The sequence below is a fragment of the Lygodium microphyllum genome, chromosome 17, assembly GCF_053477565.2.
Source record: "Lygodium microphyllum isolate KBCC chromosome 17, Lygodium_microphyllum_v1.1.10, whole genome shotgun sequence".
Classification (NCBI taxonomy): domain Eukaryota; kingdom Viridiplantae; phylum Streptophyta; class Polypodiopsida; order Schizaeales; family Lygodiaceae; genus Lygodium; species Lygodium microphyllum.
The window spans coordinates 112,713,588-112,785,676 of NC_141151.1; the positions used below are offsets into that span (position 1 = coordinate 112,713,588).

The 72,089-nt window shown below is 40.4% G+C and overlaps 1 protein-coding gene across 1 annotated transcript; it reads left to right on the forward strand.

The window, feature by feature from the left end:
- The first annotated feature begins 19,237 nt into the window (after positions 1-19,237).
- LOC148022260 (uncharacterized) lies at positions 19,238-35,524 on the forward strand. Its single transcript, XM_087696824.1, has 5 exons — positions 19,238-19,376; positions 19,467-19,502; positions 34,967-35,115; positions 35,212-35,294; positions 35,406-35,524. Exons 1-5 carry the CDS (start codon positions 19,238-19,240, stop codon positions 35,479-35,481), a joined length of 483 nt encoding a protein of 160 aa, XP_087552950.1. The 3' UTR covers positions 35,482-35,524.
- The last annotated feature ends 36,565 nt before the right edge of the window (positions 35,525-72,089 follow it).

A 72,089-nucleotide genomic window follows, 5' to 3' on the forward strand; every position in this document is an offset into this window, starting at 1 on the left:
GGATTGATAGCAACCTATGTTTTCCCTGTCCTTTAATGAATATGTTTGGGGGCTTTACACTATAGAGAGTACTAAGCAGTTTGGGTTTGTTTACCTTCATTCCCTATGAAACTATTGCATCACCTAGAGTAGTGTGTGGCAACCTAAGTACCCAAATGACAGCTATGCTATCAACCTTTCGCGATGCATGGTCTCAAAAATACATATCATACTGCACATAAAGGTGTCATCTCCTTCCAATCTACCTTCCATGATATCCACATGAGATTTAGGGCCACTCTCTAGAGATGCCACTAGCTATAACCTTTGATGAGTGCTACTCTTACTAGATCCAACTCCATTACTTTCTAACTGGAGTCCATCTAAGTGAGCTCTTGATGTAGAAACAACCTACAAAACATAGTTAGATGTGAGCTTCTACACAAGAAGTCAGATTATATGGAGGAAAGGAATCAATGGAGTACGAGATAGAATATATGTACACTCTCATTCCCATAGCTGCTTATGCTATGTATCAACCTTTCAAAGACAATAGAGAAGAGGGGACAATTGAGAAACAAAGCTTAGATGACATGTACATTGGATATTCTTTCTTTCTTTAGTAGTTCTCTCTATAAAGCTTTGCCTTTTTATCTTGCAAGTAAATTGTAGTACCTATTAAGTATGTCATGCTAATGGATAGATTCATTGATGGCATTTTATATCAAGACATTTCTTAAATTTGATGTGGAAATTAGATCATTGATTTTGATGCTAGTATTGAATAGACAGGGCTCTTTTGCATACATATTTTGGCTTTCAATTTGTTCTCAAAGGTCCCTTCCTTTAATATAAAGTTTGAATAAATATATTTCTTATGTTTAATAGATGTATATGTTTCAAGTAGCTACATTGAACTACATTATGAGATTTCACTACAAATTATAATTGAAGTATAGACATTTACCTCCAGGGTACACTAGAGAGTGCATCTTCCTATGGCTTCACTAGCATGTGTTTCTTCCTTTGGAAAACTCATCTTTGATCTTTGCACCTTCAGGTATGCTCAATATCATAGCTTCACTTTGACATCCCAAACTTTAAAATACGTCTATAGGGAAATATCTTGATTTCAATCATGAATTGAAGCACTTTTATAGAGAATGGTCTTCAAGCATATGCAAGTGCTTCTTGGTCACAATCACTATATGAAAATATTTCTTTGCTAGTTAGAATGATATGATTAAAAAAAACAATTAACATAATCACTTATGCAAAGAACAAATAACTAATTTATTCTAAGCATGCTTTCATATAGTTGGTTATATTTTCCTTCCTATACATTTCTTATGTTGTTGTCATTAACCCTTTCAGACACCAAAACATATGTTACCACTGAGACTTATTCTCATGTCATATATTATGTTGTGAATAAATGTTCTTCTTGAATTTGTGGTATCATAAAAGAAAAAGCAAGGGAAGTCCCTAAACATTGAGGTGTGCTATGGCTCTTCAAATAGCCTTAAATCTAATATATATGTTAAGGCTTAATAAATATCAATATGCAACCATGTTCAAGGCTTTGAAGCTTTTTAGACCACTCACTTTAGATAGAGCTAAATGTTTTTAAATTAGGTTAGTAAGTATATTTTCATGAAGTACTTGGTCCTTGTATGCGGCATCTTATATGCCTTATATAAACTGATGTGACATATTAAGGTGTCAAATCATTATCTACTTTATTAAAGTTTTAAATAGATGTGAAATATTAAGAACCCTCCTAGGTTAGGTTACAAACAAAGAGGTGTGGCTCATTTTAAGAAGAAAAAGAGTTACACCTTTTTAAATAACTTTGATAATATTCTCAAGCACTTATAGATTGATGCATGATTAAAGCATTTTAAAGCTTAAAAACCATAGTATATTTGTTAGGCCTTGCAATCAAAGGTAAGGTTTTGAATGATTCTTCTTCTTGTATTCGTAGAGTTACATTACAACATTGAGATAAGCTTGACCACGAGTTAATCAAACTCAAGCTAGGGTTTCAAACTTAAGCTCACATGTTGACCATGGCTATGCTTTTATGTAAATAAGAGAGTTTGTAGAAAATCTCATATTGCATGTGTAGTAACACCCATGAATACAATAATGATTTGAAGCTTTGAAAGAATCATGCAATAGAAATTATACTAGCATCATACAAGATGATGTTAAACCACATTAGATGGGATAATTGTTGTGAGGAAGTACTAAGTTCCAAGGACATGACCTTCCTTTTTGTATTTGGTTTAGCATCTCAAATCATCTAGTATGCAAATTTGGTTTTACGTCTCTAGTATTAGGATAACTTATATTTATGTAGCAACAATAATGATTGAATAATGTGTTGGTCTTTTTGACGTAAGTGTTCATGAAGATGCTTTCCTTATGTTACAAAGCTTCTTCCTTTGACATAAAGTTTGAATATATGGATTGATTTACTTTCATTAATTTCTATATTTCAGGTAGTTATAATGAATTGTATCATGAGATGTCAATGCAATTACAAGTGCATACATTCATCTCTTCACTAGTCGAATGCATAGAGATGTCAGGTATCATGAGATGTCAGGTACTTATAATGCACAGAGTCGTCATGATATGAATGGAAATATACATCCATCAGAGCTATGGCTTATGAAACTAGTCGAAACTCTTTGATAGATAATGCTACTATGAGTGATGACAACGCTGTTGCAAGTCATGTATCATCTCAATCATTGCCTAGACATAGATGTGCATGGTGTAGATGAAAAAAGTATTGTGGTGGTGGAAGTTTTTTTCCTCCTTTAGCTTATGCATGACTGCAAAAATTTGAGGAGAGATTCGAGAGTCTTACAACCCATCTAGCTCTATATGACTCTCATGATTTATTATTACATGACATTCTAGAAGGGTGTCACATTGAGTTGGATAATGAAGCCTGTTGCATATAAAATATAGATACGAGAAACCCTAAACATGTCATCACCTTTGGACTACATCCCCTCAAGAATTTTCACTCCTCGGTTGAGACCTCCACCCCTTCACGAGACGGTATGATCAAAGTTCCATGCAACCATCACGTTGACATAAACCATGGCATCTCCTCCATGCCCTTCGGATATCAAATCTATCGATGGAACGTACTACATCAAAATTTAGATCGCGCTTCCTCCTGATCTTTCCTAGCTTGTTGGTACCTAGCGAGCCACGTCTCCATGGAAGCATGGTGCAACATACAAAAGCGATTCACTTTATCCTCTATTGTAGCATCCATTATTTTTTCTATCCCATTTCCAACAACCCAATCTCTAGTTTATTTATCATCATCCTTTAGTGACCATAGCATATTGTTGTCTGAATCCACCATTGATAGCCATTGTCAAATATGCACTGATGCCTTAGACACCAACCAACCTTCAGCCATACTACCTTCTAGCCAAGCTTGTTGTCGCACAAATCCTTTCAAGGTTTTCATCAGGTTCTCCAAGAAGAACATCCATCGCATATGGATAGGTCCAGCAATCTCCACTTCATCTACAAGATGCATAAGAAGGTGGATTTGTATCAGAATGTATCATACCCATTGGAGTGCAGATAGACATGATTATTTGCTTCACAATGTGCTCTTCTTTAGTGGACAAAAACCAAGGAGCCGAGGTAGCTCCAAGCGACCATCAATACTCGGCTGTGGCCAAAATCACCTCCTTCAAATCCATTCGTGCCCCTATAGTATCTCCCTTTCCTATGATGTGGTCCCATAAAAAGTTGCCCACATTCTTGAAAATATGCATGGGATCCAACAAGTCTTGGTCTGTAAGTGGGTCCAATATGGCAACTCGTAGAAAACTGAGAATCGTTGCATTCTGTTTGGATGTGACTCCGTGTGGACCATTTTCAGCTCGTACCAGCTTTGGGCATTCATACGTGCTGGAGGTCATCTAAGAAAACCTTCCCTAAGTTTATGACCCTCTAGCAAGAAAGTGACATGTCCTTGATATACCATCTTCTTCATGGTTTGTAACCTTCGGGAGTCTAACTGTGGCCCAAACAATGGATATGCATGATAACCTGGGATAACCAGACCCGTCCCAACACCTCTATCGAGTGAATACAAAATTGAACGAGCTATGATAGATGTTACCAACGAGAATGGAAGCATGCATAGTTCACATGAGAATGGCTCAAATATTGGCGGATCCTGGATCATCACACTTGCTCATATCTTGTATCATGACTCCCTCCTCCCACAAAATCTTAAACTCATTGACTAATGGACGAAGATACACGTCTATATTTTTGACTTTATAGCGGCCAGAAACAAGCAAGCTAAGGATGATATTGTCTTTTCTTCGTAGAAAGCCATGGAGGGATATTGTAGTTGACAAGGACTATAGGCCACACACTGTAAGAAGTTGAGCGCAAACCAAATGGGTTCACGCCATCCATAGCAAGATGGAGCCAAAAATTCCTTGGATCTCAGGCAAAGCTTGGGAAGGTAGAGTCAATGTGGCTCCATGCACATGAATCCATTGATATTTGTTGAACTCCATCTGTGGTCCTATTCTTTACATGCCACACTGTCAAGCTCGCCATGCCAAATGTATGAAACATGTGGTTTCTAGAGCGGATAAGCGGAATGTGTCTAAGAACTTTTTGAGCGATGGTTTGCCCTTGCAAGTCTTGTCAATACCTATGAGCACGACACTTTGGACATGTCTCCATAGCCTCGTATTCTCCTTGAAATAGTATGCAATCGTTGATACATGCATGGATGCTGTTGTAGTCCATGTCAAGCTTTTGTAAAACATATTGTGCATCATCATGAGACTCATGCATGATATTTTCAAGTGATAATATATGATACTTCAGTAACCTAAAAAAAGCATAAAACACCTTGAAAAAGCACAAATGTTTTTTATGATAATGCAGAAAAGAAATCAACGAAGCGTATGTACAAGATACCTGAACAACTTGGTCACACTCACATCGCTCCATCCGTATTTTGCTTGCACACTTACGAGTGCATGCAGTATCTTCATGTGAGATACTCGGCACCCATCATATAATGGTATGGATGCTTCCTCTCTAAGTAGATCAAATGTCTCGATATCCATGGGCATCAATGCATTGATCATTGCCTCCACCATCTCAAGCTCCAAGATTGTAGGAAAGTTTAGAAGGCTGCTTGTCTTCTCCGGTATTGATGATATAGATTGGGTAGTACCTTCCAAGTGGTGGATTGGCTTAGGCACTTCATCCATTGCACCCCCATGAACTCTTCTACTTGGCTGCAAAGTGGTGGATTGGGTAGTATCTTCCAAGTGGTGAATTGGCTCAGGCACTCCATCCATTGCACCCCCATGAAATCCTCTAACTAGCCGCTAAGGGTGCACTTCTCCTTGGGATGAGACGTCACCTCCATGGATAGAAACTTTTCCAGCCACACCTAATGTTTTTGTATATATGGTATTCAATTAGCCTGCGAATACAATGCATGATTGATATACACTTTTCTTATCGTTTGCTCAAAATCTGAGATCGCCTAATCAATGATCTCTGATTGAAACTTGCTGAAGCGTCGTACTTTTTTTATAAACAATCGATGTTTTCGTCTAATTACTAGCTTACATTGAGAGCAAGGACATGGGACAAGCTGATTAAGATACGCCTCACAATCTTGAACATCACGACCTTCATCTTTTTCCATTTGGTCTATGTTACAACAAATAATTTGTTCTAGTTATCATTCTATTTTTCTTTCCTAAATTGTTTGAGAATGGATTTCTTCTCTTGTAACTCAACAAAATTAACATATGTAAAGTCTCCACCCATCCACAAATTAACGTATGTCGAAGTGTTTCCTATCTTGTAACGTGGCCCCTAGTATCATCCAGGACACGTCTTAGCAGTCCATCGGAAAGGATGTCTAGAAAGCTCTGCCCGGCACTCCCACGGAATGTTACGGGTTTTGCGATCTAGTTCTTCCCGTGTCTGCCACGTAGCGGAAGTATCCTCGCCGATCCCACTTAGGATCGACCGGAATTAGGGTTTTCCTAATGGGTCACTAGCTAACAGCAACTAGCGTCAGACTTGAGCGAAATACCTTACGTAGAAACATCATGTCCAAAGCAGATTCACGCTGCACTTGGTTCAAGGAGAATGGGAAACGAGAGGGATGCAAAGCTCAACCTCTCTGCCATAAGGCATAGTCCCATTCCGTTCCCCTAAAACAGCATAAATCAGGTAAGACGTAACTCTAGGTCATTGTTCTCGTTATTCTTTTTGATGATGATGATCATTCCGCTATTCTTCGAGATTTTTGAGAAAAGTTCCTGGCTAACCGGGACCACCCAACCGTAGGACGGACCCATGGCCCATCCTCCGCACTTTCCTTGGTTTGTTTTAGTTATGTAATTATCTAACACATTAATTTGACATATAACAATCAGCTTCTTTAATTAACCTTGTTAAGCACTGGTTCCTTCACGTAATCTTATCACGTGACATAGAAAAACAACATCAAGCAAGTTCTTTTAACATTTCATCATTTTATCTTTGAAATACAAGGAGTTCCGTCCATAGGCTTTTCCATAATCTTCCCGAAGGCTAACCAGTAATCTCCATGGATCATTATTCCAAGCTTCCGCCCGTCAACTAGTATGCGGGCCTCAAGATCCAATCCCGAGTCACATTAGCCTCTTGTGCAGGACCCGGAAGGCGAGGGATTTATAGCCAGAGCCCCCCTGGCACCCAAGCGTCCTCCTGCTCCAAGTAGAACTCAACGGAGAGACCTCTCACGGCGGGTTCGGTCCACGTTCCTGGTGCGGTCAACAACCCCCTTGGTTAGGGTTAGGCAGGCAGTCGGGGGTAACTGAAGCTGCCTCTCCCTTCAGGGCTTTAACCTGAAGTATAGGTTCTTATTTAATTTGTAATTCATAATTCAAATAGAACCCTAAAATCGCTAGCAAGCACAAACATTTCCATTAATCAACCTAGTTGTATGGCAAACTGCTAAGGCAGTGTTCTTTCCTTTTTGAGTGAATTAGCACTCGTTCCCAAGGTGTCTTGTAACTTGGCAAGATCTCTTACATTCTGGTGTATACCCAACTTGCTTAACCCTAAGGTACCTTAGATATGCTAGTTTTTGGTTTACAACTTTCCTTATTTAGAAGGATATCCAAAAATACGTCTTTTTGCAAGATAACTTGCGTAAGGATCTACCGTCCTTGATGAGGGTTTTTTCCCTTTTCTCCTTGTGAATCAATCACAAGACTAAATGATTTCATACATGTGGCACAAGTCCTGCAATGGAATAATCTGTTTAGATTCTTTAAGCTGACGTATGTCAGGCCTAGGGTTTCTTCATTTAAGAACCTTAGGGACAAACCCTAGTTTCTTATTTTTTTGAATTTATTGTCCCTACGGTAAGGAAAGTAGTCAAGTGTTTAGGGTATGAATGTTTCTATGTTTAGATTGGTTCAGTTATCTTTTGGAAGGTAATATTAATCGTCTTGTTATGGTTTTACTATCCTTGCGACAATTTACTATCCCAATCAATACAGTTTAATTTGGCATATAGCCTAATGCCAAGGTGATACAAAGAGTGACAATACTCCTTGGGACAAAAAGGCCTAGCTGTGAAATTGGTGTATACACACTTTATTAGTTCCCAAGTCCTCAAATAGCAAGGAAAAAGTATTAATAGAGTGTCATCTAGCAATTCCCCATTACATTTTCTTTCCAAATGAGTTCGTATATCTAATTTTTATACTTGTTAATTCCTAACATTTAACTTCCGTTTTCTTTAAAGATGAACTCATGCCAAATAACAACAATTGCCTTGCTAAGATGTGCAACTAGCAAAGATAACTCCCTCGTAATTTAAGCATCGAAAGAAACCTTTCTTGAATTTGGCTATTTACCATGAATCGTTGCAAAAGGAATAAGACTAATGGTGAAAGATATAATTTCTATACTTTAGGAATATATTACTATAGTAAATGGTTAACCTTGCTTATAATTTTATAATGCTTGATGCAATTTGAAGAAAGCTAAGTTGTATATATTGTCATTCATAAGCTAACTTCTTCGTTAAAAATAACTCGAACAAATATATCCTATTCTTAACAATTTTTCTTTGCATGATCGACTTAAAACCGAATTAACACCAAGAAGAAAAAACCTGGCTTTGAGGTGAGATATCCACATGGATACCGGGAGATGACCCTCCCGCAGCTACACCTTGGACTTTCTTCGGCGGCATCGTAGTTCGAATGTGAGATAGCCTTTTCCTTTTTCTTCTTGGAATTCCACCATCTTCTCTTTCCTTTTCTTTTACCTTTTTCCCACTCTTCCTCCTTCACTCCCTCTACTTCCCTCCCTATCTTTTATCTCACGACTATTTCTCCCTTACGGGATACCATACGAGGCCATGATGATGAATTGGATTTTTAGGACATGGGAGTGTGAGGACACCGGCTTGTTTGATAAAATTAAGAACACAAAGCTCAACTAAGAGAGCACTTGCACAAAAAGATCTAAAAAGTGAATGAAGGAATTAATGCAAGAGAATGAAAGTCTGCAAGGTAGCCTAAGGACAAAGTAGGCCTATGGGTGTGACTTGAGTAGTCTAAAGAGCTAAGGGGAAAAGAAACAAGGGGGCTTAGGGGGAATTAAAACCCGGGGGGGGGGGGGGGGGGGGGGAAACAAGGGCTTAGGGGGGAATTAAAGCCCAGGAGGGGGGGAAACAAGGGCCTAGGGGGGAATTAAAACCGGGGAGGGGGGGGGAAACAAGGGCTTAGGGAGTCCCCCTTGGAAGCTTCCAAGCCTTCTGGAAGCCTCACAAAGGCACGTGGGGGGGGGGGGGGGGGGTGAAAGGGGTTGCGTGGCGAAATGGTGGTTGAACGGCAGCAGATGGCAGCGGCCTCTCGTCTTCCTCCCTCGGCTCAGAGTTATGGCGGCATTCTCCTTGTCTCGCTTGGCCTCTTCTCTCACGGCTCTGCCTTTTCCCTGTACAGCGCCCCCCTCACCTACGCAGCAACAGCAGACGGTCGTTTTTTCAGCCTACACCCCCCTCGATTAAATAATGGAGGGGAGGGGGATCTTCCCTCCTTGCATGTAGACACGCATGTCCTCCCTCCCTCCAAAGGCTCCGCCAAGGAGCTTAGTAGCTTCTTCTATTCCCCTCCCCCTCCAGCTCGTCAGTCGGCAGAAGGGATAAGGGGGGAATTAAAAAAATTTCCATTAACTAATTCATTTTTATTAACGCGGGATATTACATTCTCTCCCCCTTGGAGGAATCGAGATGTCCTCATCTCGAGATAAACTGGGGATATTGATGGTTGAGAGAGCTTTCATCTATCCAAGTGGCATCCTCTTCGGGATAATCTTTCCACTGGACAAGGCATTCTTTCAAGGTTCTAGATCTTAACTATCTTTCCCTAATATCTAAGATCCTTTCTGGCCTTAGTTCAAGGACTCCTTGACTAGGCATTACAATTTGTTGGTCATCAAGTACATGATTAGGATTGGGTACATATTTTTTCAATAGGCTGATATGGAATACATTGTGAACCTTTAGGTTCTCAAGGAGTTGCAATCTATAAGCATTGGGTCCTAGGCATTTGAGGATTTTATACGGTTCACAATACCTTGGACTTAGCTTCTTGCATTCTCCTAGGGATAGAGAACTCTTTTTAGGGCATACCCGAATGAAGACCATGTCTCCTTCTTCAAAGACTCTTTCTTGACGTTTCAAATCTGCATATGCCTTTTGTCTATCCTTGGCTACTTGTATGTCTTGTCTTATTGACCTTATTTGATCATCCATGTCCTCCAACATTTGTCTTGAAGCTTCAACTCTTAAGGTTGGATCAGAAAAGTTTAGGGGACTTCAACAATCATGACCATACAATGCCTGGAAAGGGGTCATTTGAATACTCTGCTGGTAAGAAGCATTGTAGGAAAATTCAACCAAAGGCAAGTATTGAATCCACCTCTTCAGCTCTCGATAGCAGTATGCCCTAAGAATATCCTCAATGATTTGATTTACTTGCTCTGTTTGGCCATCTGTTTGGGGATGGTAGGTAGTGCTAAAATAGAGTTGAGTCCCAATAGCTTCAAAGATAGCTCTCCAGAAGTGTGATGTGAAGAGAGAATCTCGATCACTAATGATTCTTTTAGGTAACCCATGTAGCTTGAATATCTCCTTGATAAACAATCTTGCAATGTCGGAGGCTTTATATTTTGTCTTTATTGGAATCCGGTGTGCAACCTTGGTAAGCATGTCAACCACAACCATAATGGAATTGTATCCTCCTTGGACTTGGGGTAAGCCCACAACAAAATCCATACTGATGAATTCCCATTTTATTTGGGGAATGTCAAGCGGTTGCAGTTTCCCTGGCATCATGACATGTTCGACCTTGATACGTTGGCAAGACAAACATTCAGTGACATATTTGAGAACGTCACCTTTAAGCCTCTCCCAATGGTAGCTCTTCCTAACTGCATTAAGAGTTTTTGCATAGCCAAGATGTCCTGAAAAAGGAGAATCATGAGCTTCCCATAATATTTTCTGCTTAAGTGACTGGCTTGCTGGTATAGACAGCCTTGTTCTGTAGTAGACAAGTCCATTATCAAAGGAAAATCCCTGATACTTAGCTTGCAACTTTTGATTCTGCTCCTTGGTAGATATTTCCTTTATCATTGTTTGGTATGTCAAATCATGGCATGCTTCCTCTTTAGCTAGTTCAAGTATAGGGTTGTTTGGCATAGATACCTTTGTAGCCAGAGATCTGGCCGTTGATGGATTCTGCAAGATTAGGGAATTTAGGAATGCCTTGCGACTGAGTGCATCGGCAACTACATTCTCTTTCCCTGGTCGGTACTTGATTTCAAAATCATATTCCTCCAATACTTCAATCCACCGACGTTGCCTCATGTTGAGCTCGTTCTGGGAAAAAATCCATTTGAGACTCTTATGATCGGTTACTAGAGTAAACTTGTTACCCAACAGGTAGTGTCTCCAAAGCTTTAGAGCATGGATGATAGCTAATAATTCCAGATCATGCGTGGCATAATTCTTTTCATGACTCTTCAATTTCCTTGAAGAGTATGCTACTGGATGACCTTCTTGCATAAGTACACGTCCCAATGTAAGAATGCTAGCATCAGTTACTACCTCGAACTCCATATTGAGGTCAGGAAGTTTTAGAATAGGTGCTAATGCCAAACTTTGCTTCAGTTTGTCGAAGCTATTTTGTTCGGAAGTTGACCATGTAATGGAAGTCTGCTTCTTTAGTAGATCAGTAAGGGGTGTTGTAATCAAAGCATAGTTTTTGATAAAGACCCTATACCATCCTGTCAATCCAAGAAAGCTACGTATCTCTTTGATGGATACTGGTATTGGCCATTCAAGCACATCTTTGACTTTGGCTGGGTCTACTAATATTCCCTCTAATGATACTATGAATCCCAAATATTCAATCTGACGCTTGAAGAATGTACACTTCTTCATTTTTGCATACAGCTTATGGGACCTCATTGTCTCAAGGACAATCCGAAGTTGAGGTTCATGATCTTCTTCCTGTTTAGAATAGGCTAAAGTGTCATCGAAGAAGACAAGCACGAAATCATCAAGATATGGTCTAAAAATATCCTGCATTAATCTATTGAAGGTGGCAAGTGCATTTGTAAGCCCGAATGACATAACCAAGAACTCAAAGTGCCCATATCTTGTATTGACGGCCATTTTTGGAATATCTTCTTCCTTGACCCTTATCTGATAGTAACCTGACCTGAGATCAATCTTGGAGAAGATCTCTGCACCTTGAAGACAATCAAGTAGCTCATCTATTCTAGGAATAGGATACTTGTTCCTGATTGTTGATTGATTCAACCTTCGGTAATCAATACATAGTCGAAGTGTCCCATCTTTCTTTTTCTGGAATAGTACTAGAGCTCCCCACGGTGAGTTGCTAGGCCGGATGTAACCTTGATCCAACAGTTTCTTGAGTTGTTCATTCAACTCAATTGCTTCAGGTATGGACATTCTATAAGGTCTCTTTGCAATTGGTGCAGCTCCAGGCACTAGCCTAATTTCATGATCTACTTCTCTTGGAGGCGGAAGTTCAATCAATTCCTCAGGGAATATGTTAGCGTATTCCTTTAGCCAAGAAGGTCCTTCATGAGACTCTTGCTTTTGATCTAACTTGTTGAGTTTGATCAAGTAAACGGGTAATCCTTTTCTGACTCCTTTTATGATCCAAGATACTTTGGCTAATTGGATTCTTGGCACTCCTGCCTCACCTTGAGTTGTGACAACCTCCCTTTCAGAGTTTCGAAAGGAAACTTGACCCTTTCCACAGTGGATGTGGGTGTCATTAGGCTTTAGCCAATCCATCCCGAGTAGACACTCATGGATACCTAAATTCATGACTCTGAATCTAACTGAGGTTTTCTTTCCTCCCAGAAAGAATTCCACCTTAGCAGTTTGCCTGGTACAAGTTACCTCACGACCGTTTGCCAATTCCACAAGCAGGGTAGGTACTTCTACTGTGGCTATTCCTAATCTTTTTGCACATGCTGGTGGGATAAAGGAATGTGTACTGCCACAATCAATCAAGGTTTTGAAACCTTTACCTTGATAGTCCGACGGTGTCTGAATCACTGAGAACTGGCGATTCGGCCCTTTCTTATGTAAAGCGGCATGGATGGTCGCTCTTTCGAATTCTACTTCCATAGTCGGATCTTCCTCATCTTCTTCTTCGCATCTTTGTCTATTGGCAATGCAGGTAGTTCTTCCTCTTCCACGGGTGGCGGCTCCTTAACCACGCCTTGCACCTTGGAAAGGCGTTTGACGATATCCCCCGCTGAGCTTGGGACATTGCCTCTTGAAGATCTCATGGACGCATAGATTTGAGACGGGTATTTACGAGTGGATTTAAGCCTGTGCAGAATTTGGACACATGCTGCGTCATGTCCATCTATGGCGCATGCTTTAAAAGTAAGACGAATTTAGAGTAGTATGCGTCGAGAGTGAGTCCTAGCTATTTTAGCTCGTAGAACTCATTCATTTTCTACGTACGATATGCAGGTGGCAAATATCTCCCCTGCACGGCTTTCTTTAACTTCTCCCAAGTAACGGACCCCTCTGAAGTCCCTTGATCCCTGCACCATTGTTTTCACCAAAGTCTAGCTTCGCCGATGAGTTTTAACTTGGCGAGCATGGCCTGATTGGTAGGTGTAGTACCAATTGCTTCAAAGTAATCCTCCATAGATTCAATCCAAATTTCAGCATCAGACTGGACGAATCTGCCTCTCTCGTTAAACTTGGGTGGCTTTATCTGCTTGAGGAGGAACTTCTTCTCCTGGGTCACAGCAGTACTTGATGTAGGGGGCGAATTTGGAACCTGTACACCTGGGGTATTTACATGAGCGTAGCCTTATACAACGCCTCGTGTGATGATAATCCAATCATTACATTCAGTTAGGGGAGAACAACGTTGTATTGCATTTGTCTACAGGAACTGTGTAATAGTAGGGTTTTGGGTTATGGATCTTTAGGAATCGATAATTCATTGGAAGTTCAGGATACCCTTCTCGTTGGAATCCATACTTCTCATGGCGGCCCAACACTTTAATCATGTCGGCTGGGATTACACGAGTTACTTCCTCATATACATATGAGTTCATTTCAACCCTCCGACCTTGAATATGTAAAGTCGAATTTACGTGAGCTTCCACAAAAATGAACAGCTTCACGACTTTCAAGTCTTCCAACCACTTGATCCTCTTTAGGTTGGTCTGTAGATAAGCAAATTGGTGGGCAGCTATGTAGTAGATTCCTGAAGACCCTGTCCATCTTCGTTCTGTGTATAAAGGTGATGGATTATAAATCTTCTCTAGGATGGTCATCATCCCAATTCTTTGTGTATAAAGGGGAGAATGCATTGCAGTCATAAACATGACCCGAAATACCAAAAACTTGTTCCACGCTTCATAGTTCTGCAAGACAGCATTGAAGATGAGGAAATGTTTGGACAGCAACAATTTCTTTATTTCATTTTATTGAGATCTCATAAAAACAATTCCGTTGTTGGTTGGCTCTGATACCAACTTGTAACGTGGCCCCTAGTATCATCCAGGACACGTCTTAGCACTCCATCGGAAAGGATGTCTAGAAAGCTCCGCCCGGCACTCCCATGGAATGTTACGGGTTTTGCGATCTAGTTCTTCCCGCGTCTGCCACGTAGCGGAAGCATCCTGGCCATTCCCACTTAGGATCGACCAGAATTAGGGTTTTCCTAATGGGTCACTAGCTAACAGCAACTAGCGTCAGACCCGAGTGAACTACTTTACGCAGAAACGCCAGGTCCGAAGCGGATTCACGCTGCACTTGCTTCAAGGAGAATGGAAAACAAGAGGGATACAAAGCTCAACCTCTCTGCCATAAGGTATAGTCCCATTTCGTTCCCCTAAAACAACGTAAATCGGGTAAGACGTAACTCTAGGTCATCTTTCTCGTTATTATTTTTGATGATGATGATCATTCCGCTGTTATTCGAGATTTTTGAGAAAAGTTTCCGGATAACCGGGACCACCCAACCGTAGGACGGACCCATGGCCCATCCTCCGCACTTTCCTTGGTTTGTTTTAGTTATCTAATTACCTAACACATTAATTTGACATATAACAATCAGCTTCTTTAATTAACCTTGTTAAGCACTGGTTCCTTCACGTAATCTTATCACGTGACATAGAAAAACAACATCAAGCAAGTTCTTTTAACATTTCATCATTTTATCTTTGAAATACAAGGAGTTCCGCCCGTAGGCTTTTCTATAATCTGCCCGAAGGCTAACCAGTAATCTCCAGGGATCACTATTCCAAGCTTCCGCCCATCAACTAGTATGTGTGCCTCGAGATCCAATCCGGAGTCACGTTAGCCTCTTGTGTAGGACCCGGAAGGCGAGGGATTTACGGCCAAAGCCCCCCCTGGCACCCAAGCGTCCTCTTGCTCCAAGTAGAACTCAATGGAGAGACCTCTCACGGCGAGTTCGGTCCACGTTCCCGGCGCGGTCAACAACCCCCTTGGTTAGGGTCAGGCAGGCAGTCGGGGGTAACTGAAGCTGCCTCTCCCTTTAGGCCTTTAACCTAAAGTATAGGTTCTTATTTAATTTGTACTTCATAATTTAAACAAAGCCCTAAAATCTCTAGCAAGCAAAAAAAATTTCATTAATCAACCCAATTGCATGGCAAACTGCTAAGGCAGTGTTCTTTCCTTTTTGAGTGAATCAACACTCGTTCCCAAGGTGTCTTGTAACTTGGCAAGATCTCTTACATTCCGGTGTAGGGCATACCCAACTTGCTTAACCCTAAGATACCTTAGATATTCTAGTTTTTGGTTTACAACTTTCCTTATTTAAAAGGATATCCAAAAATACGTATTTTTGCAAGATAACTTACGTAAGGATCTATTGTCCTTGATAAGGGTTTTTCTGTTTTCTCCATGTGAATCAATCACAAGACTAAATGATTTCATACATGTGGCGCAAGTCCTGCGATGGAATAATCTCTTTAGATTCTTTAAGCTGACGTATGTGAGGCCTAGGGTTTCTTCATTTAAGAACCTTAGGGACAAACCCTAGTTTCTTATTTTTTTGAATTTATTGTCCCTACGGTAAGGAAAGTAGTCAAGTGTTTAGGGTATGAATGTTTCTATGTTTAGATTGGTTCAGTTATCTTTTGGAAGGTAATATTAATCGTCTTGTTATGGTTTTACTATCCTTGCGACAATTTACTATCCCAATCAATACAGTTTAATTTGGCATATAGCCTAATGCCAAGGTGATACAAAGAGTGACAATACTTCTTGGGACAAAAAGGCCTAGCTGTGAAATTGGTGTATACACACTTTATTAGTTCCCAAGTCCTCAAATAGCAAGGAAAAAGTATTAATAGAGTGTCATCTAGCAATTCCCCATTACATTTTCTTTCCAAATGAGTTCGTATATCTAATTTTTATACTTGTTAATTCCTAACATTTAACTTCTATTTTCTTTAAAGATGAACTCATGCCAAATAACAACAATTGCCTTGCTAAGATGTGCAACTAACAAAGATAACTCCCTCGTAATTTAAGCATCGAAAGAAACCTTTCTTGAATTTAGCTATTTACCATGAATCGTTGCGAAAGGAATAAGACTAATGGTGTAAGATATAATTTCTACACTTTAGGAATATATTACTATAGTAAATGGTTAACCTTGCTTGTAATTTTATAATGCTTGATGCAATTTGAAGAAAGCTAAGTTGTATATATTGTCATTCATAAGCTAACTTCTTTATTAAAAATAACTCAAACAAATATATCCTAATCTTAACAATTTTTCCTTGCATGATCGACTTAAAATCGAATTAACACCAAGAAGAAAAAACCTGGCTTTGAGGTGAGATATCCACATGGATATCGGGAGATGACCCTCCCGCAGCTACACCTTGGACTTTCTTCGGCAGCATCGTAGTTCGAATGTGAGATAGAATTTTCCTTTTTCTTCTTGGAATTCCACCGTCTTCTCTTTCCTTTTCTTTTACCTTTTTCCCACTCTTCCTCCTTCACTCCCTCTTTTCACTCCCTCTACTTCCCTCCCTATCTTTTATCTCACGGCTATTTCTCCCTTACGGGATACCATACGAGGCCATGATGATGAATTGGATTTTTAGGACATGGGAGTGTGAGGACACTGGCTTGTTTGATAAAATTAAGAACACAAAGCTCAACTAAGAGAGCACTTGCACAAAAAGATCTAAAATGTGAATGAAGGAATTAATGCAAGAGAATGAAAGTCTGCAAGGTAGCCTAAGGACAAAGTAGGCCTATGGGTGTGACTTGAGTAGTCTAAAGAGCTAAGGGGAAAAGAAATAAGGGGGCTTAGGAGGAATTAAAACCCGGGGAGGGGGGGGGGGGAAGCAAGGGCTTAGGGGGGAATTAAAGCTTGGGAGGGGGGGAAACAAGGGCTTAGGGAGCCCCCTTGGAAGCTTCCAAGCCTTCTGGAATCCTCACAAAGGCAGGTGGGGGGGGGGGATTGAAAGGGGTTGCGTGGCGAAATGGTGGCTGAACGGTAGTGGATGGCAGCGGCCTCTCGTCTTCCTCCCTCGACTCACAGTTATGGCGGCACTCTCCTTGTCTCGCTCGGCCTCTTCTCTCACGGCTCCACCTTTTCCCTGTACAGCGGCCCCCTCACCTACGCAGCAACAGCAGACCGTCGTTTTTTCAGTCTACGTCCCCCTCCATTAAAGGGGAGGGGGATCTTCCCTCCTTGCGTGTAGACACGCATGTCCTCCCTCCCTCCAAAGGCTCCACCAAGGAGCTTAGTAGCTCCTTCTATTCCCCTCCCCCTCCAACTTGTCAGTCGTCTGGAGGGATAAGGGGGGAATTTAAAAATTTTCCATTAACTAATTCATTTTTATTAACATGGAATATTACATATCTCATGGTATTGTACTAGATCTCACCACCACCACCACCACCACCACCACCACTACTACTATTACTACTACTACAAACAAAAAAAGAAGATGTTAAAAAATAAGATCTTACCCTCTCTTTGTTTTTTATCCATTCATTCTCTTCTCTCCTTCCATATCTCTCTCTTTTTCTCTTTCTTTATTATCTTGTATGTTTATTTACTCTCTCACGTTCCTTCTTTCTTTTTCTATTCCTCTTCCTCTCTCATTTCCTTTAACAAAACATCTCTCTCTCTCTACTACCACTGCTATCACTACCACTACCACTACCACTACAATAAAAAGAAAAGAAGAAAAAACAACAATAACAATAACTACTACTACTACAAAAACAAAAACAAACAAGAAAAGAAGAAAAAACTACTACTACTACAAAAATAACAAACAATAAAACTAAACAACAATAAAAAAGAAAAGAAAAACTACTACTACTACTACTACTACTACTACTACTACTACTACTACTATTACTACTATAACAAACAAGAAAACTACTACTACTACTATTACAACCATGACTACAATGACTATGACTACGACTACCACAATAACAAACCACTACCACTACCAGTACCACTACAATAAACAAGAAAAGAAGAAAAAACAACAACTACTACTACTACCACAACTACTACTACTACAACAAACAAGAAAAGAAGAAAAAACTTACTACTACTACTACTACATCAACAACAACAAACAAGACAACTAGACAACAATAAACAAGAAAATGAAAAAAACTACTACTACTACTACTAATATAACAACAACAACAAACAAGAAAACTACCACTACCACTACCATACCACTACCACTACCACTACCACAACAATAAGGAACAAGAAAAGAAGAAATTAAATAACGACTACTACTACTACTATCACTAACACTACCACTATCACTACCACTACCACTACTACGACTACCACAACAACAAAAAACAAGAAAATAAGAAATTAAACAACAACTACCACTACTATGACTACCACAATAATAAAAAACAAGAAATAAAGAAATAAAGAAATAAAACAACAACAATAATAACAACAACAACTACTACTAATACCACCACTACTACTACAAACAAGAAAATAAGAAATTAAAGAACTACTAATACTACCACTACAAACAAGAAAATAAGAAATTAAAGAACTACTACTAGTACTACTATAAACAAGAAAATAAGAAATTAAAGAACATGATCTTACCCTCTCTTTCCTTTTTTTTTCATTCATTCTCCTCTCTCCCTCCCTCTCTCTCTTGTTTCTTCTTTCCTTTTCTCTCTTCCTCTCCCTCTCTCATTTCCTCTCTCTCTCTCAATACACATGGCTTTTAACAAAAAAAAGCAAAAGAAAATGAGAAAAAACAAAAACAAAGTAAGAGGGAACAATGCACTCACCACAAAGGCCTGAGGATGGATTCGGCGGCTCCTCTTCGCCCTCTGTACACTTCCTCCTCTTCTTCATAAACGGCGATAGTGGCGGTGAGAAGCTTTTCTTCTCCCTCTTTCTCTCATTCTCTCCCTCTCCCTCTCAAATGAAAGATGCAGTTTGCTCTCCCTTTCGCTCTCTCTTTCGTTCGTTCGTGCAAAATGACGCATTCGGGTTTCGGCCCACGTTTTTTCACCCAAGTACCGTTGCTATTTGTGTCGCATTTGCGATGCAAATAGCGACGCCACTAATTTACATTAGAAATCGTCGTTGCTATGCGCCTGTATCCTTGTAGTGATGATCATGGTTGGTTTAGAGAAGATATAGATACTTTGAGAGAATGTCTTGGTTCTTGGAGAGTAAAGTCTAAAGAACTCTTAGGATCAAACTCAACTCCATTAGAGCATGTTGCAGGTATAAAGTCTTTTCAACTTTCCTTTTATTTGTGTATTTATGATATCTATATTTTAATTGAATAATGTATATTTTTAATATCAATTCCAGGTTTTGAAGAGTTCTTGGATGATATTCTTTATCATGGTAGCCATGAAGCTTTTTGGTGCTACATATATGAATGAATAGTCTCAACATATGTTAATATCAAAACAAACAACAAAGACAATGAAATTTCTTATGCAAAATATCAAAGGTGGAGTTTGTCTACATGGATACTCATTCATATAACAAAAGAATAGCTTGACAAACTTATACCAAAAGAAAGGATGATAAGAAAATTTCACAAATCTCTCTTTCCACCTAATGGATACTTAGTGAATCTTGATAGATGTTATGAATGTCCAAAATGAAGTGCATTAGGTCTCTTGCAAGTATCATGTGTTGATAGATCAAAAGAGTTGTGGAGCTTTTCTACAAAAGCTAATGATTTTACATGAAAAATAGCAACAATAATAAAGGAAATAGTTATAGGAGGGAAGAGGTTGAGATACAAGAATACAACTAGTGAGGAAAGAAGAAATGTGAAACAAAGCAAAAGCATTACATTGGAGAGCTCATTCTAGCAAGTGAATTAAAATGAAAATGTGTGTGGTTTTCTATTGTATGCGACCACCTAAACGATCTAAGGCTTGCACTTTTTGCTTTGTGTTGGTGTCCTAAGCTTGTTTGGCACACAAAGACACAAGGCTTTCCTAATATCTGCATTATGTATGGTGTCTAGGTCCCACATCCTCGTGTAAAGTGGCACCATGATTAGTATAGTGCTACACTTGACCTAAACCATCTCAGGCTTACACTTTTCACTTTGCATCAGTGTCCCATGCTTTCCTTGGCACACAAAGACCTAAGGCTTTCCTCATGTATGCATTGCTCATTGTATTTGGGTCCCACATCCGCATGGCTCAACATTAAGAGGCACCATGATTAGTGTAGTGTTGCACTTGACCTAAATAATCCTAGGCTTGCACATTTTCACTTTGTGTTGGTGTTCGATTTTTCTAGCACACAAAGACACGAGGCTTTCCTCATGCTTGCATTGTGCATGGTGTCCAGGTCATCCCATGCCCTTGTGGCTTGGCACCAAAGGGGTACCATGATTAGTGTAATCATGCACCTGACCTAAATAGATTTTAGGCTTACACCTTTTGCATTGTGTTGGTGTCCCTAGCCTCATTTGGAACAAAAAGACACAAGGCTTTTCTCATGCTTGCACTATGGATGGTGTGTGGGTCCCACGTCCTCATGGCTTGACACCAAAGGGGCACCACAATTAATGTAGTCATGGACGTGACCTAAGTGAATTGTAGCTTTCTCATTTCAAGGAGAGAGGGGAGGAGAGAGAGAGATATAAAAAGGAAAAGAGAGAGAGAGAATCCTGAGTTATCTTATATATATCTATTAAACTTAAAGGTATATGTACCATTGAGAAAACAATGCAATAGGAAAGTATGTGTAAATCATATAGAAAGCTCCTTGTTGAAATATGTTCATACGAGCTATTTAGTGCCGTTTTAGCCAGGTGAAAGGTGATTTATGAAACTAAAAAACATGTCAAGAATCGCATGATGAGGGGATTTTCTTGAGCTGCTGCACCAAACACACACTGTATACACAAGAGGAAGCTCGCTCAAGAACACAAAAAGAGAGATGGAGGCCAAAACGTTTTCTTGTTGATTTTTTCTTCTTCTTCCATACACTATACAATATATACAAAGTATAGATAAGATACAACATAAAGGAAAGTGGCCTTTTGAGTCAAACAGTGCATACCGACTACGTTAATCCACTGGCGCTATACACTACAAGATATAGGCCTTATACCGACATTAAAAGCGATGAAAATGCAAATAAAAAAATTTGCCCCCGTCGTCGCAAAAAGCGTCGTTATTGGCGATGCCATAGAATAGTCGGAATCAGTGTCACTATCACCATCGGTAGTGCCGACGCTGATAGCGACGGTTTGCGACGAAAATAAGGACATGAGCTGTAAAATTTACGATGCTAATAACAGGGGGAAAAAATTTGTGGAAGGGCAGCAAGCTACCCTGCCACGTAGAGCATTGTGTGCTTTGTTATAGCCATACAAAATAGTTTCTGCACTGTGTACAATGCGCTTGCAAACAAAAACAAAGTATAACACTGATACATGAAATAAATACATGATCGCATAATAAACGATTGGTACAATCATGACAAGATATCACTAATACATCGAAAATATCTACATAGATCAGGCGACCAAAAAATAAAGGTGTGTGAGCTCGAGGGATCCAAGGGCGAGCTACATATCCTCACCCTCCGAAAGCTCGTCCCGTTGCAAAGGAGCATCGAATGGACTCTGCAAAAAAAGAAACAACACATTAGTCCACCATACAATAATGCATTCTAATTAAACATGGTAACTACGGACAAGAAAGATGAGTGACTTACAGGGCTGTTGCGTCTATACAATCGGTCGATCAATGATGTGAGACCATGCCTCTCTGCATATCGAGTTGCAAGGCCGGTCGAATCACGATTTGTAATGGAGTGCTACAAAGAAAAAAAGATGCTAACTGTTAGAAACATGATTATCAGTACAAAGGATATTGCAAAAAAATAAACAAGCAAAACAAAAGAAAAAATTACAAAGTCCTCCAAATATGTTCTATGGCCGCCACTCCCAAGATGATGGACCACTCCGGCCTTGAGTCGTGCCCTCGCCGCCTCGCACTGTTGACTCCAACGTCCTGGAGAGTCTGTAGTCTCCTCCCTTAGTCGGTGCCAGTCGTTCACATCTAACCACTTACGCTTTGCAGCCCCACTCTTGATTGCCTTGCGTGCATTGGATTGTCTATGTGACATATATGCACGCATGAAATCCATCATTTAGCCGGTAGAAAATCTTACTGAGGCTGGAACTGGAAACTCCTCATGCAAGGATGCTACTATGTAGTCCTTTCTCCCCTCTGGTATGTTCTTCTAATGATCTAAGACATTGTGCTGAAAACTTGTTGGCACAACTCTCTCATGCGAGCCATCACCCTCCTTCCCTCATCATTCATGATGATGGCTCTTGACTTATCATCGACTAGATATCCATATCCCCCTGGGGTCTACCTAAGATGGGTCCTCTCCCATCTACATCCACGCTCCTTGGCATATCTAGGAGACCCCTGTGCATCCGGTGTACCGACCCGGGTAATATCTCTCAGAGTGGCACCCCTATTGCCACCTGCCTGCTGACGGCTGAGCAAAAGCGGAGTAACTGGAGTAGACGTCCCCACATGTGTGACAAATCATGGAGGTGATGAAACTCCAGCTGAATGACGAGACGGAGACACCACGTCCGTGCCTCCATAGCATCCACCTGAGCTTGAGCCGCGCTCCCTGGAACCGCCACAAGAGCGAGGAGTCACACCTGTATCCTTTGTCGACCACGGGCTCATTGCATCTGTATCTCTGCAGCATCCCCCTGACCCCGAAGCACTCCCTCTCTCTGGCCCAAGTCTAGAGCGTCGAGCTCGTCTGCTCTAAGTTGAAGCATCCAATCGCGCTGAAGTAGATCTAGCAGAGTGCCCTGACCAAGACCGAAACAGCTCCTGGTCTGAGTCTCGCAATATGGTCTAGAGACATGCGTGTGAAGATATCCTATAACGCCTCATTGATCATCTCTCGACTCATCCTGAAAATGTCACCTACACAGAAAAAAAATGATGTTAGAATAATCAATTTAAATCATACAAAGCACAGTAATATAAATCCTAAAAAAAAGATCTCACTTAAAATGCATATCTTATGTACCCTTATAAGCGATTGGTCAACGGATTGAGTAAGTGGATACTCCAAGTATGAAGTATCCTATGGTGCCATGTCAATATCCTGACACAACTCCCCATACATTGGAAGGTCGATAGACATGTCATCACAAAAGGATGAGTCCACCTCATTCTCAAAGAATTCTTGGACTCCTGTATTTCCATCATTGTTAGCCGATGCTGGCTCCAAGATTTCCGTGGCCTCCACCCCTTTGCAATATCGACCCCTCTATTTGCATATTATCTTCATCTATGCTCGGAACATCACTTTGATCATATACTCTCGCATTTCAGGGAGTTGAAGGTATAACATAACACCATCGAGGTTGTCGGGGGTTTGGATAGAAGATTTACTATTCACAAACATGTACACGAGAGTTTAAACCATTGTGACATAAACCATGTCGTAATACAATTAACAAACAAATAAGTCCATGCACATGTTCACAATGGGCCTGCAACACAAAGGTGTCTCGCAAATCCGTCCATTTTTTTTCAAAATCTATTTCGAGAAATCTAGATGGACCTTCTCGAACTATTGCTCCAGCTCCTCCAAGTACCGCTTTGAACCATTGCACATCGAATAGTATCATGGAGAAGCTACGGTAATTTACCGTAACAATACTTTGCAAGTTCCCAAAATACTCCATCTCATCCACAATCGTGTTTGGATCTGTTGCTCGTCGCCAGCTCTCTTGCTTAAACCTTGCCATGATACCACAGTCCATTGTGGAGTGCATTTTATCAATTATACGCTCCATGTAAAAATGCCATCCGTGCGACCATGCTGCACTATATATTTTGTATTGTACATTGAAACACTCAAATTAGATGTTGCATATAAAATTCAAACACGCAAAATCCTAAATCCCTCATCACCTTTGGACTACATCCCCTCGAGAATTCCCACTCCTCCATTGAGACCTCTGTCCCTTCGTGAGATGCTGCGGTCAAAGCTCCATGCAACCATCGCATTGACATGAACCAAGGTATATCCTTCATGCCCTCGGGATATCGAAAAGGTCGATGATGCGTACTACGTCGGAATTCAACTCGCGTTTCCTCTCGATCTTGCCTAGCGATCTGGTACTTGGCGAGCCACGTCTCCATAGAGGCATAATGCAACATACAAAAGTAATTCACCTTCTCCTCCATTGAGGCATCCATTCTTTTTTCTACCCCATTTCCAACCACCACATCTCTAGTCAGTCTATCATCATCCTTCAGTGACCATAGCATTTCGTTGTCTGGATCCACCGTTGGTAGCCATTGTGAAATATGCACTAGCGCCTCAAACACCAAGCAACCTTCAGCCATGCTACCTTCTGGCCGAGCTCGTTGTCGCATAAAGTCTTTCAAGGTTTTCATGAAGCGCTCCAAGAAGAACATCCATCGCGTATGGACATGGCTTACAATCTCCACTTCATCCACAGGATGCACAAGAAGGTGGATTTGTATCGTGAGCATGCTGATGGGCATGTATTTCTCAAAGAGATAGACCGTCTCCACTGCTCCCTACCTCATGGATTCAATAGAGGACATTTATCTCCTTTTGTGAGATCCATTGCACCAAAGTAGACAACCTGTAAATGGCCGCGCATATTTTTGGAGTAAGACATCGTGCGATCGCGATCGGTAGTACAAACTACCACAAATGAGAAAGCATTATGAATAATGGCTACACTCCAAATAGCAAAATGCACACGCCAATTACAATCCATTTGTAGTACAAATCTGACATATCTTATGGCAGTCATGGGATTTTATTCTTGATAATTGGTCGTCTTTAGAAAATGCAGACCTGAGACAACGCATCATACCCGTCAGAGTGCGGATAGACTTAACTACTTGCTTCACAATGTGCTCTTCTTTAGTGGACAAAATCCAAGGAGCGCGAGGTAGCTGCACACGACCATCAACACTCAACTGCGGCCAAAGCGCCTCCATCTTACCTATCTCCTTCAAATCCATTGGTGCCCCTATAGTGACTCTCTTTCCTGTGATGTGGTCCCATATCAAGCTGCCCACATTCTTGAAAATATGCATGGGATCTAACAAGTGGTTGAACTGTAAGTGGGTCCAATATGGCAACTCGTAGAAAACTAAGAACCGTCACATTCTGTTTGGATATGATTTTGCATGGACCATTTTCAGCTCATACCAGCTCGCGACGTTCATACGTGTTGGATGTCGTCCAAGAAAACCTTCCCTGAGTTCATGATCCTCTGGAAAGAAAGCAGCGTGTCCTTGATATACCATCTTCTTCATGATTCATGACCTTCGGGAGTCTAACTATGGCCTGTGCAATGGACATGCATGATCACCTGAGGTAACTAGACCTTTTCCAACACCACGACCCAGTGAATACAAGCTTGAATGAGATAAAATATAGATATTATGAACAAGAATGGAGGCCTGCTCACTTGAGTACTCTTCAAATCCCGGAAAGTCATGCATCGTCCACATGAGAATGGCTCGAATATTGGCTGACCACTGACCATTGTGCCTGCTGATATCTTGCACGGTGATCCCCTCCCACAAAATCTTAATCTCATCGACTAATGGACAAAGATACACATCCATATTTTCGACTTTGTAGCGGCTGGGGATGAGTAAACTAAGGATGAGATGTCCTTTCTTTGTAGAAAGCCATGGAGGGATATTGTAGTTGACAAGGACTATAGGCTACACATTGTAAGAAGCTGAACGCAGACCGAATGGGTTCACACCATCCATTGCAAGACCGAGCCGAAGATTCCTTAGCTCTCGGGCAAAGCCTAGGAAGATAGAGTCAATGTGGCTCCATGCGTGTGAATCCGCTGATATTAGTTGAGAACTCCATCCGTGGACCTATTCTACGCATGCCACGTTGTCAAGCTCACTTTGCCCGATGTATGAAACATGTGGTTTATGCGAGGGATAAGTGGAAAGTATCTAAGAACTTTTTGAGGGATGGTTTTCCCTTGCAAGTCTTGTCGATACATGTGAGCACCACACTTTGGACATGTCTCCATAGTCTCATATTCTCCTCGAAACAGTATGTAATCGTTGATACATGCATGGATGTTGTTGTAGTCCATGCCAAGCTTTCGTAAAAAATGTTGTGCATCATCACAAGACTAAGGTATGGTATTTGCAAGTGGTAATATATGATATTTCAATAACCTGAAAAAAATCATAAACACCTTGAAAAAGCACAAATGTTTTTAATAATAGTGTCGAAAAAAAAATCAAGGAAGCGTATGTACAAGGTACATGAACAACTCGGTCACACTCGTATCGCTCCACCCGTATTTTGCTTGCATACTTAAGAGTGAAAGCAGTGTCTTCAGGCGAGATACTTGGCACCCATCATATAATGTTATGGATGCTTTCTCACTAAGCGGATCAGAAGTCTCAACATCCATGGGAATCAATGCATCGATCATTGCCTCCATCTCAGGCTCCAAGATTGTAGGTAGGTTTGGAAGGTTGCCTGTCTCCTCTGGCATTGACGGTATAGATTGGCCTTGCAAGTGGTGGATTGGCTCATGCACTCCATCCATTGCACGCCCACAAACTCTTATAATTGGCCGCAAAGGGTGCACTCCTCCTTGGGACGAGACATCACCTCCCTAGATAGAAATTTGCTAACGAGACCCAATATTATTGTATATGCTATTCAATTAGCTTGCGAGTACAATGCATGATTGATATTAACTTTTCTTACTATTTGCTAAAAATCTGCAATTACCTGATCAACTATCTCAGAATGCCAAATCATCGTAGGTGTTCTATTAACAATCAGCGTTTTTGTCTAATTGTCAGCTTGCATTGAGAGCAAGGACATGGGACACACTGATTAAGATACACCTAGCGATCTTGAATAACAAGACCTTCACCGTTTTTCATTTTGTCTACATTACGACAAACAATTTGTTTTTGTTATCATTCTTTTTTTCTTAAATTATTATCCTCTCCTTCCATTTCTCTCTTTTTCTATGACCACAACTACAACTACGACTACAACTACGACCATGACCACGACCACGACGATGACCACGACCATGACCACGACTATAACTACGATTACAAACAGCACCACCATCACCATGACCACGACCACGACCACGACTACAGCTACGACAACGACTACGACTATAACCATAGCCATGACCACAACCACGACTAGACTACGACTACCACGACCATGACCCACAACCACGACCACGACTACGACGACCATGACCATGACTAGGACCATGACCATGATCACGACCACGAGTACCATGACCACGATTACGAATACGACCACGACAACGACCACAACCATAACCATGACCACAACCACAACTACGACCATGATCATGACTACGACCACGACCATGACCATGACCATGACCACGACCACGACCACGACCCGGACTACGATCATGACCATGACCATGACCACGACTATGACCATGACCATGACCACAACCACGACCACGACCACGACCACGACTATGATTACTTTCGAAGCTTCTCTGCACCCAATGCCTTTGTGAAAATGTTAGCTATCTGATCCTGTGTGCTAACATATACGAAGTCAATCTCTCCTGCAAGTACCTTCTCTATCACAAAGTGGTAGTGCACCTCAATGTGTTCTGTCATAGCATGGAACATTGGATTTCTAGCTAACAATATGCTGCTCATGTTGTCACAATGAATAACAACTGAACCATCTCCTTGCACATCCAAATCACCTAATAACTTTTGCAGCCATACCACCTCACATGTTGCCATAGTAGCACCTCTATACTCAGCCTCCGTACTCCATAAAGGACCTGTAGGTTGCTTTTTTATGCTCTATGTAACTGCTGCACTACCAAGGGAAAACATGAATCCACTAGTAGATCTTCTGTCTGACATGCTACCAGCCCAATCTACATCTGTGTATTCAAAGACCTATAGGTCCTTCCCTGCCTCATTAAAAAGTTCATAATGTAAAGTGGACTTCAGATACCTCAATATACGTCTAACTACATCCAAATGAGGCTTTTAGGCATCTCCATAAATTGCCTGACAAGGCCAACATCATAGCTCAAGTCTGACCTTGTGAGATTCATGTAAATCAAACTCCCTACTATCCTCCTCAACATAGTAGGGTCTTCTATCTCATCCCAAATGTCGGCACTCAACTTCACATTTTGCTCCAATGGTACTGAAAGAGGCTTACATGGTGTCATACCATACTTGGATAACATATCCAAGCCATACTGCCTTTGGGATAGCCATATACCATCATCACATCTGATCACCTCAATACCAAGAAAGTATCTCAACTCACCCAAAACTTCCATCTCAAACTTCTTCTTGAAGGAGTTCATACCTTTAGTAATCCCATTGCCACTGTTACCTGTAATAATCAAGTCATCCACATAGATGACTATGATGACCAAACCTACATCTCGCTTTTCCACATAAAGTGAGTGATCAACATCAGAAATACAAAATTCAGTATTGACAAGATACTCTCCAATCTTGTCAGACCATGCTCTTAGTGCTTGCTTCAGCCCATAGAGTGCCTTCTTTAACCTGCACATAAATGTGGGATGCTCTAAATCCTCATAACTTGTTGGCTGCTCCATATACATTTCTTCTTGCAATTCACCATGCAAGAAGGCATTCTTAACATCCATTTGTTGCAAAATCCAACCTTTGGCTACTGCCAAGGCAATCACACACCTAACAGTTGCCATCCTAGCAACTCGACTGAATGTCTCTTCATAATCTGTGCCATATGTTGGAGTATAGCCTTTTGCAACCATCCTAGCCTTATACATGCTGACTAAACCATCTTCATTATGCTTGACTTTGTAAACCCACTTACAGCCAATACCTTTCTTACCCTTAGATAAGGGTTCCAGATTCCAAGTCTTATTGGCTTCTAATGCAGCCATCTCCTCATCCATTGCTGCATTCCAATGAGCATAACGAATAGCGTCCTCAAAATAAGTAGGCTCAATGTTCTCAACTAGTTTCACCATATAAGCATAATGGTGAGCTGCATAACCTTCAAAACCAAATCTTTTAATAGGATATCTGACCTTGCTAGATTTACGTACCACCGGATCACTAAATGGAGCCTTTACATTACTGTGAGCTCTCTGTACACCTGGTGTACTAACTAAAGGAATACCAAGCTCATCATCCAAACTCTCTTTGTGGGGCTATTCCTTAGTCTCCGAGATCAAGGACTCACTATAGGTATAGTACCAAATGATGTTTCTCGTCCATTAAGACTCCTTGATTCTTATTTTTCTTTCTACAGATAGCTGTTTTGATCATTATCATCATCTAATACATCACCATCAGGTGCATACCAGCTGCCCATCTCATCAAAGATAAGATCCCTCCTCACTCTGAACTCACCTCTGCCAAGGTTATAATAGTGATATCCTTTTTTATCTAAAGAGTATCCAATTAAAATACATTTTTCTACCTTTGGATCAAGCTTCTTCTGTAGCTCATCCTGGCACATGAACATATGCAACACATCCAAATACCTTCAAGTGTGATACATCAGGCTTCTTGCCAGTAAAGCATTCTTCAGGACTCATCCCATGAACTGTAGCTATGGGGGTTCTGTTCATAATATAGAGAGTAGTATGGACAACTTCAGACCAAAAATATTTTGGCATATTCTTATCAGCCATTAATCCCCGTGCAACTTCTGCAATATGCCTCCTATTTTTTCTTTCTATAACCCCATTTTGATGAGGGGTATACCTGCAAGTAAATTTTCTCTTTATCCCATGAGTCCTCAAGAAGCCACTAAACTCATTAGAGAGCTACTCTCCTCCTCCATCTGATCTCAAGCACTTCACTTTTAAGCATGTTTCTGTCTCAACAACTGCCTTAAAAGATTTGAAGTGCTCAAACACATCACTCTTTTTCTTTATGAAGTATACCCATAACTTCCTTCAACATTCATCAATAAATGTGACAAAGTATTTGCTGCCACCAAGAGATACATTATGTGTAGGCTCCCAAACATATGTACGCACTACATCAAGTATTTTTCTACTCACTTCTCTATCATGAGAGAAGGGTTGTCTTGTTTGCTTACCAAGCTCGCATGCTTCACAGACTTTACAAAATTCTGCAACTCCTGCTCTACCATTTGGCCAATAGACACTAAATTCTTTGTTATTGATGGCACATGTAATACATCTATCAGACCATTTGTCTAGCCATCATACAAGGATAGGTGAATCTTTTTAATGTGTGAAACTGGGTGGTATGAATCATCACCCGTATACACATAACCTCAATTTTGTATATCTTGCATCTCTCCAAACCATTCAACATGACTGGTCATATGATTAGATGCGCCTAAATCGACATACCATACATCATCATGTGTCCCCTTTCCTGTAACTACATTCATCATATGCTGCATAACAAACAGACGTTCATTTTTGTCTTCATTCTCTCATGAAGATGATGCATAGTTTCCTTGCTACAATTTACAAATCTGAATATCATTATTCTTAGCATAGCAATGGGTTGCAATATGGCCTATTTTGCCACAATAAAGGTAAAAAATAGCAAAATTTCCAAAATCTCTATTTTCCCATCCACCTCTTCCTCTAGAGCTCCTCATACCTCTAAAGTTTCCTCGACCTCCTGAAACCTGCATTTCACCAAATCTCCTTCTTGAACTTGAGTAAAATTCTTGAATCTGTTCCGGAACTTGAGTAAAATGCTTAAACCTAAACTTGAGTAAAATTCTTGAACCTGTTTACCATTTTCTTCAAATGAGCGACCCTGCATATTGATCTCTTTGGTAATCATGAGAGAGATCGGCTCATCAAAATTTGGAAATGGCTTCTGTACGTATATTGGAGTAACAAATGATTTCCATGCCTTCTCATTATCAAGGCCACTCAAAGTCGATGAAATCAAATCATCATCATTAGGCATTACATCAATTGCTATTAAATTATCTGCAATGCTTCTCATCTTCAACATTTTTCCTTTATTCAAGGCATTCAACTCTTGCTTGAGTTGAATCTTTCGTGCCTTTGTATTTATTGAAAACATGTTCTAAAAATTTGTCCAAGCTATGTGTGAAGTTTTTGCATCCTTGATATGTCCCAACATTGTATTATCAATGACTACATATAACTAGTACATCACATTTTTGTCTTTCACATTCCATTCTTTCCATGCTTTTAATTCATCTGCAATTGGAGGGATACCCAACTGTGGCTCCTTTTCTTCACGTGAAATAAACTCATAAAGGCCCTTTCCAATGAGGTAGTTTGTCACATGGAACTTCCATGAAGGGTAGTTGTTCTTATCGAGCTTCTCAATAATGGGATTTTCACTGTTCTTTGCCATTATCACAAACAAGGATACAACACATTAAGCTAGTCTTTTGTAATCTTACACAAAATGTAGACATCAATACAACAAGCAACCTTTTTCACTAATTGCTCAATAGTACATGTAATCTGCAACCGCTTTGTAGATAAATCTTATGTTTTCTTGCCGGAGGATCATGAACTCAGGGAAGGTTTTCTTGGACGACCTCAAGCACGTATGATCACTGCAAGCTGGTACGAGCTGAAAATGGTAAACCCGGATTCACATCCAAATGAAATGCGACGGTTCTCAGTTTTCTACGAGTTGCCATATTGGACCCACTTACAGGTCAACCACTTGTTGGATCCCATGCATATTTTCAAAAATGTGGGCAGCTTGCTATGGGACCACATCACAGGAAAGAGAGACACTGTAGGGTCACGAATGGATTTAAAGGAGGTAGGTAAGATGGAGACGCTTTGGTCGCAGTTGAGTGCTGAAGGGGGAGTGCAGCTTCCTCGCGCTCCCTCGGTTTTGTCTACCAAAGAAGAGCGCATTGTGAAGCAAGTAATCAAGTCTATCCGCACTCCGACGGGTATGATGCGTTCTCTCAGGTCCGCATTTTCTAAAGATGACCTGATTTCTGGGCTAAAATCCCATGATTGGCATAAGATATGTCAGGTTTGTGAATAGAATGGATTTTAATTAGCGTGGACATTTTGAAATTTGAAAAGTGACCATTATTCTTAATGCTTTCTCATTTGTGGCAATTTGTCCTACCGATCGCGATCACGAGATGCCTAACTCCAGAAATTCGCGGGGCCATTTACAAGCTGTCGACTTTGGTGCAATGGATCTCACAGAAAGAGATTAAGACGTCCTCTATTGAATCCGCAAGGCGGGGAGCAGTTGAGACGGTCTGTCTCTTTGAGAAATACGTGCCCACTAGCATGCTCACGATACAAGTTCACCTTCTTGTGCATCTTGTGGATGAAGTGGAGATTGCTGGACCTGTCCATACGCGATGGATGTTCTTCCTGGAGCGCTTCATGAAAACCCTGAAAGGCTTTGTGCGACAACGAGCTTGTCCGGAAGGTAGCATGGCAGAAGGTTGGTTGGTGTCAGAGGCGTTAGTGCATATCTCACAATGGCTACCAACGGTGGAACCAGACAATGAAATGCTATGGACGCTGAAGGACGATGACAGGCTGACTGGAGATATGGTGGTTGAAAATGGGGTAGAAAAAAGAATGGATGCCTCAATGGAAGAGAAGGTGAATCGCTTTTGTGTGTTGCACCATGCCTCCATGGAGACGTGGCTCGCCAAGTACCAGATTGCAAGGCAAGATCGAGAGGAAGTGCGAGCTGAATTCCGACGCAGTACGTGTCACCGACCGATTCGATATCCTGAAGGCATGGAGGAGATGCCGCGGTTTATGTCAACACGATGGTTGCATGGAGCCTTGACCGCAGCATCCAGCGAAGGGACAGAGGTCTCAATGGAGGAGTGGGAGTTCTCGAGGGGATGTAGTCCAAAGGTAATGAGGGGTTTAGAATGTATCATATCTAAATTTGCTTGCTACATCTAATTTGAGTGTTTCAATGTGCAGTACAAAATATATAGTGCAGCGTGGTCGCGCGGATGGCATTTTCGGGTGGAGCGTATTGACAAAATGCGCTCCACAATGGACTGTGGTGTCATGGCAAGGTTTGAGCAAGAGAGCTGGCGACGAGCAACGGATCCGAACACGATTGTGGATGAGATGGAGTATTTTGGGAATTTGCAAAGTATTATTACGGTGGATTATCGTAGCTTCTCCATGATAATATTCGACGTGCAGTGGTACTTGGAGGAGCTGGCGCAACAGTTCGATGAGGTCCATCTGGATTTCTCGAAATAGATTCCGAAAAAAAATGGATGGATTTGCGCAACACCTTTGTGTTGCCGGCCCATTGTGGACAGGTGCAACTAGGCATTTTCTTGCTAATTGTAATAGGACATGGTTTATGTCACAATGGTTTGAAGACGGTTTGTAAGTGTTTGTGAATAGGTAATCTTCTATCCAAATCCCCGACAACCTCGATGGTGGTATGTTATACCTTCAACTCCTCGAGGTGCGAGAGTATACGATCAAAGCGATGTTCCAGGCATAGATGAAGAAAATATGCAAATAGAGGGATCGAAATTACAAGGGGTGGAGGCCACCGCAAGCTTGGAGCCTGCATCGGCTAACAATGATGGAAATACAGAAGTCGTAGAATTTTTTGAGAACGAGACAGACTCGTTATTTTGTGGTGACATGTCTATCGACCTTCCAGTGTATGCAGAGTTGTGTCAGGAGATTAACATGGGACCATAGAATACTTCATTCTTGGAGAATTGTATTACTCAATTCGTTGTTTAGATCTTCCATAAAGGTAGATAAGATATGCATTTTAAGAGGGATTTTTCAAAAATGATTTTATTAATGTGCTTTGTATAGTTTAAATTGATTATTCTAACATTATTTTTTATCTCTGCAGGTATCGACATTTTCAGGATGAGTCGAGGGATGAGCGATGAGGAGTTTCAGGAGATGATGGCACGTATGTCTCCAAATCAGCTCGCGAGATTCAGAGAGATAGCAGATCAGGAGCTGTCTCGTTCTTCGTCACGGCGCTCTGCTAGATCAGTTTCAGCGCGATCAGATGCTTCAGCTTCGAGCAGACGATCTCGACGCTCGCGACTTGGGCCAGAGGGATGGACTGCGACTGCAGGAGGATCAGGGGGGTGCTGCTGTGGAGACACGGACACGGTGTCTCCGTCTCGTCGTTCAGCTAGAGCTCGGTCACCTCCAGGATTTGTCACACCTGTGGGGACGTCCACTCCAGTTACTACGGCTTTTGCGCAGCCATCGGCAGATGTCACGCCTTTTGGTGGCACTCCTTTTGGTGGCACCCCCTCTGGTGGCACACCTTTTGGTGGCACACCCTCTGGTGGCACCCCTTTGAGTGGCACTCCGGGAAAGGGTACCCCCGTCGGTACACCGGATGTTCAGGCGTCTCCTGGATATGCCCAAGAGCGTGGACGGAGATGGGAGAGAGCCCATACAAGGCACACTCCTAGGGATTATGGATACCTAGTGGATGGCAGGTCAGGAGCCATCATCATGAATGATGAGGGGAGGAGGGTGATGGCTCGCATGAGGGAGTTGTGCCAACAAGTTTTTCGGCACAACGTCCTGGATCATTGGAGGAAAATACCGGAGGGGAGCAAGGAGTACATAGTAGCATCCTTGCACGAGGAGTTCCTGGTGCCAGCCGTAGTGGATAGATTCTCTACGGGCTGGATGATGGATTGCCTGCGTGCATACATGTCACATAGACGATCCGACACACGCAAGGCAATCAAGAGTGGGGCTCCAAAGCCCGAGTGGTTAGATGCAGACGACTGGCACCGACTGAGGGAGGAGGCTACAAATTCGCCAGGACGTTGGAGTCAGCAGCGGGAGGCGGCGAGGGCACGAATCGAGGCCGGATCGGTACATCATCTTGGGAGTGGCGGCCACAGGACATATTTGGAGGACTTTGTAAGATTCTCTTTTGTTTTGCTTATTTGTTTTTTTGAGATATTCTTTGTACTGACAATCATGTTTCTAACAGTTAGCATTTTGTTTTCTTTGCAGCACTCCATTACAAATCGCGATCCGCAAGGCCTTGAGACTCGATATGCGGAGAGGCACGGTCTCAAATCATTGATCGACCGATTGTATAGATGCGGCGGCCCAGTAAGTCACTCATCTTTCTTGTCCGTAGTAACCATGAGATATTTGAATGCATTATTGTATGGTGGATTGATATGTTGTTTCTTTTTCTGCAGAATCCGTTTGATGCTCCTTTACAGCGGGAAGAGCTTTCGGGGGACGACGATTTGTAGCTCGCCCTTGGATCCTTAGAGCTCACATACCTTTAGTTTTTAGTCGCCCGATCTATATAGACATTTTCTATGTATTAGTGATATTGTTTTATGATTGTACCAATCGCATTTTATGCGATATTATGTATTTATTTCATCCATCAGTTTTATGATTTCAGTATACATTCTTTTTGTTTGCAAACGCTTTGTATGCAGCAGTGCAGAAACTATTTTGTATGGCTCTCATACAGCACACAGTGCTATATGTGGCAGGGCAGCTTGCTGCCCTGCCACAAATTTTTTTTTTCTCTGTTACCATCGCTATTTGCGGCGCAAATTTACTGCACGCATCGCTATTGTCGTCGCTATCAGCATCGCAAATTCTCCGTAACCGTCGCTATATGCGTCGCTATTTACGTCGCAAATGCGACGCATATAGCGACGGTTATAGCGACGATTCTATGGCGTCGTCAATAACGACGCTTTTTGCGACGACGGGGGCAAATTTTGTTCTTTGTATTTTCGTCGCTTTAAACGTCACTATAAGGTCTATATCTTGTAGTGTCTTGAATCCTGAACTGTCATAACTTTTGATCCAGAACTCCGATTGACAAGCGGTTTTGACACGATTCGAGAGCACGACGAGAGCTACGCTTTGATCCATAACTAATACTTAAAATTTGAACAAGTTCATGTATCAAATCATCACTTGTGCAAAGAATTCAATCAAGTATAAACAATGAAACAACTTATCTTCCTTGTTGTTGCTATGCATCCATAGCTCTGATATCATGTTTAGAGAGAGAGAGAGTACGAGAGAGATACACAAGACATGCTCCCAAAGAATGATTCATATTGATGTAGAGTTCGTATATATAGGTGAGACCTAAGTCAAGTGAGAGATGATATATATAGTTGTAACACTTGATATACCATCTTCCTCATGGTTTGTGACCTTTGGGAGTCTAACTGTGGCCCACACAATAGACATGCATGATAACCTGAGGTAACCAGACCTGTTCCAACACCTCTATCCACTAATGAATACAAACTTGAACGAGCTATGATGGATATTACAAACGAGAACGGAAGCCTACTTACCTGAGAACTCTCCAAATCTTGGAAAGTCATGCATCATCCAGATGACAATGGCTCAAATATTGGTGGACCGTCCACCATCACACTTACTCATATCTTGCACGGTGACCCCCTCCTTCCACAAAGTCTTAAGCTCATCAACTAATGGACGAACATGTTCATCCATATTTTTGACTTTATAGCGGCCAAGAATGAGCAAGCTAAGGATGAGATGTCATTTCTTCGTAGAAAGCCACGGAGGAATATTGTAGTTGACAAGGACTATAGGCCACATACTGTAAGAAATTGAGCACAGATCGAATGGGTTCATGCCATCCATAGCATGATCGAGGCGAAGATTCCTTGGCTCTCAGGCAAAGCCTTGGAAGGTAGAGTCAATGTGGCTCCATGCGAGTAAATCCATTGATCATTGAACTCCATCTATATACCTATTCTACGCATGCCACATTGTCAAGCTCACCATGTTGAATGTACGAAACATGTGGTTTATGCGGGGGATAAGCGAAAAGTGTCTAAGAACTTTTTGAGAGATGGTTTGCCCTTGCAACTCCTATTGATACCTGTGAGCACTACACTTTGGACATGTCTCCATAGTCTCGTATACTCCTCGAAACAGTATGCAATTGTTGATACATGCATGGATGCTATTGTAGTCCATGCCAAGCTTTCGTAAACCATGTAGCACATCATCACAAGACTCAGGTATCGTATTTGCAAGTTGTAATATGTGATACTTCAGTAACCTGAAAAAATATCATAAACCACCTTCAAAAAGCACAAATGTTTTTTATGATAGTGCCAAAAAGTCCCATTGTATAATGGTATGGATGCTTTCTCTCTAAGTGGATTAGATATCTCAACATCCATGGGTATCAATGCATATTCAATTATCTTGTGTATACAATGCATGATTGATATATAATTTTCTTACAATTTTCTCAAAATCTAAGATCACCTAATCAATGATCTCTGATAGAAACATGACAAAGCATCGTACGTGTTCTATAGACAATCGACATTTTCATCTAATTGCTAGCTTACATTGTCGATATGGGACACACTGATTAAGATACACCTCGCGATCTTGAACATTAGGACCTTCATCATTTTCCATTTGGTCTACGTTATGACAAAAAATTTGTTATTGTTATCAATATTTTTTTCTTTCTGAAATTGTCTAAGAATGGATTTATTCTCTTGTAACTCAACAAAATTAACGTATGTAAAGTCTCCACCCACCCACAAATTAACGTATATCGGAGTGTTTCCTATCTCGTGGTATTGTATTGGACCTCACTGGATCGTGCCACCACCACCACCACCACCACTATTACTACTACTACTACTACAAACAAGAAAAGAAGATGTTAAAGAACAAGATCTTACCCTCTCTTTGTTTTTTACCCATTCATTCCCTTTTCTCTTTCCATCTCTCTCTCTTTTTCTCTTTCTTTATTATGTTGTATGTTTATTCCCTCTCTCTCATTCCTTCTTTCTTTTTCTCTTCCTCTCCCTCTCTCATTTCCTTTAACAAAACATCTCTCTCTCTCTACTACCACTACCACTACCACTACCACTTCAATAAACAAGAAAATAATAAAAAACAACAACAACAAAAACTACTACTACTACTACTACTACTACTACTACTACTACAAACAAGAAAACTAAACAACAATAAACAAGAAAAAAAAATACTACTACTACTACAGTAACAATAACAAACAAGAAAACTAAACAACAATAAACAAGAAAAAAAAATACTACTACTACTACAGTAACAATAACAAACAAGAAAACTACTACTATTACTGCTGCTGCCGCTACTACAATCACGACTACCACTACCACTACCACAACAACAAACCACTACCACTACAATAAACAAGAAAAGAAGAACAAACAACAACAACAACTACTACTACAACAAAAATAACAAATAAGAAAAGAACAAAAAACTACTACTACTACTACTACTACTACAACAACAACAAACAAGAAAACTACTACTACTACCATGACTACGACGATTAGGACCACGACTATGACCACGTTCACGACTAGGACTTCCACAACAACAACAAACAAGAAATAAGACATTAAACAACAACAACTACCACTACCAATACTAGTACCACTACCACCACCACCACTACTACTACGACTACCACAACAACAACAAACAAGAAAAAAAGAAAAGAAGAAATAAAACAACAACAACAATAACAACAATATCTAATAATGTTACCACTACTACTACTATAAACAAGAAAATAAGAAATTAAAGAACTACTACTACTACCACCACTACTACTACTATCAGTACAAACAAGAAAAAAAGATATTAAAGAACAACAACAACAACTACTAGTACAAAGTAATCCATAAAGTCTAGCCCACAAGCTAATCCATAATCCGCCTGAAGGCTATCCAGCAATCCACATGGATTATCAATCCAAGATTCTGCCCGTAGACTATTATGCGGGCCTCGAGATCCAATCCCGAGTCTCATTGGCCTCTTCTGCAGGGCCCAAAAGGTGAGGGATTTACGGCCAAAGCCCCCCTTGGCACCCAAGCGTCCTCCTGCTCCAAGTAGATCTCGAACAACAACGACAACGACAACGACTACTACTACTACTACCACTACCACTACCACTACCACTACCACTACCACTACCTCTTATAACAGTTTGAGAATATTATAAAAGTTATTAAAAAGTTGTAACTCTTTTTCTTCTTAAAATGAGGCACACCTCTTTGTTTCTAACCTAACCTAGGAGGGTTCTTAATATTTCATGTTTAATAATTCCTCAACTTGATTTTGAATTTCTTTCTGTTCAATCTGGTTATACCTATATGGTGCTTTACAGGGTGGTTGTGTTCCAGGAATTAAATCTATTTTGTGGTCTTCAAGACGTAAAGGAGATAGTCCAGGTGGTAAATCTTCACCAAAACAATCTGTAAATTGTGCAAGGAATTCTTTATGCCTAGGGTGCATATATTTTTCTTTAGCTTGAAGTTCATTCACCCAAATTAGATAAAATTTACTACTTTTACGTATTGCACGTTTAGCTTGAGTATGAGTAAGTAGTGAAAATTTATTAGATGCGTGCATACCATACAATGTAATATGTTTTCCTTGAAAATGAATTTTAATTGAATGCGTAGAATAATGTATGTCAGGATTATGTTGATGATGCCAAGGCATACCTAGGATAATATCACTCGACTGTAAAGGTACAATTAGAAAATTCCTTTTTTCAGTGTATTTACCAATTTGAATTTCTAAATCATGCACCTCTTGTGTTCCATTATACCTTGTGCCTAAGAATGCTGCTTTAATGCGATAATGCGTAGTAACAGTTTGTAATTTCAATTCTTTCACTTACTTTGTAGAAATAAAATCATGTGTACTACCATCATCATGCAAAATAATCTTTTCTTTTCCATGCACTAAACATTTCATTATCAACAAAAGAATGTGGAGTTGGCATACATGGTAAAGTATCCGAAGGAGTAGTAATGTCATCCTCATCTTCTGTAAAGTCAAGCATTTCCTCATGTTCTTCATCTTCCATTGCTCCAAGATAATTGATATGGACAGGTGGCTTCTTCAATTGGCAATTGGATACTAGGTGTCTAGGTTGATGGCATTTGTAACAAACTATAGGTTTGGCTTTAGACACATTGTTGGCAATGGCAGGAAATCTAGGAATATTAGGATTTGGATGTGAGGATGGCTTAGGGTTTTGATTGATATTTGATGGCAAAGCAGGTGGTCTTGTCCAAGAATTACGGAAAGATGATGAAGGAAATCAACTTTGATTGAATCTTCTAAAATTTGAATTGAATTGCTTAGAACAATAGTTACCATTTGCTTGAAATTGTTGTGGACGCTTGTCTCTTCCTCGAATCTTGTCTTCAATATCATGAGCCAAATAAAGTGCATCTTCAAGGATTGCAGGCTTGAACATATTGACTTCAGCGTAGTAATGCCCAAGTAATCCAGACATAAACTTGCACTTTGTGAGTCGCTTCAAGTACATCTTCAAGCATGCGTAGTTGTAGTAAGGCATTCCAAAAGCGTTCGATGTACTAGGAAATAGGCTCACGATCTCTTTGCTGAAGAAGGTCCCATTGCTTTATGGCTGTTTCATGGAATTGTGGAGAAAGGAAATTCTGCATAAACTTCTTTTTGAAACTCTCCCAGGTAGTGGGACAATCTATGCTCTTACGAACCACGGTCCACCAAAGAGATACTTGATCGACTAAGTGATTAGTGACACATTTAATTTTATCTTTTTCAGCGTATGCCTCTTCATGAAAGTAATCATCAAACTAACTGATGAATGCAAGAACAATCTTTCCATTTCGAGTTCCATTGAAAGTACGGAATTTGAAATTTCTTTTACTTATCTTTGTTTCTTTGCGGATGGATTGAGCATCTATGGTATGTCGGATAAGATCTTCTGGTTGTAGACCATCTTTATTGGTAGTCGATCGTTGTAAATTGGCCAATTGAACTTGCAAAGCTTGTGGGGCTCTTCATTCTTCATCAAGCTACATCATAATTAGCCATTAAATCGTCCATATTTTGTTCCATCATCCTGTAAAAATCCAAAAGACCTCACACTCTCAAAATTCAATTAGCGGGATGAGCGTAGCTCAAAGTCAGGTATACACGGCTTATAAATTTTTGTTTAGCTTTCACGGTCTTCGACTTTTGCAATTGCGGGATTTGAAGTCTTCATAAAATCTGCGTATGAACTTCTGCATGTGCTGAAATTGGTTCAGCAAGTCTACGTATGCGAACAGAGTCTTCCAGGGAACAACTTTGCAGTTCTGTGCTTCTGCGCAGGAATATACCTTATGGGAATTTTTGGAATAAGTCAGTTTTGACTTCTGGAAACTTGATTGACCTTCGTGACTTGCAAAGTGATAAAACTTGCAGGATTTAAGTGATTGAGCCTTTGTAAAGCTTATTGGACTTAAGCTTTTACTAGTCTGCAACTTAACGATGAATTTCAGGGGGGACAATTTTTCCGCCGAAAATCACGGGATGATGCCGCTGCTGCCGTCGACTAAACAATTTGAATCACTAAACTTTTTAAAAGCTTAGTTTTAAGCTTTAGCTTGAACTTTGAAGATTAAAGATAAATCTTATCTCTGTTTTGTTTGAGAAAAAACGACTTGAATAAGGAGATATTGATGTGGTCCTCCGCTTCCTCAGGCCGGTCCTTCACAATCAGAGGCTGTAGACAGAGGTTCTTGATCACCACGAATCCACCCGTATTGACCGTTCGCGATGAAACTGATTGTAGAGCTCAATCATTCCAAGAGCTCCGCCTTCGTGCAAGATGCGTAGCGATTGGAAGCTCTCGATCTCAGCTTCGCTCTAATACCATTGGTACACAGATCGGATGATGTATGCTCGCATAGTGAGCGCCGGAAGCTTCCCAAGAACAAAAGAACTCTACTTTTTGCACAAAACTCAAGGTAGAGAGCATGCATGACATGAACAAGAGACCAATTGGGTGCAATCTCCCCCCATGCCTTGTGTGAGCGCTCCACAAAGCATGTATTTTATGTATTAATCATCTTCAAGCTCAAATAATAGCCCAAATTACAAAATAGTACACTTTTGGCTTTTGAGTTTGCTTTAGTGCAAAATAGAAATAAAGCTAATAAATGGGCGCCCAAAGAGTCAGGCATACCCAATACAATGTCCAAATACAAATATCATAATCGTGCGCCCATGCGCATACAAAATAATAAATAAATATCCAACGCCTTAATAAATAGGCCCGACAAAATATAGGCACCATGCCTAAGGTATGCACCCATCAAAATATAAGTGATAACTCAAATACACGTTGTCGTAGAGTTGGTGCAAGAGTTGCAGAACACGGGGTTCAAGTTGTAGTAAGGGAAGAGCTAACAAGAAGATTTCAAAATTTTGATGCCAAAGTTCACTATATTGCTTGTCAAGTAAATTACAAGAGGTCCATGTTCAGAAAAATCTGTAGTATCTCATAACTTGCTTCGCATTCAGGTGTTCGAGGACAGCTCTGCCATTGGCTCATAGGCTTGATGAGTTCTGCTGAACAGAAAGAAAGGTCCAACTTTCTAGGTTTGGGACATATGACTTCACCATCTCAAGCATCAGCCTGAAAACCTGATCTAATCATCTCTGATCTATTGTCTTTTGTAGTGAAAGCAACAATGTGCTGCACAAAAATCAGGTTTCTCATGCAAGTATCCAACTTGATAGTATTGTGTCACCAAACAAAGGGATCTATACAAGACTTGGACTTATTGAATGTATCATACTCAGAAGTTTAGCAACAACCGCTCTACCAGTCTGTTCTTAAAAAGTGCCTCATTCAGATAAATTACAACTATTAATCAAGGCTTAACGTCCACCGAGGAGTACTGATGGATCTGCAGAGAGCTTGATTGCCTTTTCTTGAATGACAAAACTCACACATCATCTCCAAGGAGTATATTACTCCATAATTCTCACACGGTTTTCAAGATCTGCTCTTCTAACAAAGTACTCCATACTACCTAATGGTAGAGACGGAAGCCGATCCGTCGAGAGGGAGCGAAAAATGGCGTTGTTGTCGTCATCTTCTTCTTCTTGTTCATTTGTTGCAGCAGCAGGCATCGAACTCCTTCTGCCTCAGTCACATCCAGTGGATCAACTGACATTTTCTTCTCTCCATCAATTCAGAGGTCATAATAAGATCCATCTTGGGGAGCTAAAAGAGCAGCAATCTTGAACTTCCTCGGAAGAAATTGAGTCCCATATATTGGCTCAGGCAAACCCTCAAAATTTGTGCCATGAGAATTATCATTACGAGCCTCAATCACTTTTGTCAACTGTTCTTTTTTTTTTCGGCATCCTCGGAATGTCAATCTTTTCATCGGTGAGTGAAAGCCGCTTGAAGTTCATGACTCCATGCACCATATCCGGGGCGTCAACTAGAGCTGTGTTCTGGTCGATGACATCAACAATGACCACCAGCTTTCCATAGCTTGGACCCTAATTCCATAGCAATGCGCCCCAATCTCAACATAGCGTCGGAAAGGCTATATAGAGGATGCAAAGCTTTGATCTTTTCCTCCAACTTACTGCCTGCTGGATCTCAATGTTGGAACAATTTTATGTTCCTTTGGGCAGTTTTTCTAAACAAGAAGCCTACCCCAAAGCAATCTGGTTCACATCTTGTTGTCACTACACCAAAGCAATCGAAAAGCTTATCTAATAGCAGACCATTGCAACCTGGTCTTGGTTCTTCTCTAAAAGATGAGGAGTTTGTTATGTCACAAAGCAAAAAAGGTGAACGAGCGAGAAAAAACTCCCCCTTTGACCAGAATAGGCTAGCCTCCCAAAAAGGCCCAACAAATTTAGTTGCTCCTATTAGCAAGGACTAAAACCTCCGCTAGTAACTTCTCCGACAACCTTCTCTGAAGCATCCAGTATCTCTGAGTGACCACGTGGAGGAGTCCCTGTGGCTATTAGACCAACCCTGCAAATGACATCTTTGTAACAACAGCATCATTTATCTTACCTCTGACTTAAACTTTCAATTTTGTGCCATTCTTATGATTCCTTGAACTTACATAACCCATGGCTATGTTATTCTTCAAGAATGCTTTATCCCGCATGTTACGTTGGCCTTGTTCACGTGCAACCTTTATCTTCATAGGTTAAATGTAAGCTTCCTTTGATTCCACGGTATCCTGCACTTTTCTTGGAGTTCATCATTGAAATTAATAGCTTGATAATATTCTTTGACATCAATTTTTCATATTTTTCTGACACACACACAACATGCACACAAACAAAAACACACACAAACACAAACACACAAGTGGAGTATGTACATTGGATGCGGGTACTGAAAAGGACAGAAAGATAATGCAGCAATCAAACACAATGAAACACACGCGAAAAGATAACACAGATGCACAATAAAAATGGAGGTGTTTATGGCTCGGATGCGTAGCAGCACGACATCCACCCCCTCTAAACGTGCGCATCCTCCGGATGAGCCAACTATCCAGGATCATCCAAGTCCACAAACAGGTCCAGTCCTTCATCAGTTTCCAATAGACCTATTTCTCCATCACCTTCATCATCCATATTCTCTGCTTCTTCTGCTAGAATTTCTTCTGATTGCTCTTCTTCTACCAATGCTTCAAGTGCATACTCTTCATCTTCTCTTCTCTTGAAAATCTTGATTCGTTTTCCAGCAATGGGCACCCGCAATATCGTCCCATCCAATTCAGCTAACTCATAGGTAGCATTGTCAAAAACCTGTTTCACCTCATATGGTCCAAACCATCTTTGAACCATTTTTCTCATGCTACTATGCTGATTCTCTAGGCTACTATCGTAGACTAGAACCCAATCTCCCTCTTTTATGGCTCTAGGCCACAAGCGATGCCTCAACTCAAACCTGTCCTTGTTTCTGAGTCGGGTTGCCTTCAAACGATCAACTGCTAGCTGCACATCTTCTGTCCTTCTCTCTAGTTGACGAATCCGAAGAGCTAGAAGCTCCTCCCTTGATAAATTCTCATGCCATGGAAGAGCACTCCACGTGAGAGCACAAATTTCAATAGGCATGACAGGTTTTTGCCCATACATCAACTCTGTAGGCATATATCTAGTAGTCACGCTATGTGTAGAGCGGTCTGCCCACAATGCAAAAGGTAGTAATCTCAGCCAATCTCCAATCCGACCTCTACAAGCTTTTGCCAATGCCTTAACTATCGGTAGATGTCCTCTTTCGCTCTTGCCATTCCCCTCTGGATTATAGGCAGTAGTAAGAGCCAACTTAATCCCAAGCCATGAGAAAAATTCTCTAGCTTCGTCTACATCTAGCTCTCCACGATCAGCTGTAATTTTGCCTATACATCCATATCTGCAAAATATTTCTTTCAACAAGAATTTACATACTGTAGTGGTGGTCTTCGTCCACAAAGATCTGCCTTCAACATAGTTTATAAGATCCTCCCTGGCCAAGACAAGACATCTCATCTACCAAAGTCCCACTAGCAAAGTAACCAAGTCATCCACCCATTTATAATGCATACATAGCGGATAGGTCGGATGCAACTCATCACGATGCCGCACTAAAGAGTAAAGCTGACAGTCCCTGCAAGTCTCCACAAAGTGGAAAACATCCTTATACATCCCTTTCCACCAATATCTTTCTTTGATTTTCTCATAGGTAGCCCACACATCTCTATGTCCAGCCCAAGAACTCTCATGAAACTCTCGCATAATCTGTATCTGCATCACTGCCTCACAAACTACTCTCAAGAGTAGACCACTTCTCTTCTTTGGGTGCTTTCAAAGAAAACCATCTTTCAAGAAATACCCATAAGCCTTTCTTCTGATTTTCTTGAATATATCATCTGTCCAATCAGCTCTTTGAGTCAATGAACTCAGATATTGACCAATTTGTAGCCACTCGCCAACATAGAGTTCTTCAGTAAAGGCTTCAGTAGTAGATACATGACAATCATGAACAAGGACAGAAGCTGCAAACTCTGTCTTATCATCTTCTGTAAGCATTGACTCCTCATCCTCATATCTTGATCTAGATAGCATGTAGCAATTGGATTATCTTTTCCTGTTATGTGTCAAAATTCTAGATTCAATGATTTGATGTAGGCAATCCACCGAAGCATCGCTATATCTGGAGTGGAACAGCTAGTAATCATGCCAAACAAAGGCAAACAATCTGTTTCCACAACAACTGAAGCACCAATAAAATACCCTTTATCACACTTCAGTGTAGTGACTACTCCCCACAACTCTCTTTTAATCTGCGGACATCTCCTCTGCCGCTCATTAAGAACTTTAGCTCCAAAGCGGATTGCATATATGTTTCCATCAGCATCATCCTGTCCCACTGCTCATCCTATGCCAATAGGGCTGGTATCAACTGTCAACATGATTGGCCGTCCACACTGATAATCCACCTTGCGAAGAGTAGGAGCTGACTGCAACAGCTTCTTGAGTTTACGCATGGCTTTCGAATGCTTCTCATCCCAATGAAATTTATGCCCCTTTCGAAGCAGCTGATAGAGAACATCTGCTATGTGAGCAAAATGAGGAATCCAAATCATGTAAAATACACAAGCTCCCATAAATCTCCGCACCTCTGAAGTAGTCGAGCAATACTCTGCAATCTTGCTTATGGCATCCACCTTTGTAGGTGAAGGCTTCCTGCCATAATAACCAACCATATGCCCAACTATGATGACTTCATTAACACCACAGAGAGATTTCAGCCCTAAAAGAGTCAAATTTACCTCCTCTAATCGTGTCAATATTTGCTCACAAGCAACCAAGTGTTCAGCCACAAACTGTCTACATCCTCGCAAATCAAGACTCTCATTCTTTTCTTCTTCTGCACAACCCTTAATAGGCACATCATCTAAGAAAGGCATGGTATACTGCGGAATATAGTCTTGCAGAACTCTATGCATAGCATTCATCATATGAGCAACTGAGTTGGTGGCACCTTGAGGCAAGGTACACATCCTCACAAGACCAATAGGTGTCCGCATAGTGGTAATATCCCTGCTTTCTAAGGCAAGCTGAAACTGGTCATAACAAGAATAGAAGTCACCTAGGGAATAGATGGCTCGTCCTACAAAAGCCTCGGCAAACTCATCCACAACTGGACCTGTTCGCACATTCCTGATTGTCACTTTATTCATGGGCTGCATATCCTAAATAAATCTCAAGGTTCCATTCTTCTTTGGTACAGTAAACCACCTATTAGAATAGGGCGCAGAAGAGGGTTCCAAAATCCCCATCTTAATCTTCTCATTCATTAACTCTATCAGCTTTGGCAAGTGTGCTCTAGGCAGAGCTATAGGACGTATATTCCATGGCATATGAGGAACAATGAAGATGACCATAGGCACAACCAATTCGGGACTAATGCAGCCAATTTCATGAGGAAAGAAAGCAAATGCCTTACCATGTCGTCCAAGCATCTCTCTAAAACATTCTTTTTCCATTGGAAGCAAGAAACCATCATTTCCAATCTTCAATTCTGCAAGAGTTTCAGCTATAAATTTATGTCCAATATTTGCAGGATCTCTCAACATAGGCTGCTTCATAGCTTTCTCTATCTGCTCATCACTATTTTATACATCGTGTCAACCTTGGCATCAATCAGACACTCTTTTCTTTACTGCAATTTCTGCAATTTCTCAGCAACTCTCAACTCTGTTGGCTAAAAGATTTCAACCCTTTTCTCTATGGACTGCATGGGTGTAGCCTGAAACTCTATATGCTGAAATTTTTCAGCATTAAACTGTGTTGGCTAAATGGTTTCAGCCCTCTTCTCTGTGGACTACCATGATGCAGCCTCATACTCTATATGCTGAATTTTTCCAGCATTTAACTCTTCTGGCTGAAAGGTTTTAGCCCTCTACAACTCTGAAAGCTGATCAAGATCAGCAATAGATTCGATTTGCTGAGTTTTCTCAGCCTCTAACTTTGTTTTCAGCATAAAATCAAAAATTTCCTGATACATATCCAAGGTTTGCATAGGTATGATCCTTAAACCCTTACATACATAAGTTTTCAGCATATTTCCCATCTCAGACAATGTATCTGCATAAGACATTCCTTCATACAGCCCATCCACATGCTCTTCTACTTGCAAAATACCTGCAGTCTTCAACTCTTTCTCCTTACGACCAATGTACTGCGTGGCAGCTCTAGACAAATCTGAAATTTTCTGATAACTCACTGAACTATCTGAAGAAAAATCAACAAAATTAGTGGAGAAAAACTGGCTTTCAGGAGGCGAGATCTCCTCTTTTCTCCGCTCCGTACCACTGGCGTCTCACAAGACAACGGTACCTAATGAAAATCCAACTCCTTCGCAGGTAGTGGTGCCTCACGCAAGGAATCCCTGTTTCTCGGATGATTTACTCCAGCAGTCATAAACTGAACAGTTCGCATACCATCCTTACTGCGTATCCGTGCATAGGCTAAGCCATCATCCATCACTTTTGTCTCCATTTTTTGCTTTTGTAATGAAAGGCTGTCCAAGAATAATCGGATAAGAGAAAGAATCCTGAACAAAGCAATGATAATCCTCTTCAACATTACCAATAGAAATTCTGATGCTCGGACAAGCAGCATACATATCACCATAAGTATTATTGGCTGCTCTCATGCACCAGCCATGCTCTGCATCCATCGGCCACTTGCCACTCTCATAAACACCTCGAGCCATAAGATTAATCTCAGAACCATGATCAACTAAAGAAACCAAAGGAATTTGTTTCTCTCCAATCCTTACCACCGTCTCAGTGGTTGCTCTAGCCTAATGACTATGTGAAAAATGACTGCAATGAATGAGGATAGGGGTATCATCATCTTCATACTGCATAGGCTAAACTATTTTCTCTAGCTGCGGATTGACAGAAGCATTCTCAACCATCATTGCATCATCATGCTCTTCCCCAAGAGCTCCATGCCATAACCCCTGTAAAGCAAGTCCTTCCATTGCATGTCGTTTCCTCCGCCAAAGATCCTGCATCGGATCCTGTATTTCTCTTCTAGAAATCCCAAGAGCTTCTCCAACAGTAAAAGTGACTTCACTATTTAAATTTCTTTCATGAAAAATCTTACTCATATCCGTCTGCATATCAAGGTCTGACAAGAGCTTGAATCTTGGCTCCTTTCTTGGTTGTCTCTTTTCTTTCATCTGCTTGTCTGCCATAGGTTGTTGAGGACCTAATTGAGCTGGAGAACTCATCATAGGTGGAGCTGTAACAGGTGGTGAAACAAATTCATCCCCTCTAGTCTTTTTGGAGGTGCTCAGACCCACCTAATCTCTTCTTCTCTTTTCCTCAACCATGGCATCTAAACCCTGTGTTTTCGCCATAAAAGCAAAAATTGAATACCTGTCAACAGGAGAATCCCATCCCGTTTCTCCTCGGATGCTGGAGCCCACACAAGTCATAGTGGATGCCTGAACTTTCCCTCTTCTCGCTATCTCCAAGGCACAGGACCATAAGACAGAGTCTCCATCTGATTTCTGCTCAAGCTGGACTCCATAAGCTGAAGCATCTCCTCTAACACTCACATAAGCTGATCGCGCAGCCATATCATCAACGAGCTTCTTCATGCCTCCCTTACCAAAGTTCGTGTCAAGAGGAGCACCAGTTTCTGTTAGCCATATCTTCCCATCTTGTCCCCAAAACACTACATTCTTCTTACACGCTTCCTGAAAAGCATCACAATCTCTGCAGTATTGGTGCTCTGTACTTCGCACCAAATACATTGTCTCCCTTTTCTTTGGCCAGCTAGAAAAGTCATTGGAGCAGGTGCTACAACAGGTATTGACATAAGTTGCTCTTTTAACTTCCCAACTTCAGCTTTGACTACCTCTATCGTCAAATCTGTCAAGCCTTTAATAACATCATCTACTGATAAGGGCACTGGAGCAGCAAGAACTGGTGGATTTACAACAGGAGGAGTAGGCTAAGGCATAGAACTTGCAACAGGGGTAGAAGTAGAGGTCTCTAAGGATTTTTCAAAAGCAGATCCTGTATTACGATGCAATCGTACCCTTCTGCGTTGCTTCTTAACAAGCGCATTCACATCATCAATGACATGTCTCCACTCTGTCTTTAAACCTGAATCGGTAGCTTGATCTTCCAAAATATCATCCAACTTTTCTTGTAAATCAACATCAGTAACTTGTAAAAATAATTCCACTTTCTACATCTCCAAAGCTTGTTGCTCAGTTCCATCCAACTGATCATAGCGACTCTCAAACTCTCGCAGAAGGGCGCTAACTGAAAGTCCCTTATTAGGCATACAAACCCATGCTAAGAAATTCCTCCGGTTCATAAGACCTGTATCCTGTAGGAAATATTCATCTTTTAATGCCTTCTTAAACTCTGTCCAACCAGCATGTGTTCCTTGAATTTCTGAAATTCTAACTTCAAGCGTGCGAACCATGATCCGCAAGAAGTAGCGGCTCCAAACATCTTGAGAAACCCCAAAAAACTTCATCTTTTCTTCATACAAATGCAGGTAAGTTGAAACTTGTTGACCGTTGAGCTACTTCATCTTTTGTTGGACAGCTTTCAAGGCATCCATGGCATCACTATCGCATTTCGCGTGTGCTTGTTGCTGCATATAGGATGTAAACGACTGAAATAGATGCTTCATGACATTCTCATCCATCATCTCTTCTTGTGAGTCTCCCATCTTGCTGAAAATGGACGCAGTGCTTTCACGCCGGGTTCACCAGAAATGTCGTAGAGTTCGTGCAAGAGCTACAGAACACGGGGTTCAAGTTGTAGCAAGGGAAGAGCTAACAAGAAAAACTCAAATTTTTTATGCCAAAGTTCACTATATTGCTTGTCAAGTAAATTACAAGAGGTCCATGTTCAGAAAAATCTGTAGTATCTCATAACCAGCTTCAGATTCAGGTGTTCGAGGACAGCTCTGCCATTGGCTCATAGGCTTGATGAGTTCTGCTGAATAGAAAGTAAGGGCCAGCTTTCTAGGTTTGGGACATATGACTTCACCATCTCAAGCATCAGCCTGAAACCCTGATCTAATCATCTCCGATCTATTGTATTTCATAGTGAAAGCAGCAATGTGCTACACAAAACTCAGGTTTCTCACGCAAGTACCCAACTTGACAATATTGTGTCACCCAACAAAGGGATCTATACAAGACTTGGACTTATTGAATGTATCATATTCAGAAGTTCAGCGGCAACCGCTCTACCAGTCTGTTCTTAAAAAGTGCCTCATTCGGACAAATTACAACTATTAATCGAGGCTTAACGTCCACCGAGGAGTACCGATGGATCTGCAAAGAGCTTGATTGCCTTTTCTTGAATGACAAAACTCACACCTCATCTCCAAGGACTATATTACTCCATAATTCTCACATGGTTTTCAAGATATGCTCCTCTAACAAAGTACTCCATACTACCTAATGGTAGAGACGGAAGCTGATCCGTCGAGAGGGAGCGAAAAATGGCGTTGTTGTCATCGTCTTCTTCTTCTTGTTCGTCTGTTACAGCAGTAGGCATCAAACTCCTTCTGCCTCAGTCACATCCAGTGGATCAGCTGACATTATCTTCTCTCCATTGACTCAGAGGTCATAATAAGATCTAGCTTGGGGAGCTAAAAGAGCAGTAATCTTGAACTTCCTCGGAAGAAATTGAGTCCCATATATTGGCTCAGGAAAACCCTCAAAATTTGTGCCATGAGAATTATAATTACGAGCCTGAATCACTTCTGTCAACTTTTTCTTTTCATCGTCATCCTCGGAATGTCAATCTTTTCATCGGTGAGAGTGAAAGCCGCTTGAAGTTCATGACTCCACGAACCATGTTTGGGGCATCAACTAGAGCCTTGTTTTGGTCGATGACATCAACAATGACCACCAGCTTTCCATAGCTTGGACCCTAATTCCATAGCAATGCGCCCCAATCTCAACATAGCGTCAGAAAGACTATATTGAGGATGCGAAGCTTTTGATATTTCCCTCCAACTTACTGCCTCCTCGATCTCAATGTTGGAACAATTTTATGTTCCTTTGGGCAGTTTTTCGAAACAAGAAGCCTACCCCAAAGCAATCAGGTTCACATCCTGTTGTCACTACACCAAAGCAATAGAAAAGCTTATCTGATAACAAACTATTGCAACCTGGTTCTGGTTCTTCTCTAAAAGATAAGGAGTTTGTTATGTCACAAAGCAAAAAAGGAGAACGAGCGAGAAAAAACTCCGCCTTTGACTAGAATAGACTAGCCTCCCAAAAAGGCCCAACAAATTTAGTTGCTCCTATTAGCAAGGACTAAAACCTCCGCTGGTAACTTCTCCGACAACCTTCTCTGAAGCATCCAGTATCTCTGAGTGACCATGTGGAGGAGCCCCTATGGCTATTAGACCAACCTTGGAAATGACATATTTGTAACAACAACATCATTTATCTTGCCTCTAACTGAAACTTTCAATTTTGTGCCATTCTTATGATTCCCTGAACTTACATAACCCATGGCTATGTTCTTCTTCAAGAATGCTTTATCCCGCATGTTACGTTGGCCTTGTTCACGTGCAACCCTTATCTTCATAGCTTAAATGTAAGCTTCCTTTGATTCCACGGTATCCTGCACTTTTCTTGGAGTTCATCGTTGAAATTAACAGCTTGATAATATTCTTTGACATCAGTTTTTTATATTTTTCTGACACACACACAACATGCACACAAACAAAAACACACACAAACACAAACACACAAGTGGAGTATGTACATTGGATGCGGGTACTCATAAGGATGGAAAGATAATGCAACAATCAAACACAGTGAAACACTCGCGAAAAGATAACATAGATGCACAACAAAAATGGAGGTGTTTACGGCTCGGATGCGCAGCAGCACGACAATGCTATCCTCCAATGCTTTCCTCCACCACTGCTACTATCTCTACACATCAACTGAAGCATTCACAATTGTTAGTAAAATAATACAATTAAACCGACAAAAGTGAATACCTAGCAGTCTTCAGCCACATAAATAAATCAATTGGTTAGAAATCAATCCTAACCTTAATTTATCACGAGTGCGCACTCTTAACTCATAAATGTTTATTAATTTAATATGTATTTTGTGGAATCACCTGCTATGGAATCACCCATGTACACACTAAATTAACAAAATGGTCAAAAAGAATAGGCATCCCCATCAACTTCTCGCACAAAGAATCCACTTTGTGTATGAGCCCCGCTCAACAAAGTTTACGGAATCCATCGTAAAACCTCATGAAATCCACCATGGCACAGAATCCATCGTGAAATATGCCTCCTGGCATCAAAACCGGTCCATGAAATATTTCCATCCAGTGATTTCTTGGCTTTCTTAAGAGGTTGTTCCCACCGTCTTCTTTATTTCAAACCTCCTAATGTACCAAAAATCAACAAAATGTTAGACAAATATTTTTTTGTGATTTTCTCGGATCACTTGCCACTTACTCTTGATCCATAAGGAGATCCAAATTCATGGCACCATACTCAAACCAAGGATCCACCATCTAGATCTTCTATGGTAAGCTCAAACTTATCGTCTCTTGGTGGATTGAGCTCCCTCAACTTCTTGCGATCTCACATTGGGCTAGCCAACTTTCACGTGTAGAATTTAAAAGCAACATGCTCTTGAGCTTATTTATAGCTTCCTTTGGGTTATCAACTAAATTGTGCATAGCTTTATCGCTTGCTTTCAAGCCTGAAACTTCTACAGTATCACTCAAGTCCTTACATATCCACTTTGTGGGCCGATCCTCACCCCCAATCTTGTCTACTATGATTGAATCCCTCCTTATAGTGATAAATTTGACATTTTCTACAAGCCAACATTCTTCGTGTATTGGGTTTAGTGTGCAACATCCACTGTTTTCATATTTATCTTCAATCATAAATTTAAGCAAACCACAAATAATCCCATCTTGTATTATCTCTTGTTGTATTGCACCATATGTGGAATCAGCAACTCGAACATATCCCAAAAGCACTTTCTCACTAGATTTATGTTAAAAAACTTTCATGCAAGTCTTTGAAGCCATGAGTTATCGGTCTTGTATCTAGGTACATGATAGAGAAAGAGTTGATGTTAATTAATATCTTCTTAGGGGTAGGAAACATGCACTCACATCAAGGTAAAAGTTCACAAATGACTATATTATACAAAAACAGGTGTATAACAAGTAATTGTACCATGTAACGTAGATATAATTTGCGGTTCCACTACTTGGTACAAGCATTACTTCTTACTCGATGTAACAGATATACTTTATTTTTTAATGTTACATTTACAATAGACATCCAAGGATAAATGCATAGGTTATCCAGAAAAAATATACAATTCACCATATTGAAGCCATGTGAAAACGATACATGCCTCTATGCAAGACATTCCATTGTTCAATAGAAAAAACAACAATAGAAAAGAGATACCCTAAGATAGTGTGAAGTGAGTGATTAACTAGTTTTTTATCATGATTTACATGGTGCCACAAATTATTCACATGGAAGTTGGCTCCATTTCCTCAAAGGGATGCATAGCCAACTCCCCATTCATGCTAGGATGTTTGCAAACAAGCTCGTTCATCTCTTCAAAGGAAACCCTTCACCAACAAAATCCAAAACAATATTTCTTAGATGCAAATCTATGTTCATCCACCTCGCTTTGTGTAGCTAACTCATTTCCAGAATTAAAGCATGCATAATAGACAAGAAAAATTTGCAAAATATAATGATTCATCCTATTTGATCACTTGTTAATTGAGTATCTTCATCATGCCTTCTCTTGCCCATGCATGGGTGAAAAAATATTGTGAATCATCCACGCGATGAAGGCAGTTGGGTCATGAAGTTCCCAAGGCTACCTCCATTAAAGTACAGTGTAACCATAGGGGCTCTTTAGCAGTGGGGCTACAATGACACGCACCAGTACTTGGTGTCTAATTTGCATTATGATATCCCTTCGTTGCTATGCTTGCCTTCTATAATTCTTCCCTTTATAACACTTTCCAGTATAAATTCTATTGGGATCAAACCCAACTACACCTATAATTTTCACTTTGAATATTGTACCATATGTACCTTTTCCTAATTCTTTGTTGAGAAATGACTAATGATGTATGCTCTAGGAAGAGATGTCCTAAATCCCACATGCATAGTGAGGAGACTGGAGAAAGGTCAGAGACTATATAGTGATGTACATAGTTCACTTTTCAATGCATATTACTTTTGCCCTTCAATCAAGTATCTATGTTATTGTCTTACACACGAGATTGTGTTTATGAGTCCAAGTCTCAATCTTGGAACCTAATTCACTTGTGTGACAGTTGATCTTCTGTGTGTCTATGTCTACATGAGTCCTACCTACATCTTCCATCCTCCATAACTCATGCCATGCTCTAGATCCATGACTTTTGACATTCTTCTCTGTGGACTATCTCATTTTTACTCAGATTTGTGGTTGTATATACATTGGGCATATGAGCATAAAGAATATGGAGATCTTGTGCTTCAGATCCAGTCTTTGGAATGGATAGGAGAGTTTGCACATTTTTGGAGGGATTTTAATAGGAAGGCTAGATGTTGACATCCATGGAGGGTGAATCTTCTCTCTTCAAATCTTGGGTTTTCTATTAAAAAAATGGGTAGTGGGGGATTTAAAAAGGGAGAATGAATAGTACACAAAATTTGAGTTTCTCTCGCCTCGTATTTTTTCCCTTGTTTTAGAGAATTTTCAATTTCCATTTTTCTCACTCTCACGAGATCAGTTTGACCCAAAAGTTGAGCAACAGACCACTTTCCCTCTCTTCTCTATACTCCTGAATTTTTGTCTCCATTGAAGCTCCCTGCTGAGAGTAATTAAGGTATTGAGCGTTCTGCTTACCTCTGCACTTTCTTCTCCACGTAGCTCCAGATTTTGGGCAAAACACAGGTGCCCATCTCTCTTTGCATTTTCTCTTGTTTGCTATTTTTTCAATAGGGTTTGATATCATTTCTTACTGTTGTTGTTGTTTTATTGCAGAGGTTATTTGGGGCAGGAGACAGAGGTGCTCATCTCTCTCTCCTTTCTTTCTACCCTCTCTCTGTGTTGTTTCTCTTTTATGTTGTGTTTTCAATAGAATTTGATGTTGGTTCTAATTGTTGTTTTCTTGTAGAGTTTATTTGGAGCAAGAGGCAAAGGTGTTAATCTCTCTCTCTCTATTTGGTTTTTTTTTTTGCTGATATCTTTTCAATACAACATAATGTTAGTTCTAACCCTTGTTGTTGTTTTGTTGCAGAGATCATTTTGGGTGACATTGCATAAGTGCTTATCTCTCTCTCCCTCTCTCTTTCTCAGTCTATGTTTTCTCTTTTCTACTGTTTTTTCAGTATACCTTCATGTAAATAGTAACTCTTACAAAATTGTCATTTGCAGAGATCAATTTGGGCAAGATTGCCTAGGTTCTCATTTTTTTATCTCTCCCGCATACTCACACAAAATCTCTCTTTCTTCCTCTCTGCATTATCCCTTTTCTACTATCTTTACAATAGGGTTTGATGCTAGCTCTAACTTAAGGATCAATTGTTGTTGTAGAACTTAACACAAGGTAGAGCAGAGATTCTGTAGCTCAATTTACAGGTAAATCTACCATATTTTGTGGTGTCAAAATTTATTCATTTAATTAGTGACTTTTATATTTGATGGGATTGATGTTTTCTTATGTCCATCATTTGCAATGGGTTTTGATTAGCAATGATTCAATCTTATCTTCAGCAAATCAGCTTATAGGTAAATTGGCCCTGTTTTGTATTGCTTCTATTCATGTAGTTCTCTAGATATTTTTTGCTAAAAGGGATTCATGCAAGTATTTTTGTTAAAAGGGATTCATGCAAGTGTTTTTTTGTACATGCAGGTATTGTACAAGGTTTAGGTAAAGCATATAATTCTCCATCAACTATTTTGATGTGGTGAGTGATTCCTTTGTGTTGGATGATATGGATCTGCTGGAAGTCGATGGTTTAAAAATCCTCTGCTTTATTGGTCCTATGTGTCCATTTGGATCTCCATGCCAATTGACAATGATCCATAAAACTCTTGTATCATATCATCCATATAACACACAATGTGTTGAGTCTTAGAATATCTCAGGTGTCAATTCAATGTGCCTATTAAGATTTGCATGCTATAACAACTTGTCTATAATACCCACATTTCATACAATGTATTGAGTCAAATCAGACTCCTCTTCATTATAATAAAATTTATTTTGAAAGAATTCTCTGAGTATTCTTGTGTTATTCTTTTCATTATATTTCATGTAAATGGTATGACTAAAGTGATGTCTTGAAATTAAATCTATACTTTGAGTTGATGTATATATCCACATGCATTTCGATATCGATGTTTATGTATGTTTACAAAAGTGTAAATATCTCTTAATGCCATGTTGAATTGTATGGCATATTGGTGATTACTGGACAGACTTAAAATGCTTATTATTTAGGGGTTAATACATACTTCTCGATAGAAGTACGTAACAGAAAAGATGAAGAAGGGAATTGGATCACTAATTCGTATCATTGGTCGTCTTGGGTGTATATGCGTCCAAGTATGAAGGGAGCTTTCAGGGTGAAAGCATTTGCAATTGTAGATGTATCAAAGCACTAGAAGGGTAAAATTTTAGCTCTCAGACAAAGGAATGTTGATTCTCACCTTGCAACAGAGGCATTTATACAACATGTATTCATGCAAAAATAAATACACATTGCGTCCACTATGCCCTTTCAACGAAACATTGCAAATAGTAAGTATTTGCAACTCATTGAGAATGAGAACTCTCATGATATCTATGTAACAACTTGTCTTGTATTTATAGAAGTATACCCTCTGGATTGTTGTGAGTGGCAAAATGTTGAGAGTTTCATTGGTTCTTTTAAGTGTTACTACCTCAAAATTGGTAGATTGCTCTTTGAGGGGCGTACAGCTAAGCAACTCTCAGAGGACCTTGTTTTTTTCTATGACTCCAAGTACATATTACCCAAGGGGAATCGAGAATATGGAACCCTTGAGTATATGCACATATCGAATCTCAATAACATAGAATGGCCATTGTGTAGTAGCGACATTTTTCACATGTATAGCACAAAAATTTTAGTAGACATATTGAATTCTATGAAGCCAAGCACCGGCTCAAAGAATGTACATCTAAGCTAGTTCATACCGATTGCAATTTTTGCACACATGTTCAAGGAATGTAAGGGTTTGAGACATACCAAAAGCACGTACATCATAAAAAATACATCAAAGGATTATGTAACAAGGATTCTAGGAAAAACTTGGACATAAAAAATAACTTATAGTCCTGACACAATGGAGTGTTGAGTCACAACAAGGGACATGGCTTTTAGGTAAAAAATTTCTCTCTTAGTTGACTTTTATCTTACTTTGGGATGAATCGGCTAACTTTTTTTCCCAATTATAGGTACTTTGTCGCATGACAAACTTTAGGACTAGTGTTCAAGTATCGTGGATGGAGGATACTCAAGGGTAAATGGTTGTGCCTTGATTAAGACATACTTGAAAGTGCAACTGTGGATGTTACTGTCATTTGTGAGAGCCGCGAGCCCCAAGTGTTACAAATGGAGGATGATTGGCCCTTGAGTATAATGCGCCAGGAACTTATAATGTTAATGCAGAATCCACCTGTTAGCTTCTATTTTAAACTAGATGGTAGGAAAATTCGAAGCCGAGTTGAGGATACTGTTACCAGCAGAAAGTGTGTGGCTCCACATATTTTAGACATTGTAGAGTCTCCCTAAAAATCCCAACACCACAAGTTGTAATATCCAACACATAAAATTTTGGATTTTTTTGTCCAATAGAATATTGTTGCTTACAAACTTGCAATATTAAAAAATTATGATATTTATGCAAAATCATACACTTGTTATACACTTTTCACATCAACACATTTACATATGCATGTAAACTTTACAAAGATGTAAGTAAAGAAATAACTAAATATCGTATGTGAACAACCCTCAATGGTTTAAAACTTAAGGCTTTCAAGGTAGAGCTAGTTTAGTTCCTATTTCATTGTTTCATTTCACACTTTCTCTCTTCATCTCTTTATATCCACCACATCCCTCCTACCTACTACGATGGATGCTCATGCACACTTTGATGAGTGGATCCACAAGACTATCTTTGCCAACCAGGGTGACGAGATATTATAGGTTTTCTCTAAGAACTTCAACCTTGAAAGTGTGCTCTCATCGCTAGATCCCCCCCTTCAGGTTTTGGAAGACTTTGTGAGCACTATTGCTACATGCACATACTCCATCAAGGGAACTGACATGACTCGGGTGCCTGTGGAACAGCTCATGGTATTTCAAGCATGGAAGAATCACCAAAAAGTAGTGAGTAGGTGTCTGGTCCATGTGGATCCTTTGCATAGAGTATGCACTTTTCCCATGGGAAGTGCACCAGGTACATCACCTTTGGATCTCGTGGAGTATGATTGTGCATTGGCAATTTACCTCCTTGCATTGGATACGCCCCTAGAGGAGGAGAGCAATGAAGATACAACTCCATAGGTTGTTTCTATCATATACACAGGAGAAGAACCGATTGAAGAGCTCATAAATGTTGAAGAGCAACATCGAGTGGTGACAGAGCAAGGGTTGGCTCTCATGGTGCCATCTTCTTTAGAACAGCCACAAGTTGACAAACCCAACCTTGCCTCCTTGACACCCATTGAAGTAGATGGTGTACAATAATTACTTCTAGCAGATGTACTGCAATACTTGGAAATGAAGGAAGAAGAGTTGTTTTCTATCCTAGTCAGGGATTCAATGGAAGACCTGATCGATTATGATTACATGGATGTGCATCCAACAATGGCAAAGATTAGAAGATATGATGGCACAAGCTTAGATACTATGAGTGTGATCATAGCAGCACATGAGTATATAACCTTAGTTGAAGAAGATTACCTTGTGCTTCATGTTGAATTTGAAGCACTATAGCATGATTTGTTTGGACTAAGGCCCAAGCTTCCTACCAAGGAGTTTGTAGATCCCTCTGCCCAAAGAGGTGCTTCCCTGACGCACGAGGAAATGAAGATACAAGATGATCTAGAGAAGGTCAGATTTCTAGCTACAATATATTTTTATGCAATGAAACTTGATGGTAGGGTGCGTCGAGCCCTAGAGTCCACCGAGGAAATCTTGGCAAAAAATGATGTCTGTAACTGCCTTGTCCGAAGTCTGGCATCATCTGGGACCACTTTCTGGCCCAAAAAGCGGCCCTAGAAGCCAGACTTCAGACAGGGCAGTTACAGGCTTGTCTGGTGTCTAGAAGTGGCCCCAGACGCCAAACTTCGGACAGTGTAGCTGCAGGCATCATTTTTTGCCAAGATTTCACCGGTGGACTCTAGGGGACCCGACACACCCTACCATCAAGTTTCATCACTTTTTGATAACTCTAGGTTAGTCGCTAAATATATTATTTGATTTGACTTTGTCATTCAGGACATACTATATACAGATAACTTTGCATCAATGCAAGGAGGAGCTGGACATGTGGATCGATGCAAGAATTCAGCTCTTAAGGAGTATATCGGTAACCTTGTTACAGATTTAGTGGTCTTCCATAAGAAGTGCTCACCAGGAGGACAAAAAATAATTATGAAAATTCGAGATTTGACCAAGTTTCGAGTGATACCTGTGACATATAGCTTAGAGAAGGTGGTGCTAATGAAGCGGTCAAAGCTTCTTTATTTGTTTGATCAAACGCGGGGTGGAGCTATGTGTGTGCTTGCGACATTAGGCAACCTCGCTAAAGTGTCGGATATGCTTTTCCTAGAGAAAGAGCTGAAGGGGGAGCGCATTATTTTTGAAGCAAAGAATGAAGTTGGCCCATCCTCTTCACTGAAGAAAAAGCCAAGGAACATTTGAGAGTTCTTGTTGGCTATCGGCTTTTTGTATCTACCATCACTAACAACCATCACATGTATTTTTCTTGATGAATATAAGATACTTTACTTTGTCCCTACAAATAAATATTTATTAAATAAATATGTGGTTCATATAAGTGTGACGATAATGTGTGGTACGTGAATGAGGCATTCGCATGCGTTAACATAATTCAATGTGTAGTACTACACTTGCGATTGTGTAAGTGTGACGATAATGTGTGTTACATAAATGACCCATGTGCATATATTAACATGATTCAACACTTAGTACTGTACTTGCGATTGTGCATAAGCAATAACGTAACTTGTATCCATACGTATTACTAATTTTGATGTATTCGTATGTTAAACAAAAATTGAGAGTCATGTGTTTCAAGAAACAAAACAAAACAATCTTACTTAATGATTATAATTCAGTACACATCACACGAGATACTATGTATATATAAATAAATATTACAATGTGGTAGAGTACAAATTTTTTTGGGCTTCCAAGATGTTATAGCACTGTAACACTTATTACAAACCTTGCACCACAATAGAAACAAGGCATAGACGTGCATGTTACGCACGCAAAGTTGGGCGCGTCTATCATTGCCTCTATATGTGCGTGTAAAAGAGCGTGTAAATAGATGCGAATTTTGCGCCTATATATCCGTGCATATGGATGCGAATATAGATGCATAATTATTTAACCACCTAAAATTGGACTTAATATAATAATAAAAACCAAAGTTAATAATTATTTTTGCATTGCTCTCTAATGAATGACAGTTCCTCCAGTTGACAAGCGTGATATAAGTAATTAGCGGCAAGCGACACAAACCTTATTATACAATTAGTAGCAAGCATTGCATGTACTCCTAATTTCTCTACTTGAAGATGATAAAAAATACTTTCTTTTTATTATGGAAAATTCAATTTAGCTTTTAACTTGACTATTGATTCTTGAGTATGCACATGTGCGCATGATATTTTCCATAGAATTAAGAATACACATTGAATCATTAAGCGAATTAAGTATGTTACAGTGAATGATCCATCTCATCTTCAATGAGATACTATCTACTTCTAGGTCTATGTTACCAAGAGGTAACAAAAAAAATAAGTCTATCCCACTATCAGATGTGTTGCTATATTGCTCAATAACTTCATCATTATCAACCACATTATTGTCCTCTTTTGTGTTTCCTTGAACATCCTCGCGAGGTTCATCTTGTACTATATCACGTATATCATCCATTATGGTGTCATCATGTACATCATCATTAATTTTTGGATTGTCATCTGCTATCTCTATGTCCGTAATATTACCATATATTGATTTTGAACGATTAGATATAGGAATGACATACCACCATCAGTTATTGTTTACCGTTGGATGATACACAACCTATATTTGAAAAACAAAAGCAAGAAACTTAAATACTTATTATATTGTGTATATATATCACATGTATACATACAAAAAAAATAGGTTTTATATATATACCTACTTGCATTGTTGAGGTAGTACTAATGTGTCATTCTTGTTTTGGTGAAATTTTGTAGAGTCAATGATTACAAAACCACTTGGATGACATCTGATTGTGTAATGCTCACCATTTGTTACCACTTCTTTAAACCACTTCACATCTAGTACATATGTAAAGAATCGTCTGAAGTCAAGCTTCAGAATATCTTGAATCAAGCCACAATAACCTTCCATGGTACCATTGGCATCCTCGAAGTGAGCAAGGACCCCATAATATTGGATATTTATCTTTTCATCTATTTTTTGAGTTCGAAGATGTTTACCCTCACACCAAATAGCATTGAATAATCTGCACTAGTAGTAAAAGATTAAGATCAAACATGTCAATTTATTATATAAAATATAACTAGAAACAAATTAATTGATAGTATGTCTCACCTTTGATAAGCAACCTCGTGCATATTCCCACTCTTCTTGAGATATATTAATTTCCTCCTCTTTTTCCATTCTCTCCATTTTCTCATGTAACCAATCTATATCAATATGACGTGAGAGCGCATTTAGATGATATAGAAATGAGACATTATGTCCATATCTGGTGCAAAATGCTTGTCTTTTGCTTTTTCTTCTTGCTCTTGCTTCATTATATAGTGTCACCCATTTTCTCATTACATCAGTATTGAGCACACAAAAACTATTTAACTTACGAAGTGCTTCTTTTGTTAGCACTTTACTCATTCCTTTTCCTTGAGATATTATAGAGGTCATCCTCAAGTCTTCATCGTCTTTCCATAGTCGTGGTTGAGAGGGGTCCACTTCAGCAAGATATTCAAAGATATAAATAAGGGATGATTGCACTAACCAACCCTCAGCCATACTTCCCTCAGGCCGTGCTTTTTGCCTCACAAAATCTTTCAAGGTTTTCATGAAGTGCTCAAGAAAAAACATCCACCTTGCATGAACTGCCCCACAAAGTGCGATCTCATTAATCAAATGTACGAGTAAATGTAAGTGAGTAGTCAAAATGAACTGAGAAAAAATTTCCTCCACCAAACAAACCACTCCAACAGATAATACTTGAGCATCTTGCAATGTGTTTGGACAATTTCCTTCGAGCTCACGTATCTGTCAGGATGTATTTGACAATTGTTTATTTTTGTGTAGAAATTCAAATATATATAATGAAAAAATACAATGTATACACACCTCACAAGCTCTCCCATCTTGTAAATGATATCACGTACATCTTTGGGTACACAATGGGATATGCTAGTAGGAAGTACGAACTGAATGTAAATAATATTCATAGATTAAATGATTAGTTGAGGAAAAAGTCATCATACCCCAAAGTTTACACATAGTTACTCCACTAATTACTATATTCATGGTTAGAGATACCCTTACTTGAATCATTTTTTAATATGTAGATGGGGTCAAACAGGTGATTGATCTTGAGTTCAGTCCAATACGAAAGATAAAAAAATATAGAGAACCTAACAAACAAACAATTTATTATGTAAACAATTCAGCATGTTAAATACTTTAAAGTCAATCGAGAGAAATATACTTTTTACCGACTCATGCCGAGTGGAGGGTGGTTGTCGGTATTAATCCATCTCTCCTTCCAATCTCGAATGGTTAGAGATTGTGGATTCATTCCATTAGTAGGGAGAACATATTTGGGTTGGTCAATAGGAAGAAATCGATGATGATTGTCATAGATAACCTTCTTTAAACGTGCCGGCCTAGAGGAAACTGGAGAGGGACCGCAAATAGGACATGCATGATATCGTGATGTGGTTAAACCTAAACAAACAAGTGAATTAATAACATGCAATTGATTCAAGTTTTAAATTTCAAATATAGAGTTATATACATGTACCTGAATACTCTCCATATCCTGGAAAGTCATGCATCGTCCACAACAACATGGCCTTCAACGTGAAATCTCTAGAGGATGTAGATGCGCTTGTATCTTGTACCTCAATACCTTTCCATAACATTTCTAACTCTTCAATCAAAGGCTCTAAGTAAATGTCCATGTTTTTTACCTTGTGCTTTCTAGGAATCAGAAGGGACAACATTACATGTTCCTTTTTAATTGCCATGGATGGAGGAATATTATAGTTCGCCAATACCATTGGCCATACACTGTATGATGTGCTTTTGATGCCAAATGGATTGATTTCATCCATACCTAAACCAAATCTCAAATTTCTTGGTTCTCCTTTGAAAATGGGCCACAAATTGTCTATATGTTGCCATGCCGGTGTGTCTGCAGGGATCCTCCGATTTCCATCACTTGAACGATGACTAGCATGCCATGACATGAGCTTTCTAATAGACTTACACTTGAACATAAGTTGAATACGTGGAACAATCGGAAAATGTCGCAAAACCTTACGAGGCACATCCATTGACTTCATCTCCACTTCGTATCTTGATTCGCCACAAACAGGACACTCTCCTGCGAACTCATGAATCCCACAAAATAAGACACAATCATTGACATATGTATGGATCTTGACATAATCGAGGCCTCCGAGATATGTCAAGTAATGTCTTCTTTGCTCTCTCTTAGTTGGCAATTTGTTTTCTTTTGGAAGAATTTGTGATAATAACCTAAATATATTTTTAAAAGTGAGTTAGAAAACCACCAACATATATTTGTATCTGATTTCAAAATAGAACAATTAATATTATGATTCATCAGCCAAACTGAATTGATACCTGCTTCAATAACGCATTCAAACTGACATTACTCCATCCATAAATTGTTTGCAAGTTATCTTGAGGGACGTACAAAGAACGGAGTACGTACAACCTTTATACAATGGAGTAGATGACGCTACGTATAATGGGTCATCTGGCTTCGTAGAGTGACCTTCTCTCGGAACCAGTTGGGAAAATAGATTGTATTCCATGTTGTCCAAAATCTCATCCTCTACAACTTGATGGGGCATTTCATGAGGGCTACTATCATGGTCGTCAGTCTCCACTCTTCTTGAAGACTCTGCCTCCTCGCATCGACGTTTTGTAGCCTCTCAACGCCCGGGAGGGAGCATCTGAGGATGTGGCATCGCATCCTGCGCAACCACAAAAGGGAGTTTCATGTACGTTGATATATATTGGGTAACATAGAATAGCAATCTTAGTGTTAAAAACAATGAATACTGGTGATTTTTCTCGGTCGATGGCAGTTGTTGGATTGAAAGCAGCCGACTGAGCGCGTTTGACAGCACGTGTTTATTTCAGTACAGATGCAGACATAGACGCACAGCTATGTTTACTGTCATCGCGTCTGCAGTCGCATCTCCCAGTGCATGTATTCAGAGTCGCCAGCACAGAAGCTTTGACTTCAGAGTCGCGTCTCCAGGCGTGTGTATTCTGCATCTTAGATGCAAGAATACACGCACTCTACCTAGAAGCTTTGACTTCAGAGTCCCGTCTCTAGGCACGTGTATTCTGCATTCTAGACCCGAGAATACACATGCTCTGCCCAGAAGCTTTGACTTTAGAGACACATCTGAGAGCGCGTCTATGCTGCATCTCAGATGCAAATATACACGCGCTCTGACCAGAGGGTTTGACCTTAGGGAAGCGTCTAAGAGCGCATCTATTTAGCATCTCAAACGCGATTATACATGCGACAGCTCTGATAAAAAATAAATTTTTATTTCTAGAATTGTATAAATTTATCTTATTCCTGTGTTTTGTTTGCAGATATCGCATCCTGGTTCATCTAGCAATGACCCAGATTTGGATCGCATGAATGATACATTGGGCTTGTTTGACAGAGGGGTCAATGCTTTTTTTGGAGGTTTTCCTAGTAAGGAAGACGTCATGGGAGAGATGACTAGACACCTTGGCCACTCTCCCACAGCAGACGACGTGTTCAGTGTCATGTCTAGAACGCCTTTGACATCTTTGCTTGGCACTACTTCCCAAACACCAAATGTCCAAACTCCAATTGCAGATACCCCACATGCAGCACCTATACATGCATCGGCTGAAGCACAAGCGTCAGCTGATGCACGTGCATTTACAGAAGTACATGCATCTAGCGAGGCAGAGGGTAGTCGACAGGGAGGGAGAAGGGAGAGTTGAGGGGGAGGATGAGGCTTATGTGGGGGTTGCCTAGGAGGTGGCGAGCGATCACCCTCACCAAAAGATCACGTAGAGGAGCCAGTACGCCAGTACTATAGAGTTACAGATACTAGTGGCATCTTCCATGATGATGAAGAAAGGGATGTAATGGCATACATGAGGAGCGTCATGCATGCAACATATAAAGATTGTTTCATTTACTTCATGAATCAAAAAAGCAGCTTGTGGCAGGAGGTGTTGAGGGCAGTCCATAGCAGGTACCCAAATCTTGAGGGTCAGCGATTCTCGAATGATTGGGGATGCACAAAAGTGAGGGATTTGCTTCACAACAAAAGATCTCACCTCATGACACGCGCTAAGGAGTCACTGCGGAGATAGGAGGAGGGGTGTGGAGCCTATAGCCAACCATCTATGTGTGCATAGAGTGGAAGAAAGGCAAGAAGAAAGCAACAGAGAAAGTGAAGAGTCGCCAGCACGTAGAGGTACGACGCATCCAAATGGAAACCATGGGATGACCGTGCGGCAGAGAGTTATGAGAGTCAGAGCTTTTAAGTATATTTTGATTTCTAGTTTTTTAAAATTTATATTTCTTTCATTTATTTATATAATTTGTTCTAACACATTGTGTCTCATAATTGTTTGTATATATCATAATTGTTTTGCAGACTACTATCGTTGGTAGGATACCTACTCCTAGAGAGGTAGGTTACCATCGAGGCCATAATTGCGCAGCCACATGGCTTCACTTCTATGAGGAGGGTCTCATCACTGAGGAGCAATACAACCGGGTTATGAGGATTCGACAGCAAAAGGAGGTATGTTTTTCTTACTTTCCTATTAAAAGTATAGCTAATTATAACTTTTTCTTTGCAATTGTACGTAAGTAACCTTGATCTTTTGTCTGTGTAGGTAAACCCCGATGTGGAGCATAGCAAGGAGGGGGATAGCGATGCTAGTAGCCATGGTGGTGCTAGCGAAGCAACCACATGCTCTCTGGTTTTTTTTTCCAGTTCTGTTATTGGCGTCTATTTGCACATCTAAATTGCTGAAAACGTGCGTCTATACTCACGTCTAAAATGCAGGGTACATGCGCTCATACATGCACTATATAATTCAAATTAATAAAAAGAAATTAAATATCTTTTTTAAAAAAAGAAGATTTTTGGTTTTGTGTTCGCGTCTAATTGGCGCTTATAAAAGCGCATCTATGAACGTGTCTATATGCCCGTCTAATTTTCTTGTAGACGTGCTTGTAGATGCACAAAAGAAATTAAATAAACAACAATTCTGATTTTTGTATGCGCTTGTATTCATGCGTGTATATGTGCGTCTACAACGCGTCTATTGGTGCGTGTAAATTTCCTCATACATGCGACTATAGAGACGCAAATAGACGGGCTGGTAGAGGCACCCGTAAGATTTTCTCTCAATTCAAAAATCATGTCTAAAAGTGCATCTAAGAGGCCTTTTTGTTATAGTGTTGCATCATTAATCTAGTAAACTATGGTGGGGTCCCCTTGCCGTGTCGAAGCCAAATGATAAAGTTCATGTCTTTGTCTGTGATTGTAACATGCTTTGCATGGATGGCTGCAAGCTGTGTATCATCGAACAAGTCGATGAGAAACCTCTCTGTAATGGTTTGTAGGGCCTCCATGGCTGCAGCAATCCACCTTCCTACTAGTGGGCCATCCCGCACTCGTGTCCAAAATCTTCCCGCCCCTTTCAGCTCTAAGTCTTGCATGACTTCTCAAACAACTTTATGAAAAGAAATTTTTGGGATGAGAAGCTCGTATCCGTGTTGGATTCTCCTTATCTCTCGAAGAGCGACAGTGCCCGATTTCCATCTCCTCTTCTTCTGTGGTGGTTCTTGTGCTCTACGGGGAGCACCTATTGTTGCACTAGAGGAGGCTCCACCTTGTGCTCTAGGTGGCCGGCCTTGGCGTGATGTCCTCACAGGGCCAAAACGGTGACATGCTTGCTTGGTCCGTGCCATGCAAGGAGGGCAAGACGGAGAAGAGACAGAGGTTAATGGGGATGTGAAAATGGAGGAAGTAAAGAGATCAAGATGTGAAAACGAGAAGAAGAATGAACTTTTAACCCATTTAAATCCCAAAATCGGGTTAATGGAGCTTCATATGCATTGTCCATCATGTGATCGTAAATCCATAACCTTGTATCGGAATGCGATAAAATTTCACACTCCAGACATCGGACTAGGGGTCTGTAGGCACTTTTTTTTCAAAAAAAAAAATTGGACTCTTGGCCACCCAACGAGTGTGCGTGTGAAGTTTTGTCACATTCCGATACAATTTAGTATTTTAAAAATTATCCCATAACAAAATTATGGATGGATTGATAATTGAGAAAACAGCACCGCGACTACTTGCCCTTAGAAACTTTGCACTACATAAAGTATACAGAGGCATTAGGAGTAAAGTCTACAATAGATCTCTATCAAGGAGCAGAATCAAAAGTTGCAAGCTAAGTATCAGGAATTTTCCATTGATAATGGACTTGTCTACTACAGAACAAGGCTGTGTATACCAACAAGCCAATCACTTAAGCAGAAGATAATGTGGGAAGCTCATGATTCTGCTTTCGTAGGACATCCTGGCTACACTAAGACTCTTAATGCAATTAGGAAGAGCTACCATTAGGAGAGGCTCAACGGTGACATTCTCAAATATGTCACTGATTGTTTGTCTTGCCAAGGTATCAAAGCCGAACATGTCATGATGCCAGGGAAACTGCAACCGCTTGACATCCCCCAAATGAAATGGGAATTCATCGGTATGGATTTTGTTGTAGGCCTACCCCAAGTCCAAGGAGGATACAACTCCATCATGGTTGTGGTTGACATGCTTACTAAGGTTGCACACCTTATTCCAGTAAAGACAAACTATAAAGCCTCAGACATTGCAAGATTGTTTATCAAGGAGATATTCAAGCTACATGGTTTACCCAGAAGAATCATTAGTGATCGTGATTCTCTCTTCACATCACACTTTTGGAGAGCTATCTTTGAAGCTATTGGGACTCAACTTTGTTTTAGCACCGCTTACCATCCCCAAATGGATGGCCAAACAGAACGAGTAAATCAAGTCATCAAGGATATGCTTAGGGCATACTGGTGTCGAGAGCCAAAGAGGTGGATTCAATACTTACCTTTGGTAGAATTTGCATACAATGCTTCTTACCAGTAGAGCATTCAGATGACTCCTTTCCAAGCATTGTATGGTCATGACTGTCAAAGTCCCCTAAACTTTTCTGATCCAACCTTAAGGGTTGAAGCTTCAAGACAGATGTTGGAAGAGATGGATGACCAAATAAAGTCAATAAGATAGGGCATTCAAGCGGCCAAGGATAGACAGAAGGCATACGCGGATTTGAAGCGTCAAGAAAGGGTCTTTGAAGAAGGAGACATGGTCTTCATTCGCGTACGCCCTAAAAAGAGTTCTCTATCCTTAGGAGATTGCAAGAAGCTAAGTCCAAGGTATTGTGGACCATACAAAATCCTCAAATACCTAGGACCTAATTCTTATAAATTGCAACTTCTTGAGAACCTAAAGGTTCACAATGTATTCCATATCACACTATTAAAGAAATATGTACCTAATCCTAACCATGTACTGAATGATCAACAAGTTGTAATGCCTAGTCAAAGAGTTGTTGAACTAAGGCCTGATAGAATCTTAGATGTTAGGAAGAGACAATTAAGATCCAGAACCCTGAGAGAATGCCTCGTCTAGTGGAAATATTACCCCGAAGAGGATGCCACCTGGATAGAGGAAGGCACACTCAACCATCAATATCCCCAGTTTATCTCGAGATGAGGACATCTTGATTCCTTTAGGGGGAAGAGAATGTGATAGCCCCGTAGTAGAAATAAGCATTTCACATGAATAACCTCTTAGTAGGGATAATATTTTTCTTTTAAATTAGGAAATTATTATTATTATTATTCCCTCCTTCCCCCAGCAGACTGTCATGTTGGGGGAGAGGGAGGGAATGGTGGATGACTAAGCATCCTTGTTGGATGCTTTGGAGGGTGGAGGACCATGCGCACTGACATGTTAGGGGAGGGAGGATCCCCCTTGCCTTCCCTATTTAAAGAGAGGACGACGCTGTGATTGGGGAGGCGGGACGGCTCTCTGCAGGCATCATGAGGTAAGAGATGGGGGGTATTCTGAAATACGTCGCTATGAGAAGGGAAGGCCTTTAGAGGGGGAAGGATGTCCACGAGCTACTGCAAGTGAACCAGCCGCCTGACTCTGCCGGTCCTCCCAGCACGGCACTGAGTTGGATCACGGCCACCATTTGTCCCTGGACGCCAACAAGCCACCGTCAAAATTATCCTCTCTCTCCTCCATGTGTGATAAATCCACTTACAGAAGCTTCCAAGAAGCTTCTTGGAAGCTTCTAAGGGGAGGGATCTAAGCCCCCCTTCCTATACCTTTTATTAACCTTTCCCTTCCCGGGTTAAATCCTTTTTAAGGGCCTTCTTAGCCCCCTTTTCCCCTGGTTCAAATCCACCTTAAACCCCCCCCCCCCCCCCCCGCGTGTTTAATCTATAAACCCCTTGTGTTACCCTTCATCTTTCCCCCCCTTGGGTTTGAAACCCCTAAGTCCTTTCACTCCCGTGTCCAAAGATCTCCCAAGGCCCCCTTCATATGCTTTTGGAACCACACACATACACACCCCTTTTTTTTTCTGTGTATATACCCCTATAGGGCTTTTTTTAAAGGTTTTGTAGACCTTTCCCTCCCAAAGAAACTAAGACCGTAAAGGTCTTATTACCCCTCTTCGTGGATAAACCCTTATTTGTTCCTTGCCTTTCCAAAATACCCTTGGGACTTGATTTTTCCCCTACTCGAAAAAAGAGAAGAAGAGTATTGACGTGCAAGGGAGCGATGGTGGAATTTTGAAAAGGAGTGTCAAGTTGCTTCCACGTTCGAAGGACTACAACTACGATGCCGCCTAAGAAAGTCCAAGGAGTAGCTGCGGGAGGGTCATCTCCCGATATCCATGTGGATATCTCACCCCAAACCTAGGTTTTTCCTTCTTAATTTTATATCGGTCTTAATTCAATCGTGCAAGATGAATTGTTAAGGATAAGATATATTTTGTCCTAGTTATTTATGACAAAGGAACTTAGTTTAATTAAACATGCAAAATAAATAATGTATAAGCATAGTTTTCCTTCAAAAAGCATTATGCATTAAAACGAATTATGAGCAAGATTATTTACCCACTAAAGTATTATACTTCGATTAAGTCTAGAAGGTATAAAACTGCATCTTGCACTATTAACCCCTATTCTTTTTACAACGAATCATCATGGAAGGTGCGAATCATGAAAGGTTTCTTACGATGCTTAAACTCTAGGAAGTTATCATTGCTAACTGCATAACTTAGCAAGG

What these genes read in the sequence shown, in the direction of transcription:
- LOC148022260 (XM_087696824.1), top strand. Translation starts at nt 19,238, where the DNA reads ATGCGCCTGTATCCTTGTAGTGATGATCATGGTTGGTTTAGAGAAGAT. An exon ending in GGATGATATTCTTTATCATG is followed by an intron (nt 19,503 to 34,966) that starts GTAGCCATGAAG and finishes CCGAGTGGTTAG; the next exon opens with ATGCAGACGACTGGCACCGA. An exon ending in AAATCATTGATCGACCGATT is followed by an intron (nt 35,295 to 35,405) that starts GTATAGATGCGG and finishes CTTTTTCTGCAG; the next exon opens with AATCCGTTTGATGCTCCTTT.